At 45.4% G+C, this 68680-nt stretch overlaps 7 protein-coding genes across 9 annotated transcripts in view; all 7 read left to right on the top strand.

Annotated features, from left to right (window-relative positions):
• Window positions 1–1685, top strand: part of LOC143323503 (up-regulator of cell proliferation-like) — a 6688-nt gene extending 5003 nt beyond the window's left edge. Inside the window, exon 4 of the mRNA XM_076735379.1 lies at window positions 1–1685. This exon is cut by the window's left edge and continues 3607 nt beyond it. Coding sequence (XP_076591494.1) covers window positions 1–1069 — 1069 coding nt within the window. The 3' untranslated portion in view covers window positions 1070–1685.
• A 3870-nt stretch (window positions 1686–5555) lies between these two features.
• Window positions 5556–9152, top strand: LOC143325654 (ras association domain-containing protein 7-like). Its single transcript, XM_076738897.1, has 5 exons — window positions 5556–5621; window positions 6940–7062; window positions 7533–8192; window positions 8275–8543; window positions 8665–9152. Exons 2-5 carry the CDS (start codon window positions 6960–6962, stop codon window positions 8815–8817), a joined length of 1185 nt encoding a protein of 394 aa, XP_076595012.1. The 5' UTR covers window positions 5556–5621; window positions 6940–6959; the 3' UTR covers window positions 8818–9152.
• Window positions 9153–12535: 3383 nt separating this feature from the next.
• LOC143323494 (retinal cone rhodopsin-sensitive cGMP 3',5'-cyclic phosphodiesterase subunit gamma-like) lies at window positions 12536–14734 on the top strand. Its single transcript, XM_076735366.1, has 4 exons — window positions 12536–12671; window positions 13689–13800; window positions 13892–13926; window positions 14016–14734. The coding sequence occupies exons 2-4, from the start codon at window positions 13691–13693 to the stop codon at window positions 14090–14092; spliced, it is 222 nt and encodes a 73-aa protein (XP_076591481.1). The 5' UTR covers window positions 12536–12671; window positions 13689–13690; the 3' UTR covers window positions 14093–14734.
• A 4319-nt stretch (window positions 14735–19053) lies between these two features.
• On the top strand, window positions 19054–21127 carry LOC143325649 (retinal cone rhodopsin-sensitive cGMP 3',5'-cyclic phosphodiesterase subunit gamma-like). Its single transcript, XM_076738884.1, has 4 exons — window positions 19054–19151; window positions 20347–20458; window positions 20543–20580; window positions 20662–21127. Exons 2-4 carry the CDS (start codon window positions 20355–20357, stop codon window positions 20736–20738), a joined length of 219 nt encoding a protein of 72 aa, XP_076594999.1. The 5' UTR covers window positions 19054–19151; window positions 20347–20354; the 3' UTR covers window positions 20739–21127.
• A 2122-nt stretch (window positions 21128–23249) lies between these two features.
• Window positions 23250–26467, top strand: LOC143325642 (guanylyl cyclase-activating protein 2-like). Its single transcript, XM_076738870.1, has 4 exons — window positions 23250–23534; window positions 23615–23764; window positions 24947–25043; window positions 25860–26467. Exons 1-4 carry the CDS (start codon window positions 23340–23342, stop codon window positions 25979–25981), a joined length of 564 nt encoding a protein of 187 aa, XP_076594985.1. The 5' UTR covers window positions 23250–23339; the 3' UTR covers window positions 25982–26467.
• A 2449-nt stretch (window positions 26468–28916) lies between these two features.
• LOC143325637 (guanylyl cyclase-activating protein 2-like) lies at window positions 28917–30849 on the top strand. Its single transcript, XM_076738856.1, has 4 exons — window positions 28917–29117; window positions 29287–29436; window positions 30489–30588; window positions 30728–30849. Exons 1-4 carry the CDS (start codon window positions 28917–28919, stop codon window positions 30847–30849), a joined length of 573 nt encoding a protein of 190 aa, XP_076594971.1.
• Window positions 30850–35054: 4205 nt separating this feature from the next.
• Window positions 35055–66830, top strand: LOC143323475 (uncharacterized). 3 transcript variants are annotated; one of them, XM_076735354.1, is made up of 29 exons: window positions 35055–35173; window positions 36364–36423; window positions 37414–37581; window positions 38398–38535; window positions 39771–39884; window positions 40330–40485; window positions 40685–40864; window positions 41017–41139; window positions 41355–41468; window positions 41616–41919; window positions 42211–42326; window positions 42510–42627; window positions 42716–42807; window positions 42910–43060; window positions 47501–47607; window positions 48206–48284; window positions 49631–49764; window positions 50399–50508; window positions 50729–50897; window positions 50982–51086; window positions 51251–62671; window positions 62921–63024; window positions 63422–63458; window positions 63706–63855; window positions 64001–64123; window positions 64389–64486; window positions 64603–64695; window positions 64785–64893; window positions 65364–66830. In XM_076735354.1, the coding sequence occupies exons 2-29, from the start codon at window positions 36379–36381 to the stop codon at window positions 65520–65522; spliced, it is 14817 nt and encodes a 4938-aa protein (XP_076591469.1). In that variant the 5' UTR covers window positions 35055–35173; window positions 36364–36378; the 3' UTR covers window positions 65523–66830. The 3 variants fall into 3 exon arrangements, with proteins under 3 accessions (XP_076591469.1, XP_076591461.1, XP_076591452.1); XM_076735346.1 differs by having other exon boundaries at window positions 48206–48317; window positions 63709–63855; XM_076735337.1 differs by having other exon boundaries at window positions 48206–48317.
• The last annotated feature ends 1850 nt before the right edge of the window (window positions 66831–68680 follow it).

Here is a 68680-nt window from a genome sequence, read left to right as displayed (position 1 = left end):
AGATCACTGCCAACGCAAAGTGACTGATTTTGTCAGATGTTGTATCAAGCCTGCTGTCGAGGAGTACATCCGCAGATCTCTGGGAATAGACATTGTGGATGAAATTGTGACGAGCTGCCATTCAGCAGAGTACAGCTCCCGCTCCTTCTTCCAGTACAACATTCAGAGAGAGCTGCTGCAGAAGGAAGACTTCAAAAGCTTTGTCCAGTACATTAGTCAGTATGAGATTTATGTCAAGGACTGGATATTTCAGCACATCTTGCAAAAAATGTCAGAGGACAGAACTTTGTGCAAACTGAAAAAAAAGCATCTAGAGGTCATAGTGAAGAAAATAAAAGCAGCGACAGAGTGGGCTTCAAAAGCAAAGGATGGTGCTCTGCTGCCTGATGACCAGCGAAGCGTTGTGGAGCTCATCACCAAGATGCGCAAATATCTGATTAGAGACATCTCACTGTCCGTGGAGGCTGAGAGAAGCACCTTGTTTCAAATCCAAAGTACATGCCACCCATTCATCAACAGCCTCAAGGTCTCAATAGAAGACTTAAATAAACAGCTTCATGAGGAATTTTCCGGCTCGGACAACATCATTGAGACTCTGAACAAGCTTCCAAACAAACCACAAGATCAGCTTTTCAGGCGGGTGTTTGGCTGTGGACAAAAATGTCCATTTTGTAAAGTTCCTTGTGAGGCTGGAGGCAAAGAACATAAGCTACACCACGCATCTGTTCATCGGCCACAAGGTCTTGGTAGATGTAGGAAAATCGATACTCATAAGCTGGTTGAAACACTGTGTACAACATCTGTGCACAGTGAACATGCCTTCAGAAACAAAGACACTAATCAGGAGTGGCATCCTTACAAGGAGTACACCACGTACTACCCAGACTGGCACATTCCTCCGGACCCCTCCATAGAGGCATCTGACTACTGGAAGTATGTCCTGGTACAGTACAATGACAGATTTGCTAAAGAGTACAGCGCCAAGCCAGCTGATGTTCCAGAGGCCTGGACGAGCATCACGAAGCAACAAGCACTGAAAGGCTTAAGAGACGCCTTCAACATTAAATGAACGATCGATGTTATAATCCCACCAAACATGAAACATGAAGGAGTTCTTCAAATGGAAATGTAACCGAATGATTAAGACTGATCAATACTGTCACCACACTGCAAGACGAGGAGTTTTAAAGTATTTTTTCAGCTAATGTGAGATCTTTAAAACCTGCCAGATATTGTGAAACTGCTAATCTCAGTTGGACAGATTGCAGGATGAGGTGTTTTATTTCTTTAATGGATGAATATTACGTTGAAGCAGCTGATTCTTCTTTCAGCGTCTGACTTCCAGATACTTTTAGAAAAATGATTATGGGTTGAAGAAGCTGCAAAGACGTTAGAAAGCTGGAAATATTCATGTCATGTCAGACTTTTAAAGCATTTTGTACACAGTGTTTTTGTTTTTTGGTGACTACGTTCTTCCTTTTTTAAATGTCTTTGTTACTTAATGGCCGATGTATAATAATGAAGTTAAAGAGAGAGTTTTGTAACTAATTTATCAGTTTTATGTTTATTTTTAATAGTTGCCTGCGCAGGTCTTCCACAGAGAAAAACAAACTGACACGTGCTTGATAACGGTCTGTACATCACACATTTATTTTGATGGAAATAATTTCTTGGTTGATGCTTAAATGAGGGACAGAAGCAGCTGATGAATGTGAAAACTTTGCTGCACATGTGATGCGACATGTTGAAGGCACAAGAAAAAAAAAACTGGAATCAGTTCCTTCATGTCAGATTTATCTTTTTCCTTCATGTTTTTCTCTTTTTATTTCATGATTAACAATGAGTTTATTTACATTATTCCTTGTGTGCATAATGATGATGATGATGATGATGGATGCCCATTTTTTGGGCTAAATGTCACTATTCGTTTTATCATTTTTAAACAGTTTCTTTATTTTAACATGACTCGATTATAACAGATAGTGCTCATGATGATTTTATGATTGTGATGATGATGTTAATGATAATGTTACTCTTCTGTAAAATTTTCACGGATGCATTTCTAATAATTACTAAATTAATAAATACAAATATTTTAAAGAGATGTATGTGTTATTCAAATAAAAAGTCAGCTTGATAACGGTCTGTACATCACACATTTATTTTGATGGAAATAATTTCTTGGTTGATGCTTAAATGAGGGACAGAAGCAGCTGATGAATGTGAAAACTTTGCTGCACATGTGATGCGACATGTTGAAGGCACAAGAAAAAAAAAAACTGGAATCAGTTCCTTCATGTCAGATTTATCTTTTTCCTTCATGTTTTTCTCTTTTTATTTCATGATTAACAATGAGTTTATTTACATTATTCCTTGTGTGCATAATGATGATGATGATGATGATGGATGCCCATTTTTTGGGCTAAATGTCACTATTCGTTTTATCATTTTTAAACAGTTTCTTTATTTTAACATGACTCGATTATAACAGATAGTGCTCATGATGATTTTATGATTGTGATGATGATGTTAATGATAATGTTACTCTTCTGTAAAATTTTCACGGATGCATTTCTAATAATTACTAAATTAATAAATACAAATATTTTAAAGAGATGTATGTGTTATTCAAATAAAAAGTCAGCGGACCTGTAAATGAAGTCTAACAACCAACATGCTCGTGTCAGCTGATCATTTTAACCTCTGAATTTCCACACAGATGTTGATAAACGGCACAAACCACAAAGATCCTGTAAAGCTGGAAACACTTTGTGTGAGACTGTAAAACTTACACTGTTTTATTGGTGTAGTGTTAATATTACTGGTGCAGATCTGTGTTTTTGCTGATGTATTTCGTCGTCAGCATCTTTTGAAGCTCAGGATACTCACGTTTTCTGAGCGTTTCCTTGTTGAACGCGCCGTGTGCCTGCCCTCGGTTAGCTTTTTTAGCTAACAGGTGGCCAAATGTCCGTTCACTTTGCTAATGAGCAGCTTACCATGAGCATTTAGACTGTGTCTCACTGTGTCCAGCCGCACTGTGGAGGTCGGTGGACCCTCCTCCTGGTGATGCCCAGCCATGTCCTGTTGAAGGACAGGAACGTGCTGGTTGTTTGTCCATTATCTATGCTCATCGCTTCAGTGCACGTCAAACTCCAAATTCCACCCAAGAATGTAGAGGAATGTTAGCTAACGCCTGCGGTTACCGGTAGCGTTAACTTTTCTTATTTGATTACTTGCTTGAGTTACTTCGTTGTCAGGCTGAAGTGCAACTGACTCAGTTTCTCAATAGTTTTTCCAGACAGCCCGCAGCTTCACAGCGACTTGACGGTGACCGTATCCCCCCGTTTGTTGACGTTAGCTCGACCGGTAAGAGGAACTTTAGCTGCTGTTAGCTCGGCAGCTAACGTTAGCCGGCAGAGTCCGTTTACTGAAGGAGAAGATGAGTAGCGTTTGTCTGCTAGCTTAGCTGTGAACAAGACATCTAGAACATTTCACTTCATTTTAAAAGCAGCTGAGTTACAAAATCACAACTTTATTGGATGTTCTCGTTGTCTGTGGACAGATTTCAAAAAAAAAAAAGAAAAGAAAAGAAAAGAAAAATTGACTTTTAATCACAGACGTAATTATTCTGAACTCTTCCCATTAAGAGAAATCCTCACCAGTTTTGAAGTTACTACGCTGATTTTGTGCATAATGACTTGGCGGCATTTCACAAAGCGGACTTCAGCTGATGGTCTGTAAATTTTGATGTATTTAATTATGATGTCATTCATGAGGACATTAAAGCTGTGGTGAATATATAACCCAGCGCTGCTTCACCAGTCGAAGAGTTAATAGTAAACGCACGAAAGGCCACTCGAGAGCACAAGAAATCAGAGACTTCACAGTCACATCAGTAAGTCACTGTGGAAACACTGTTCAGGACGTAAAGGCTGCATAAACACACGTGTCTTTACCACATGGGGGCGCTCAAAGCACACGAAGGCCACGATGAGCAGAAGCACAGAGTGCTGTCCAGACAACAAGTTCTGAAATACAAGAGCATTATTACACCATGAATAACCGATTTGACAGAAACATAAATATTTTAATACTATTATACCCTCACAGTTATGATTCAGGTGTGATTTAAACTACAACTGCATTTCCCGTTTGGTTTCATTGTCTTCTGTGGTTGACATCACACAGTGTTTTCAGCAAACACAGCTGATCGGCAGTGTTTATCCAAACCTCTGCAGGAGCTCCATCTCATACATTTTCTAAAATAGTCTCATCCACAGCCCAGAGAAATGCCATCACTCATGACCCTGTGTCATTTATGTGGACGTTCAGCTGCCGGCTGTTGTCGTGCCATCAGTGTCTGACTGTCTCAGCTGAATGTCATGATGTGAAATTTCACTTTTTCACATGTTATGGACCAAACCAAGAAATAATCTGCAGGTTAATCGTTGATAGAAATGATGATGAATGACCTCTAACCTGAACATGAAGTGAATCTTATTCTGCTCTCAGTCTGAATATGAGCCAAACAAATGAAGTGCCAGCAATGAGGACTGGAAGCTTTGATCTACAGTCAATTCTGCAACAGCATCCTGACACGCAGTGATTTCTGTGTGTGTGTGTGTCTGTGTGTGTGTGTGTGTGTGTGTTTGTGTGTATGTGTGTGTTTGTGTGTGTGTGTGTGTGTGTCTATGTGTGTGTGTGTGTGTGTGTCTGTGTGTGTGGGTGTCTGTGTGTGTCTTTGTGTGTCTGTGTGTGTGTGTCTGTGTGTCTCTGTGTGTGTGTATCTGCTTGTCTTTGTTTGCTACTGTACTTAAACAGGGCTGAGGAGAACCAGCTCAGCAGAGTTGGTAATCTTTGGCACACATACACACACACACACACACACACACACACACACACACACACACACACACACACAGATGCAGACATGCACACACACTCTGCAGAGTGGAATGCTGAATATTCGGAGGGCGGCGACAGCCACTCCTCCATGTCTTTATCTCGTACTGTCGGTGGGAGGGGCCTGGTGCCGTGTCACAGTGACATCACTGATGTAGACACAGTAGAAGAAGAACTCGAATCTGTTACTGAAGCATAAGTGGCAGCATCACAGGGAGAAGAGACATCAATCAAAGGTTCAGTGTTCAAAGCTTTTCTTCAGTGACATTAAACAAGTGCTGACCAACATTTCCAGACTTTCTCAGAGGAAGAGGAGAGTTTAGTCTTTCTGTCAGGGGAAGTCTGTCAGTTTTTGGGCTTTTTCATGAAGGACTGGAGGGAAAAGGAGAAAGTGAGAAATGAAAGCTGACAGTTGTGATATTTTATGATCTAACCTCACACTGACAGTGAAATCTAAACGTGCTCTAAAGATAAATGTGGAGGAAACTGCACTTGAGTAAATGCCCTTAATCACCTCCCACGAGTCAGAGAGTGACATCCAGGAAGGCTGCATTCCACAGCTTCACTCCTCCTCCTCCTCCTCCTCCTCCTCCCCCTCCTCTTGGCTGAAGTGTGTCTGTAGGTGAGTGTTTGGGTCACAGCCGCCCACCAGCCTGAACACACAGCAGTGGGAAAGAACGAGGAGCATCAATGAAACTGAGAGAAGCTTGAACTCACAGGTGAGTGAATGAAAATCCGCTCTGAGCTCTGAAGACGCTGGTTTTTGTTTCTGACGTGAGCAGCAGTGGACTCGTCTGTAGGTCTGTTAATTGGAAATGAAGCTTTATGATCATTTGTCTTAATTTATATTCGATATTATAATGTACATGATGGCATCAGTTGCTAAACTGTCAGAATGGTTTAATTTGGTTAAAAATATTAGCTCAAGACAAGCCAGATACGAAGCAGGAGACGGTGCAGATAAAATCAAAGCTTACTTTAGGAGTCACACACTGAAGACGTTAAACAGACCATAATGATTTGAGTTGTGGTGTGTAAACTCTGTTCATTCATAGCACAGAAAACACACTGAAAAATGCGATAGTTAAAAAGAACCAAGGAAAACATCTTCAGATGAAACTGAGACATTTTCTTTCATTTTTCATGTGAGAGATGTTTGGTTTTTTTTCGTCCAAGAGGAGGAAACGTTCATCTAAAGGCAACAAATGTATTTTTCTGTCAGGAACAACAAACAAGATCCTGAAATTCATGATGATCCACTACCATAGTCAGAGGGGTTTTTCGTAGTGATATTGTCTCAGGATACTGAAAGTGGCTGGAGGTCGGTGGACGTCAGTAAACAGACAGGAGGTATGTGTGGGTGGAGCCTGAGTCCTCCAGGAATGTCAGCATGTTCTGCCACATTCCCGTCCTCAGCAAACCTGTTTGTCTCCTGCAAACACTGCAGCCGCTCAGTCCTTCGCCTCACTGCCAAACACCTGCTTCCTCCTGCACCATTCAAACCTTCCTGATGCGTTAGAGCGATCACTGAACGCTCTACTGATGTTTGAGGAGAAGTTAAATAAAGAAATATGTCACATAGTTATCATCTTTAACAGAAAAAAAAAAAGTTTTAATAAACCACAAAAAACAGCCAAAGTTGTTGAGGGGATTGTTTTTGTCCAATAAAAGGTTAAAAAAAAGGTTATAATATATATATACTGTACGTACGTATATGTAATTATATGCATATATAAAACCGCAGTAATATATATAACACGGGTCTGGAACCAGGCTAAGCTTAAATGAACAGAAGGAAGTGCTTTATTTATTGGTTATTTCATTATTAGTTGTTTATTTTATAATGAAAAAGTTAAAGTTATTATGTTAAAGTTTAAAGTGTTATGTTATGTTTAAAGTTTATTATAGACAACTCACGAGCTGATGGTGTCGATTTTCTGTCTCTGTATATGTTTCCTTATTGCTTTCCAGTTTCTTGATTCAGTGTTTTTTGTCATGCTAATCCAGGTTCTGAGCAGTTTGCTGATGTGCTTGCAGGTCTGCTGCTGAGGTGAGTGATGGAGCTGAAGGTGTGGGTGGATGGCGTGGTCAGAGTGGTGTGCGGCCTATCACTGGACACTTCCTGCCAGGATGTCGTCATAACTCTTGCACAAGCGATCGGTAAGACTAAAATTAAAATGAACTGAGAGCCTCCGTGCTGTCCAGAGCAGGAACACCACCCATCCTGCACAACAACACCACCCGCAGGTCAAACTGTCAGCTGCCAGCACGAAATATCTGAGTGACTGATTACAGTGAGATCTGCCGAGCGCCTTGATTTAAATGCACTTTCTTTGTCTTCGTCTTTATATATTTAATCCTCGTTTTAACTTTGAATAGAACATCATGTTTGTCCTGCACTCTTGTATTATGGGGTGTGTTTGTATTGTGAACACTGCACACTCACTACACACTGCTGTATGGCTCACGTAAGCAAGACAACCTGAAAACGCAGCCTTCTTCACACACATTCAGCTTCACAGACGGACCACAGTCGTCCTACATTCAGCTGTCTGTCAGTTGTAAGATAAAGCTGTTACTGATCGTTAATAATCATGCTTATTAATCCTTCATATCTGTACTTTCCACAGGTCAGACTGGTCGTTACGTTCTTATCATGAAGCTACGAGGGACTGAGAGACAGCTTGTTGCTGACGACTGTCCTCTTCATCAGCTGGCTCAGCTGGGACAGCTGGCTGCGGAGGTCCAGTTCATCCTGAGGAGGACGGGTCCCAGCCTTAGTGGCCGTCCGGACGCACCCGCTCGAGAGAGACGGCTCCCCCTGCCCAGACCATCAGAACCAGAGCCCCCCAGGCACAGGGAGCCACACAAGTCTCTCACCTTCAATCTGGGCCCCACAACACTTCCCAGGAGGACTAAACCAAAGAGGGCCTGGTCTCCGTCCCCCCGAGCCTCCCCAGAGCCGCGAGCCTCCCCCGTGTCTTTCATAGATGCTGTCCCCTCTGTGAAGGCAATTCCCTCCTCCTCCTCCTCCTCCTCCAAAGAGGAGGTGTTTAGGCAGATTCTTCAGCAACAGAGGAGGCTACAAGACCTGGAGATTCAGCTTCAAGCTCTGGAGAGAGAGACAGAGGTGTGGGAGCAGGAGAGCTCGTCTGCCACAGCTCCCAGTCTGACCGTCCACGCAGAGGAACTGGAGGAACTGGAGCAGCGGCTGAGGCAGAACGAGGCACAGCTAGTACACAGAGAGCACTGGGAGGAAGAGCTCCAGGCCGAGATGGACAGAGAACAAGGTACGTGCTCAAATCTGGTTCCAGTTTTGGTTTGCAGCTTCCTTCTCTGACGTTTCTAAATCCAGAACACTTTTATCAACAGACATGCAGAGACGTCTACACCAGATACACGCTTCAATAGATGACCAAAGCTATCAGATCAAGGCGCTCCAAGCCCGTTCTGCACATCTAGAACAGGACCTCAAACTCAGAGCCTGCAGACAAAGCCCGCAGGCGGACACTTGGCAGCCGGACCAGGTCCTGAGGTACCTGAAGCTGGAGCTCCACCACCGCCTGCAGCAGGGACAAGAACTGGACGCAACGTTGTCAGAGACACAGGAGGAGCTACAGGCTGCAGAGGAGAGGCTGCAGGTATAACTCCTCCACCATCTCATGATGTTTCTACCAGAACTCATGTCATTTTCCAGTACTGAGGACATGGAGAGGATGGACATGGTGCTGTTGGTAATTCAAAATTCTCTGCATCCTGTAGGACAAATTGGACACGACTGAGGAGCTGAATAAGGAGCTGAGACAGTGTAAGCTGCAGCAGTTTATCCAGCAGACTGGAAGTCCACATGCAGACCAGAGCAGGTCCCAGCCCATCACCGACGTTTACCTCAACAACGCTGGTATCATGGAGTAGGAGCAGCCGAGTCAGCGTACGTCATCAGATGGTTTGAAGTCGTTTTCAGCAGCCGCAGAGGAAGTTCACACATTCTTTACTGTGTTAAGATACTGAGATTGAAGAGAAAGTCCTGCTGCGACGGTGAAGAGCCAGTTTACTTCCACTGTCTGGAACTCGTTCCTCCAGTTCTGAGGATCGTTTTATCAGATAAGGAAGTAAATGAAAAGACAGACAAAGCAATCGTGAATAATGAAAGTGACACAGATTTCTCACACATCATGGACCAGAAGTGTGTGTGTGTGTGTGTGTGTGTGTGTGTGTGTGTGTGTGTGTGTGTGTGTGAGATAAGCCAATTACTGCCAGATTTCCTGTAAAAATAAAAAATGTCTTAGAAATATATGTATTATTTTTATATATATATTTTGCTTGTTGTCAATATTTCCAACTTCATCTTGTCACATGAAGTCTTTGATATGATTCATTGCTCATAAACCTTTTATAGCTCATAAAGATGTTGTTGTTTTTGGAAACAGTGCATGTATTTCCTGTTACCGTTGAAGCTCCCATGAAGCTGTTTTCCTTTGCTCCATCAGAGGGCGCCAAAGCTTCTTCCATGATGAGCCTCCACACCAGAACTGAGCGTTTTACGGCCCGCGGGCCACATCCGGCCCTCAGGGCATCCCTGTCCGGCCGAGAGGTCAATTGTAAATTAGAACATAAATGAAAAAGTATTTATGCTGTGCACGCAATACAACTGTGGTGCTCTTATTTTGAAAAGCCTGCCTTTTTTATTTATATTGATGTAAGGACACACATGTGTGGGTGAACAGCTACAAGTCATGCTGCCAGCTAGCCCTCAAAATGTCCGCTCGTGACGAAAAAAGAAAAGTTGACACCGAATGCTGCGTTTTCACCGAGACATGGAGGTTAAATATTCATGTCCAGAAGTCAAAGGTGAAGCCGTGAGCTCAGTTTGTGTTCCACAGGTCACTGTGTTCAAGGATTACACTTTGAATCGCCACCACAAGACCAAACACGAGGAGAAATACAAGAAGTTGTCGATGAAGAGCTGCGAGGGAGTCGGATGCTTTGCTAGCTAAGCTGCGAAATCAACAAGGACTTTTTACTGAACTTTGAACATCCAGAGACGCAGCTGTCAAGACAAGTCATGTCATATCCCACAAAATGGCTAGAAAAGTTAAAAAAAAGTAGCTGTTTTTCCAATTAATTGTTTGGTTCATAAAATGTCAGAAGCAGTGAAAAACATCAGTTTCCTAAAGGCCGATTTTCAAACCGCTCTCTTTGTTCTGGGAAACAGTTCAAAACCCAAAGATATTTTGTTGGCTGAAAATATGAAATCACAAATGAGAAGATGGAGCTAGAGAAAGAACTTCAACGGCATGGAAACACTCACCTGATCAGGATGCCTCGGTGGTCTAATGGTTAAGGTGAGAAGCACATAACTGCAGCATATCACCCAGCGTGATTCCAGCTGGGAACCCCTGTTGAATGTCACGCCTCTTTGTTTCCTGTCAAATACTGTATCCAAGGAAGGCAGCAAAGGCCTCCAAAAAAGTTTGATCTACATCAAAAGGGCCTGTGTGCTGAGTCTTCCTTCCCCCAGTCCGCCCGACTGATGATCTGCTAATCATCTAAAGTATCTCTTCATGGTGAGCAACAGGAGTTCATGAGAAATTCTGCATTAATTCGTCCAGTAAATCATCATGAGTGCTGCAGTAGTTGTACTCGTGCCTCTCGTACTCGTGAAACTCGTAGTTTCAGTGCTTCCTGTTGGATTCTGGAGGAGGACCTTCGTTGCAAGTCTTCCCCCGTCTCTCTTTCTCCATCCATTGTTCACCATAAACTGAAAGCACATCTGCTCATCTCTTCTTGCAGCACACATGCCATTGTTTTTATATGTACTGCATCATCAACGTTTTTTAGAATTAAAAGGTGGAAAAAGGTCAAAATGGCGGTGTCTGTGTTTGATTGACAGCAGCTGGCAGGCTGAGCCCCAGCAGGGGAACGAGGGTCAGCATAAACAGACGTGTGCTGTAGGTCACCAGCCACTGACCGACAGTGAGATGAGGTACTGAAGAATGACCACGCCTGCATCTAACGTGTGTTTAATACGCTGCAGCTGACCAGCTAACTATCCACACGCTGACATCAGCAGTGCACCTGTTCATTCAGCCGGACAGGATGTGTGGTCACGTTTGTATGATCTCCGTCTACGCAGACACACATTCAGATGAATTAATGTGAAGATACGGGCCACACCATAAAATATATGCTTCATTCTTTTGGCTTCTGTATGTTGGATGCTGGTATTTGAAGTTTTGTTGAAGCTGAGAGGAGACGCAGCACTTTTTCCATTCGTGGGGATCAAAGAGGGTTAAGATGGTGTGTCTGTTAGTTTGTGCTTCTCCTCCATTGGTCCGAACCACAGCCAGTCGACCATAACCTCACCTGGACCGTGGAGGGCAGCAGCACAGGAGACACACAGGGGACGCAGACTTTGACACAAGACGAGCATAAATAGAGAATTCACGTGGCCTTACGTCGCACAGAATGAACTTGTTCTTGCAGATTGATGTTACATAAAGACGAAGTCTCGCTCAGAGTTGACTCACTGTGCTGACAGCAGTGCCAAAGCATGAACTCAGCGGTGGACACAGGAGGCTGCATGTTTACACTGCTGCCACATCCGTCCTGTTGTGGTCTGTTGGGTAACAAAGTGATCTCTGTGTGGGCTGAAGAGTACATCGCTCCCTCACAATTCAGGTCGTCGGGTGTAATCCCATCTAAACGTGAACCACCTCCCTCCAAAGACTGTTAGACTGTGCTGTTATCCTCTGTGGACTCTGCAGGGTCTGTCTGTCTGTCCGTCTGTCCGTCTGTCTGTCTGTCTGTCCATCTGTCCGTCTGTCTGTCTGTCCGTCTGTCTGTCTGTCTGTCTGTCTGTCTGTCTGTCTGTCTGTCTGTCCGTCTGTCTGTCTGTCTGTCCGTCTGTCCGTCTGTCTGTCTGTCCGTCCGTCTGGAGGCTTCAGAGGACTCTCAGATGACACTAAGGAGAAACACATTTTGTAGAAGAAAAAAACCTCAATGTTTTTCGTGTATGTCACACAGCATAAGGAGCATCTATGGCGTGCGTCACAGTGCTCTAATCTACAGGCTCATCTAACGTTTGCAATCTAATCCATCGTGTCATCCAATCTAATCTGTACTACAGTAAAACACATTCAGGGTACACCTCATTGGCTGGCCACTGTCTCATTAACTGAACTTTTTCCAAACTGCATCACCCTAAAAAACAAAGACTCAACATTTTAAATCTCCGTGAGATTTGTTCAATAGATTATGAACATGTTTGTGAAGTGGGACGTTTTCAAAATGTCTTCACGTCTCATCGTCTCTTATTAACTACATTACTGTTCAGTCCCTTTGAGGACTGTACACTCATCCATCCAAAGTCTTGTGCAGTTTCTGCTTGTTTTCATTCCCCTCTGCTGTCATCATCATCATCATCTCCGTCAATAAACTTAAATAAGCGATGAGCGCGAATGCATCACATCTTCTAGAAGACTCGGGACAAACAGGGACTTGATGTCTAAAGTACATGTTGCACCACACGTACGGGCTGTTCTCATGATCATCAGATTATCCCTGAAAATACTCCATCTCAACTCCATTAAGGACTTTGTCGATGAGCACGGCGGGTATATAAGACCCGGCGGCTGAGGGAGAGCACAGGACCGAGAGGCAGCAAGAAGAAAGAGAAGCTTCTCTTTGTTTTGCTGTTCTTCCTTTGCTCAGCGCTTCCAGGCAGCTTCGCTTCGCCGATCCAGACCCCCACAAAAACTACCTCGCAGGTGAGTGTGATCACACGGCAGCAGAGACTGCACCTGGTTTCTATGTGTTTATGAGGGACGTTTCAGAAGTTCATGCAGCTTCTAAGGAAGTGCTTCATGCATTTCCTCTGAAGCTACTGAATGGAGGAAGCGTGAGATGTTAGAATGCACTGATGCCACAAGTTGGACTTTATTTTTAAATATGTTGCTGTTGAATTAGACATAACGACAACCTGTTGATCGAATGTTGTCTAAAAAAACATTTACTCATCATGAACACAATAACTGGACCGTAACTGTTTTCAGCACATATTTATTTTCAGAAGCTCTAACCAGAAAAATCTGGGTTCATCTTCGCTGCTCTTTGATATTTTGGGGTTAATATTTAAAAACTTTTCTTCTTATGCTTTTAAGCTGACATTTTGGGAAACACATTTATTTGCCTCCTTAAGTTGATGCCTCTGTCTGTGTGTCGTGTCTGGAGTTTGAACAGGATCATGATTATCTTAGCATGAAGACTGAGGTTCACCATCTCCACCAACATCTCTGAAGCTCATTAAGTAACATGTTTTATCCTATTAAATTAATCTGTACATGAAGACAAATATAAAAATGCTCATCTGAGGTTTTACTGGCTGTTATGTATAATATAGTCATGTATTATAACAGCTGTCAATCAAACCAATTCTCCAGTAAGCCGATGCTTCCAGCTGTTGTTCTATCATAAATAGGTTCTGCCTGAAACTCCCTCAAGATGACAGATTTTAAGACTTAGCTGACGTCACTCTACAGCTCACCTTACTGACATAACAGACTAGAAAATTTAACTCTGCCAGCTAATTATAACTAATTACTGGAGCATATGAGATAAGACAGTTGGCGAGGGGATTAGGTGAGGGGATTAGTTGAGGAGGGACACTGGAGCTGATGGGGACTGCAGCCTGAAATGGGTAAACAAGGCTCATCATGACAACTTAAGACATATTTCAATAAGTTTTCTGCTTTTTCTTTGTCACTTAATATCTGAATCTTTCATAGACATGAACGCAGCAGCAGCAGCACCTGGAGGCTCCAAGGCCGCTCCTCCCAAGTTCAAGCAGAAGGAGACCAGGCAGTTCAAGAGCAAGGCTCCCAAAGCTGGACAGAAGGGGTGAGTCTAAAGCACAGGGAGCAAAGCACGACACCACCACAAAGGGTCCAACGGAGAGGAAAGGTCTCAACGTCTCTCTCTGTCCTTTCAGGTTCGATGATGTTCCAGGGATGGACGGCCTTGGAGGTAACTATCAGTCAAAGCAGTGACTGAAAAGCGGTGAATAATTCGTCGTTGAAGGTAACGTCCTCTAACCTGCGCTTCCTCTCCCGCAGACGCAGCCGTCGTCTGCCCCTGGGAGGCGTTTGGCGACATGGAGCTGAGCGACCTGGCTCAGTTCGGCATCGTCTAGACCTTGTGCCGAATGGACACAGTTGATTCCTGCTGGCTGCGATCCAGCAGCTTTTTGTTTTCTCTCCTCATGAGTCCTGCCCTCTTTGGGTGCAGAGACGAGTCTGAATGGGTACCATTTAAGGACGACTGATGGACGGAGACGGATTCTTTCCTCTCCCCTCAACAAGTGGAGGGAGAAGCTCTTGGACAGCAGCCCCCAAGAATGACTCTTCTTCTGTCCTGGGCCAGTATACCTCAACACCTGGAAGTATTAGCATCTCTCTGAGCTCTATATCATCTTTAAGTACACCTGAATGACATCACAGGAAGTCCCTGTTGTGGCTTTGTCGTCCTGTGTAGCCCAGCATCTGTGTAAAAGTGTAACACACTGTACCGCTGCTTAGGTTTGATGGATGATCAGTAAACAACTGGGAATCCTTTACTTAAAGTGGGTAGATCACCTCCACCTGTAAATATCTTATTGTGCATATCTATCAATCTATCAATCTATCTATCTATCTATCTATCTATCTATCTATCTATCAATCTATCTATCTGTCTATCTATCTATCAATCTATCTATCTATCTATGTAATCACATCAAGTAGAGTCGTGTACTCTGTGGTTATATGTGATAATAAATTGTGTTTTAGCCACATTATTCTGGTCTGAATCTTGCTTTTCTTTAGAAAACAATTTCATGCACAGTAAAACACTCAGAGTCCATATTACTGTTGATTGATGATTGGTTGGTCGATCAATTGATTGATCAGTCTCTTATTTGTGTTGACACAACACAAATAATGGTGATACAATATTAAGAGTAAACCAAATAATATGAGTATAGTTTTAGTCTGCAGCTTAAAAACCTCAAATCACTCTACGACCCCTGAGACATATCACAGGACAGAGACACGTCCTGACTTCAACGTCTCCATGATTCTAATATAAAGACGCTTCTGTGAGAAAAGCCTCTCAGTAAGAAGGCAGCAGTCTTTGCTCAACAGTTTGGATCGTTTATCTCATACATTGATTAATTCGGCTTTAAGACAGTGTTAACAAACTGAAGCCACTCACTGTGTGCACGTAGACAGAGTTTGTCTTCTGTCCTGCTGTCCACAGTATGTGTCCAACAAGAGGTGCTGAGTGTCTTTCTCTTGGTAGAAAAAAGCCCTGCTGCTCTGATTGAAAGGCTGTATCGCAGATGGGAACGTTAACTCAACAAACCTCTATGAAGCAAACATGGGAAACAGACTTTTTCTGACCGTTTTTATATTATAACACATTTATTTTTTAGATTTGTCGTTCTGTGGCAGCAGTTTACATCACTAACATCACCTACATCAGGAGCTTTATTTCCTCTGACAGATCTCCACACTACACAGATTTTTCTCACAATTTCAGAAGTTTGTACATTTTGGGAGGCGTAAGGTGTTCACACAAACATGATGAAACGTACGTCAGCACGTAAACTTGGGCTGGGATGAAGTAAAATACTGGACCACTGAGTGTGGAATGGCTTTCCTTGTTCATATGATGGCACAAGTCCACCTGATCGGATTCTTTGAACATGAATACCAACAGTTTCTCATATATTGTGACGCTGCTTGCCTTTTTAATTACTATATTGTTGAGAGCGAGGTTGTAATTAGGACTCAGATGCAGACTCAGATGCAGAGTGACCGGTTAATGATTTATTGCGCACAGTGTTCTTGCACACACTCAAGTGAATGGTATGATGGAGAGTTCACTGAGGACGGCACAGAAAATGTAATGAGTGGCAGTGCAGCCATGGGACTGAAGAAGAAATCAATTCATCTCAATAAATGCTAGTGGACTTATTTTACTGGGAGACATCAGATCATAAACTTTCTCTTTCTCACAGGCTCCATTAAAATAAGCAGCAGTAAAACAAAACACACCTCTGTGTCACACACAAACCAACAAAGCACCAACACTAACCCGCGACGTGTGAGCGGATCATTGCGGTATCGCTCCGAAGTGTCGGCACAGTACGACCCATCACTAGTTTCTAGCTTAGTTTGCTTTTGTCATTGTTTATGTTGTTTTCTTGAGCCGTTATCTAATTCTTTAATTTTCTTTAAGTCATTATTTTTTTTACAACTCAACATTATTTCTCTGTCAGTCTGTAAATAGTCCTGGTTTCTCCACAGTAAAACACCACGTGGTGATACTTCAGCCTGTATCAGCCTCTGCCTTCCTCCTCGACCCGCTCGCCATCTTTACACCTGGTGTCAGGAGTGGGATGCCCTAAGGGTGGGCCGTAAAATGCCCAGCTCTGGTCAAGCGGGTCTAGACGATGCCAAACTGAGCCAGGTCACTGAGCTCCATGTCTCCAAACGCCTCCCAGGGACAGACCACCGCAGAGTCTGCAGGGGAGGAAGACAGAGCAGCGAGCCAATGAAATGCAGCTCCTTAACGAGGCAAAGTAAAGTTATTATCTCTCTTCAAACACATTTTTACTGTTTTCATTCCATGATATTAAAAATCAGTCATACAGAGAGACAGTGGGCATTCACGATGCGTTCAGGTGCTCACAGAAAGCTTGAGAGAGAAGTTCAGAGTGTCACATTGTCTGTTTGGGAAAATGACAAAAACAAAACTGTTGGACGCAGCAGAAAAAAGGTTTTCAGACACTGATGGACGATCAGACGAGCACTTTGTCTGAAACATACTGAGACTTTAAGATCAAGAGATGAAACACAAAACAGAAAGGAGGAGGAGGAAGGAGTCGTGAGGGTCTCCTGTATGAACACTAAATGATTTTTGAGGAAACATATTTAAGGCTTTATGAAATCAAACGAACGAGAAAATCTGTCAAGCAAAACAACCTGTGACTCTTTCTTCAACCAGAATCCAACAAACATCGACGGAAAGAACCTCAGAGGGAAACTTTTTGTTTCATTTGAGACGCAAAAGTGTCTTTTGTTTGACTTCTGTGGAAATGCATCTGAGGCTGGTTGAGCTGGTTCATGCCGTCGTCTTTTCACTTGATTCGACTCGTCTTTCGACACGTTCTGCTTTCTGCTTACCTAAAGGCGAGGCCCACTGCACGTGCCTACCGGCCATTAGCGACCTGCAAGATTAACAGAGGTCAGTCTGATTTCCAGCGCTAGAGCTCAGATTTTCATTCATAGGACATTTGATGAAGAGGTAAATCACATCCTCATAGATACCGAATATTGTCTAAACTGTTTGTCACTAACACAGAAAAAAGGGATAAGAGTGAAGACTCACTGTGAGTTTGTCAACCTGGAGGAGAGTTAAAGTTCTCTGTCTTCACTGTCTTTATACACCACTAAGTCTTGTATATAATCCACTCATTCATACTGGCTGTGCTGAGGATGATGTATTTTCAGACAGCCTCCTGTTAAGCCTGCTCAGGTGAACGCAGACGTGTTGGCTGCCACAGTTTTCACATTGTGTAATGTTTACATATTATATAAGTCAAGTTAAGAATGTGAAACAGAATCTGTCTTTGATAGTTAAAGAGCTTAAAAAACTCATTTCTACAGCAGGTATTGTGCATATTTGTCTTTTTTTATGACAGCAGGTCTTCATTCGGTCAGTTTTTATTTGTTTTCTGCACCGTCAGATAATTTGACAGCTCTGGATTCAGTCAGACAACACTATGAAGTGGTGAACACTCTGAATAATGAACAACATGGAGGCGTTCTTAACGAGCCAAAGCTTCAGACGTGGAAGTTTGGACCCAGAAGTAACCTGAAGCTCCTCCAAAAGAATTTTGTTTGTGTTCACAGAGTGAAGAAGTGTTTTGTTTGGCTGCTTCACTGTTTTCTCGACGTCTTTCGTGTCATTTTATAAACATTTTCCCAAATTTCTGCCTTATGTATTTCTTCTGTCTATCTCCACACGTCACATGTTATACTGAATACATGCAATTACAATGTGCAAAGACGTAAACACACAAGAACCCAAACGAGCTGCAGTGTAAAACTTCAATATGTCACGTGCACGCTGAATATCCTGGAGGAGACGTCCAGAGACTGTTGTTCTGTGTTAAAAATGTCGTCTTACATGTAAAAACTCGTCATAATCCCTGAACGATCTGCACTGCTCATTAAAAACTCACAGACAGAGGACGTCTGCAGACTCCAGGGGACGTGGTTTCTCCTCTGCAGGTGTCAGATTCAGCCTGTTTACAGATTTGATTTTCTGTTGAATAGTTGGGAGATTGTGCAGATTTTCTCTCGCTGTGTTTTAAAAGTGATTGTTGTGAAGATGTGTCGTGTGCTTGAGCTCTTTTTAAGGACAAATCTGTGTTTTTCTCTGCACACAGAGTCGTTTTGACACGGCGGCGGTTATTTCTTGTTGCCTGTGGTCTCTGATGGATTGTGTTTGCAGTCACTTCTGTCTGTTTACCTCCTGAAGCCCTCACAGCCTCAAACACGGCATCGTTCAGCCTCTGCTGTTAATGGGATGCTGCAGAGCCTCACACAGCTCACGTTCCTCGTTATGCAAAGGTCTCATGATCTCTCTAACTGTACAGCACCAGAGATTATTACCTGTAATCCTCTGTCCTCTCACCGTGCTGTCCTGTACAGCCTCAATCCCTGCTGCAGCAAATTAATAAGTATGTGAACCAGCTGAGCGTCATTTCTATTTCATTTGATCATCAGCTTTGAGTGAATGAAACTGCCCAGACGACAAACTTCAGTCTGTGTAGGATTCATTTCTGTGAAGTCTCACCTGTTGAAAAGCATCATGTTATGATTGGAGGAAACACAGCAGGAAAACAAACACTGCTGGATGTTTGACTCAGTATTTTAATGTGATTATCTTTGGCCAGTCAGGCTTCGTTTGTAAGCCGCCACTCAAAATACCCATCAGCCCTCGTGATTTTATGACCGCCGTGTTTCAACGAGCAGTAAGTGGGAGGCGGCTGAGCTGCTGTATAAAGGCGGGCTGACGGCGTGATGATTCCACAGAAGAGAGACACTGTGAGAAGAAAGACTCCATCTTTGTCTTGCAGCTGCTTTTTTGCTTCTTCTCTGCAAAGAGAAATTTCTTTGACGTTCAGTCTCACCACAAAACAAGTAAGTGTGTTTTTCTGAGAGCAGTCGAGCTTCTTCACGTCTTCTCACTCCATCCGTCTTTTTCTAAACTTTCAGTAGTTTTTTAGAGTAACGTGGTATTCAGATTGTGTATTAGTCATTTGTATTAGCACACAAATGAGTTTTTGCATCTTTCTGCACAGTTTAAACCTCCAATGTCTGATAACAGCTGAGAAATGACTCCATGATCGATATGAAATGTGAAATATGACGGTTTTAATGCTTGATGGAATTTTAAATCATTGTTTTATTACTTTTCTAAATAATCACTCAAGACACTGAAGCACTTTGTTTGATTTGTTCAGATTTTTCAGATTTTTCATTTGCACTGTTTAATTTAATTAAACCATTTAAATTCAGGACGTGTGACCAAACCTGTGACTTCTATTTAGATTAGAGGTGTGACTTTTCATAAATGTCATAGATTTCAGATCTGAGGTCAAAAGTTGAAAATGGGAACAGAAATAATCATTAATTCATTTGTTAACCATAATAAAATTTGCAGACTATAACTGTTACTGAATGTACCTGATTAATAAGTTCAACCTTGTGATGTTTTCCCTCATTTTGTGATGTAAAATGTTCTTTTTGGGCTGTTCTCTCACTTCATTTGCTCTCTGAGTCTTTTTTCTGGTAATAATCATGAAGGATGTTCCTCATTCTTCTCGACTTTATATGAACTGAACAATTCATTTGAGGTGTTTAAGCTTGAGTGTTAAACTGGAGATTCATCTTTAACCGCTGACCCAGTTTGAATCCACTGACGAGGTTCATGGATGTTCAGCTGCTAAATTTGTTGAATATTATCTTTTAAAGAATAGATTATAATCCTCATCTTAATCCGCCTTCGTCCCAGAACATGAAATGGATCAATGAGATCTTGTTTGGTGCAGATTTTGATCCTCGACCTCCTGAGCCGACCTCTGGCTTTAGGCCTGACACAAATAGGATTAACAGCATCAAATATGGAGAGAGTTTATGACACGTAAGCAGATAAGAAGAGCACTTAGATCAAGACAGGTTATCAATAGTTACTTAACGAAAGAAGCTGAAAACAGAAGAAGATTAAGTTTGAGCCACTGGAGCACGTGGAAACGATTTGTTTGGGGGCATCAGCTCGTCGATCTGCAGCATCCGTGATGAGTAAAAAACATGTTTCTTTCTTTTTGATTGAAAGTCTCCAACATGAACGCAGCAGCAGCTGAAGGCTCCAAGGCCGCCCCCCCAAAGTTCAAGCAGAAGGAGACCCGTCAGTTCAAGAGCAAGGCTCCCAAAGCTGGACAGAAGGGGTGAGACTGAGCGTCCACGTCCGCTCGTCCAACAACTCTGACATTCACAGTTTTTCACTCTGCTTTCCGTTTTTCTCCACAAAGGTTCGATAACGACGTCCCCGGGATGGAGGGTCTTGGAGGTGAGGCTCAATTTCATGTCTAGTCTGAAGTTTTCCATGTTTAGATGTGTGGACTCAGCGTTTGGCGTCCCTGTCCTGCAGACTCCGCGGTGGTCTGCCCCTGGGAGGCGTTCGGGGACATGGAGCTGAGCGACCTGGCTCAGTTTGGAATCGTTTAGACCTGCTGGACTCGAGCTCCCACCCCGAACCTGCACAGATGTGATGTCACAGCACGCTGAGGATGAGGAGCGCGTTCGAAGCTGGAGGAGCGAATCCACCAGGCATCGGTGCAGCGGTCGCTGTGGGACAGATCTCTGCAGCCTCGGGGTCACATGGAGCCTCTCTGTGAACCAGACCTGCCACAGTCAAAGCCAGAACAGAGAAATTACTTTATTCTATCTATTTTTCTAGGTGCTATTTACAACAAATATCTATATTTGCTATAAAATAAATGTGAAATCATGATGTAGAAAATGTTCCTCTCACTATCCTGTAACCAGATCACCTGTAATGTAGACAGCCACAGTAAATGCAGTATGTATAATCATGCTGGTTTATATAAAAACTATTTTCCTCAGCCCTCCGACTTGCCTGTGTTTTTTTTTTTTTTTTTAACTTTCATTAAGTTAGAGGATAGTTAACCTTCATCAGCTGGAGCAATCTGACTGGTATTGATTGGTTATTGGTGATGATATTATAGCTTCCCACAGACAGATCCATATGTGTCAGTGAACACGTAACATGTTTGAGTTTATGCACCTCTTGGAAAACAAGACCTTGTAGCCCACGAGTGAAATAACACCAGTCACTGATTCGTAACCCAGCTGCTCTGGATCAAAGCTGGATGACCAGTTTCTCAGTGTCGCTTGTTTTTAGTTAATCTGATTAACTGTAGACGTGCTGTAGTATTCACATCTCTGAAGCTCAGTATCAGCTGAGGCCTGTCCTGCTTTATTGTGCCAAAAACTAGTTTTCAGACTGTAATTGTTTCAGTTTATACTTCACATGGTGCTTTTTCCAACATAAATTTGTGAAGGTCTGGCAAAAAGGGGCCAAACAGCCAATTATTCCCCTGAAGCCTAACAGGCTCCTGCTCTGGACTGGAGGTTTGAGGTTTTCCTAAACTGTTAGAAGAACCTGCATCTTCACATACCACCACTTCAAATAAGTCAGCGAATGTTCTTCAAACTGTGGATCTGTGAACTAATCGGAGAATCTGTTTCAGAGCAAAAACCATCATGGGCTCTTGTGCACTGAGCCTACATTAACATAGAATCTGTTAGGGCTACACTTGTGAACCCATGTGCAGAGACAGAGACAGGTGTGGGTTTAGAGGTAATACACAGGGTAAACAGGTAGAGCCTGAGCAGGGGCCGAGCCAAAGGATCCAGGGAGAAGCTGACCGGAGGTCTGAGACCGGAGAACAGGTCCGGGCTCGATACGAGGGCCGAGCAGAGCAAACGTTTCTGCAGGGACACTGAGCAGGTAACCAAGGGCGGGGCTTGTGGACAGGCAAGCCAGGCAGTTGTTTGGAGCCCCCGTCCACTAGGGGGGCCCCGGCCACTTATTTTCAACAATGATTATTGATAGGCCTGAGCTTTCAGGGACTCCTGTTGGTCCCTGGACCTCACTTTGAGAACCACTAATCTATTTTTTCAGTATTCATCTCAAATGTCCCAGAAATTGTGCATTTATGTGTGCAAAAACCAAATTTTTGTGGCATGAAAGGGTGGGGTGGGGGCCCCAGGATTTCTTGCTTGGAGCCCCAAGAGACCCGAGCAACACCGCTGCAGGTAGCACGATGTGGCAGTGGTGAGTCTTTGTTGAAGTCCTGATTACAGGTCAGGAAGCGGCTGCAGAGGCTTTGCTCCAGCACACCTGCGTCCACTCAGGTAATCAGAGAGAGTCAGTGTGGCTCAGGTGATGTTCAGGGACAGATCGAACAGTGAGGCTTACGGTGTTTGAAACGAGGAGGAACAGGAGAGCAGTCAGAATATCAGATATCTCATCAAATGACAGACAGACATGTAGACAAATCACAAATAAATGATAAATAAATAATTAAAAACAGAATTTAAGAAGCTGTCAAAACATATTTCCTGTTAGTCTCCAATGAGTGTCTAAAAAAGCCACAAGCTTTTAAGATAAGATAAGGGGGGGGGGGGGCATAAAACATCAAAAAGACAATAAAAGGATACAGAAAAAAAGAAAATCAGCTCCATGTATGTACGTTACATCCAGGACAGAGATGTAAGTAATGATGAATGTTTCCATAAAAAACATGTTTGTGTTTGTGTTTGTGATGGGGAACAACATCAACACAGCGCTTTGTTAATAACGCTGCAGTTCAATACTAAATTGTTGGTTTATCACCAGTCACTAAACTAAATTAATAAATTCAAACAATCTCCAGACACACACACACACACACACACACACACACACACCTAGCGAGCTGGTTTAATGGACTCGCTCTATAATTAAGTAGATACCTCTTTAATCCCTGGTTTCGGCGCTTGGCATCAACAGTCTTGGCAGGTCTTCAGACCTTATTAGAGAACACCTCATTGGCTAATGGCCAAGTGATTAATGAGATAATCAGATTGGCCTATTAGCGGCCTGCCGTCCCTGCGCCTGCTCGGAGAGGCTGGACGGAAAGCTGCAAAGCTCCTCAGTTTGACCGTGTGAGCCGATGCCTTTGTGACTTGACGACTGCCAGAAGCCGAACTTTCACTCCAGCAAACGGTCGCATCGGGCCGGTTTCACTGAGTGAACAGGCCATGGGGCAAGAGGGCAGCCACGCCGAGGAGATGGACCCAGCACAGATCCAGGAGCTGTGCATCATGTTCCTGAAGGAGTGTCCCAGCGGCGCCCTCCATCTGCACGAGTTCAAGAGGATCTTCGGGGTCCCAAGCAGCTCTGCAGAGGAGTCCCTCTACATCGAGACGATATTCCGCTCCTTTGACACAAATCAGGTAAAAGACGCCCCAATTTCTCATTAAATAATCAGATCTTTGCTCTGTTGTCAATGCAACTCTGAATTATTTGCTGGTAGGACAACGCACTGGATTTCCTGGAGTATGTAGCAGCACTTCACTTGATCTTAAGGGGGAATCTTGAAGATAGACTCAAGTGGTCCTTCAAGATGTACGACAAGGACGGGAACGGCAAGTTGGACAGGCAGGAAGTAAAACGGATCATCAGGGTAAGAGAGACCACATCAGACATCCGCTGCTCATGAAAATGACCTTTGTGTGACTGTTTTTGTAATTCAGACTGTGTGAAAAGAGCGAAGAAGGGCCACTTTGAACACGGTGGGTGAGATATATTGAGCTGAACTGTTAAAGGTTTCATAACACAGATCCTGATAAGAGAGATTAGACTTCTGGCCGGGGTCATGTTCTGTAGGTTGACAGGGTATTAGGTGAGGAGTGAATGGTCTCTGTGGAGGCTATTCTTGAAGTGAACATCTTTGGTGTACTTAACAGTAAGCCTCCAGATTCAGAGACATGAAATTAGCCCACTGTACACAAGCTCTGATTCGCTTGGCAGGAAATAGGTAAAATCTAATATAATGATCCAAAACGTCTTATTCCCTCACATGTAAGGTACTGAGCTCTTGATCAATGATCTCCCTCTGTTTCTAAATCAAGCATGAGCCGTGATGTATGCAGATGATACGACTCTGTGTTTACCAGCAGTCATCCAGTGACTCACATGAGGAATTACTGTCAGCTGTCATTCGAGTACGGAGAAATACGTCTTAATCTATCAAAAACAACAAGTATTTAGATCAAATTTCAGACTTTAACTTAAACCTCAGTGCTTTTCTCACACTGCTCAGACGTTACCGTGTGCAGTCCTGTCCAGCAGAGTGATCACATGCATCAAATAAAGACATTTAATCCAGAAGAGAGCTGCAGTTTCACACAGTATTAACAGTGATAGCTTTAACTCCTTTCATGCACCAACAGGCTGAATTTCACTGCCCGTCCGCAAAACTAATACGACGTTCTGTTCTGTACAGAGGGATGAAAATATGAGCGTTTAAACGTCGACACGTTAAACTTTTAACAAGTTTAAAGAAACACACAACGGCCCAGAACACCAGCGCCTCTCCAAACATGTTCTGCTATCTGACTAATGATCATTAATGAGGAACTCAATTTCATTTTAATTCATTTAATTTTACTTTCTCAGTCACTACTGGTGTTGTTCTTAGTGATACTACCATCAAATGTTTTACTGACCACTGAAATAGAGTGCAGGCACTTCATGTCATCGTTGTTATCATCATAGTTTTGCTGCTCTTGATTTATTTTGTTTTGATTTTCATTCTCATGGTTGATACACGTCATCACGGACTCTCTTCATGTATCTCACACAGATTATTCACAAAATCAAGATCCATTCGAGTGACGTCAGCATGACGCCGTCTGAAATCTGCGACCGAATCTTTGAGCTGGTCGACCAGAATAACGACGGTAAGTAAGTCAGAACACGGCGTACATCAGAAAACAGGGGCAACATGTGGCATTCAAGAGTCATTTCTTGCTTTCTTTAAGTCTAATTCGATCATCACATGACCACTGAAAGAGGCACCAGTCACTGCTATCGCTGGCTGTGATTTGATTTGTGTAACTCAATCAGCTGAAGCTTCATATTATCTTCAACTGGACTTCAGAATGAACAGAACGAGGACTTTGTCCCCCACCTCTTACACTGTGGTCACATCAGGGACCAGTTCAGGACCAGTGTGGAGAGCAGGAAGGACCCCGATGATCAATAACTCTTTAAACGTACATCTGACACGTGAGGATTCTGTTACGATCGAGAGAAAATCTGACGTGGTCTTTCAACTCAACCACAACAAAAGGATCTAGATTATGTTAATCTCGTACGTATCACACCTACATTAAGATTACACCCAAAACACCTCCTGGAATCTTGTTCTGGTCCCTTGAATTATCTTTTTATTTCTGATTTGTGTTCTTTTCTCTTCAGTGGATTTAACAGATTTATATTCGCTGCATATTTGTGCCTCTGCACCTCCACACAGCGACAGAAGTAGAACATCTGAAGTGTCCTAAAACCCAGCGTGTGCTTCGCTTTGACACAAACTCACCTGCACTGAATTAGAATCAGAGTGCTGATCGTAGATAGTTTAGACGTTCTGACTTTAGGGATTCGTGTGGCTTCAGGTAAGAAACTCTGTTGGAGTTCAGACTGAGATTATTTCACTGCTGTTCTGTTGACTTTTTCTTAAATGCAGCATCATCATGTGATTTTGTGTCCCACAGGTCAGATAACCTTGTCTGAGTTCATGGAGGGAGCTCAGAAGGACGAATGGGTCATGAACCTGCTGAAGCTGGACGTCAACGCCACCGGCTGGGTCGTCCAGAACTGCGGGAAGTTTCCGTGATCTCCCCGTGAGCGGGTTCACCACCCACAGGCTTTTGTTTGAGGCTGACACAGAGGTGCCGTCTGCAGACCTCTGGGCTTTGCTTTGTCCGCACGGCGAGTTTTTGGCGAGTTTCCGGCGAGCTGGAGCTCGATGCACTTTTTCACGGCTGCAGTTGTGCTATGATTTTGCCGGCTGGTCCAAAGGTCCCTGCTGGATGCCTGCGGTCCGTCGAGCTGATGTCTCTGTATGGAAACCAAACACTCACAGAGAACATCGGCTGTTAAATGCAGGATACTGCATCCAGTCAGTTATTGTGTATTTACATTCATTATTATTGGATGTGTTTTAGTTTGGGACTGAGAGGATTTTGTAAAAAAAAAAAAAAAAAAAAAAAGAATTAAATTAAATCAAAAAAATAAATAAATAACCCCCAAAGTAAACAACTTTACATTAAGAGCAAAAATCAAAACACTATTTATGTGATGTAACTGGTTATTATACTTATGCTGTTTATCATTAACCTGACTTCAGTTGATACATACAGTGCTTACAACCATATACATATCTATTTGTAGTGTATTTATACTTATCTCTACAGTTTTGTGGTAAAAATAAATCATATTGTGCTCATGTGTTAAGCCAGCAAATCTCTCAGTGACACAGTTATGGTAGTTTAAAGTATTAGACTTCCATAACTAAAACAGTAGTCGCTGACTGAGGCAACAAGACAGGCTAAAACACAAATTATTCATTTATTTGTTTATGTGAAGATGATGTTATAGGTCTTCATATTTGTTTATTGAAGTGAGGTTATGTTGCCAATATATTACCTGATAAAAGCCCTTTAAATCCAGAAAAACCAGCTGAAAACATTCATGCTCTCCAGATATTTAGACTCATGTTTTGAGGATTTCATCAAGTCAAATATTTCCGCAATGTTGTGTTTTCCTTTTGATTATGTACAGAATCCTAAAACAATAAGGAAAAATAATGTGCAGTTAGTTTTTCTTTGTTGTGTCTGTTTCAGATGTGCATTTATTTTGTCATTAAAAAGGATTTTTCCACACGCGCCGTGCTGTGTTTTCCTGAACCGCCTTTATGAAGTCAGAGAGGTTCCAATCCTGTAAATCCTACACCTTTAAATGTAATCCCCAGAGCGCACAGGTAATCCTCGGCCTCCAGTCAGTTTGTCTGCTGGAGTTCAGCTGATTGATCTGATCAGCTGACAGATGAGACGGCCGATATTTCATTCTGAAAACAGATGCTGGAGCAGAGACCAGACATCCGAAGGGTCCACCGACCTCTCAGAGAAGATGAACCGCGCAGACCTACACGGCCTTACATACACTAACCTCTTCATAACTGTGAAGAGGCTGCAGACAATAAGTCCTTGTTAGAGTTGACCGTGTCAGTACACCTGATGACATCAGGCAGGTATAATGATGGATGTGAGAGAGGGGAGCACAGGCGGAGGAGTCTTCAGGTCAGGCTGCTCGGGGACAGATGGAGGCCAGGAAGGAGGAGACCTGTCTCTGTTACCTGAGCCTATCAGCAGCCCCGGAGGTACCTGGAGGAGGGAGAAATTGGAGAGGTGTGCACATGTTTGGGTTAGAGAGGGGTTAGCAGGGGCTGAGAGGACGGATGGGTGTGGACAGGGATGAACAGAGGGAGGAAGGTAAAGAGACAAAGGACAGGACAGGGGAGGGTTAGACAGAGGACAGACAAACAGGACGGATGGATTTATCAGGTCTAAGTGGGCTGGACGGGTGATTGACTGCCTGAAGCTCCCAAACCTGAGAGGACGAGTTTACTTCATTTATCGTCCCCCGGTCAGATCAGATCAGGGCTCTGCCACCGTCCATGACGCCGAGAGAGGGACGATGGAACTGTGACAATAACCTGATTCGACGTCGTCTGGACAGACAGAGCACACAGAGGCAGCGATGGAAGAAGTGTTCACATCGTTTAGCTAAATGAAAACAGCATCACAAAAAGTACTCAGCTACAAGTAAAAGTCCAGAACGTTTTACTGAAGTGGAAGTACTGAGGTTAAGAGTTAGAGTAAGAGTACTTCCCCACAAAATCTTTTACGAGACCCTCCACATGTTTGGCTGTTTATTGTCACTCTGAGCCACAGAAATAAGAAAGATTCTGTTCATTGTTAAAGCAAAACCTCATATCTACCTGACAAATCACACTTTGAAAGGCCATAAACACTTAATATCATATATTTGTCATTAAAACTGGAGTAAAAATTACGTCTTTTTTTTGTTCAGAGACAAATCTAACTTGAATCTCTTTTCTCAGATGTTTTAATATTATCAATGTTTTGTGATACAATTGAGGTAAATTGAGAAACACACAAAGATCTACGACCCAAACACTTCAGTTATGATCATATAATTCATATTTACTGTATTTGGTCAAAGTAACTGTAGATTTTGGGTGTTTTCTAGGAACAACAAGAGTACTGTTCCATCATTTGTCCGGCAGGCAGCTCATGGTGGGCAGCCTGTTGAACAGTGGATGAACCATTTTACTGAGACCACATCCAGGCTTTGACGTCACGTGTCTTTAATCTCGCTGAGAGCTCGGCCGCGGCCTTTTGTCTGAGGGGGGCAATCAGCTTTTTGCTCTCTTTGCTGCTAAAGAGCAAAATCATTCATTATCAGCAGTGAGTGCATCAATACTTTCCTCAGAGCAACGCGGAGCGGCTTTGTAGGATTTGAAGACACACAAATATTGAAGCAAAAAGCGAATTCTCGAGAGGGATTTGGAGAAGATCAATGGAAAGTCAATTGGATTTGTTCTGCAGGTTACCTTGAAATAGCCCACATGGGGTAGACTGCTGGGAGGATGGCTATGTGCAAAGACATGAGCGTGTTGGACACCTTCTCTGCAGGTTTTTCATCATTTTAGCAATTTAGTTTTTTGCTTCTTTGTGCATAAAACAATGGGTCAGGGACAGAGTGGCAGCGAAAAGGAAGTGACTCTTCAGAACATCCAGGAACTTTACCGTAAGTTTGCGAGCGAATGTCCGAGTGGAAATCTGCACTTACACGAATTCAAGAGAATCTTTGGAATCAACAGCAGCTCCACAGAAGAAGAAGCCGCATACACGGAAAACCTGTTTCGATCCTTTGATACGAACAAGGTAATGAAACGGTGTCCTGCAACAGAGTAGATATGAACCTGGAAATAAGCAAAAATCACAGACAGGAGAAATGATAAAGATAAATGTTAAAGTCGACAGTATTTTAGTGAAGTTATTTGCGTCAGTACTGCATGCTGTCAGCTGGAAGGTGTGTTTGTTTCCTCCTCAGGACGGTCATATCGACTTCTTGGAGTACGTGGCCGCAGTACATCTTGTTCTTCGTGGAAAGCTCGAGGACAAACTGAAATGGTCTTTCAAGGTTTATGACAGAGATGGAAATGGATGTCTGGACAGACAGGAAGTGAAACACATTATCAGAGTGAGTGCAACGTTATTTTATTCAGGATTAAAAGTCGTATTTCAGCAGTTAGTAAGAATATTTTGCAGGATTGGATTCAAGCAACACTTTCCCACTTCTGCTGATTAATGTAAAAATTCCAAAACATTTGAAGAATACTGCTCTGCACACACTGCGGACGTCAAATCTGTCTGTTTGCTGCTGACGTTTCTCAAACAGTCACCAGTGTTTCAGCTGAACAATCAACTGTTCTCATTGTCATCATTTAAAAAGCTGAAGCTAAGCTCCAAATAACAGTGAACCTCGACTTTTTGATCCATTGTTTCGATCCAGAAATCATCAAATAAATAAAAATTTCTTGAGCTGTACTCAAAGGAGTATAATTACTGCAGATTGATGGGATGGATTTGTTAGGTGTAGTTTTCTACCTGTTACTGTCTTTTCACATGGAAATGAGTGAAGCTTTAAGTAATACAAGAGAAGGACTGCTGGACTAAGCTGCTGGAAAATACAATCAATTAGTGAAATTAGCAAAGCTAAAGCTGTTAGCGTTAGCCGCAAACAACTTCCACCAGTTCTTAAATAATTAAAGAGCCTGAAAACTTTTACCCTAAAGTAAATATTTGTGACTAAATAAACCTAAATCAGAGTTTAAGTCGGATAAAAACATCCTCAGGTGTTAATTATTAAAGTTGAATCTGCCTCATCAGGTGTGTGTGGGCGTGGTTCAATCACATTTGATTGACAGCGACCTGAGAGCACAAGCAAACATCCTGACAGCTGTCAGCAGGTTTTGATTTGCTGAATCCTGATTGGTGCGTAGAAGTACGTGACATCTCTCATGTGAAATAACTAGAAGTGTTAAAATGAAATGTGGAGTCGTGTCGCTCCCAGTAAGAATCCAGACTCCAGACATCCAAACAAATACTGACACACGCAGATTCAAAGGGTCAATGTTGTGTTCAATGTCTTGGAAGTACGTAGCGTTCAAAGACGGCAGAGCTGCCCGTATGAGACGTGTTCTCTCAGATATTTGAACTCTCAGCAGACTTTTCTTTCCTGTTTCTGTTCAGATCATCTACAAGATAAAGAAGCACAACGATCCGAGCATCACAGTGAACACTGAAGACATCTGTGACAGGATATTTGAACTGGTGGACAAGAATAAAGACAGTAAGTTCAAGGCTGGTGGCGCACACATTGATACGGTGCTGACATGAATCCTCCAGCTCTTTTCTTCCTCTTCTTCCTCTTCTTCTTCTCTTCCTTACTTTGGATTCTGACTGTGTGACGTTCTGTTCCTCTTGTGCAGGTCAGATTTCTTTAGAGGAATTTATTGAAGGGGCTGAGAAGGACCCATGGGTGATGGAGCAGCTCAAGCTGGACATCGGGGCCTGTGATTGGTTCATTGAACAGCAGGAGAAGAAGCCCTGACGTTCGGATGTTGGAATGATTGGACACCGAGTGACAGCAATGATCTGATGATCAGTCCTTCTCATGTTTACACACAGAGGCATCAGAGAACGTTTCACACCAGGTTCAGGTTTCTCATGATTATCCGAGGAAATAATCAGCATGGTGTTTTCTGATCTGGGAGATTCAGGATAAACTCAGTGTTTGTACCTTCAGTTTGGGGTCATGCCAACATGCTCAGAGATGCAGCCTGAATCTTCCATCGACTTCACCAAAGGCTTCTCATGTCCATCTTCTACCAAGAGTGAGGAGACATTTCGTGGCTGAAGAGGGTCTGAAGCTTTTCTTTAAAATGTTTTTCACATCTGGGAAGAGCTGCATGGAGATCGTAACCTGACCCAACAAACTATAAGAAGCTCAGCGTTTCCCCTTTGGTCCATCTGTGGATCATCACTGTTTTCTGATCAGCATAAATGACTTCCTGATTGAACTGTCTGCAGTTCTGCCATCTTATTAAAGGGACACTTGCACATTTTGGGACGTATGCTTATTCACGCTCTTGCTGAAACTTAGAAAAGAAGATAGATACCACTTTCATGTTTGTACGCTAAATATGCAGCTAGGGGACAGTTAGGTTAGCTTAGCATAAAGACTGGAAGCAGAGGGAAACAGTTAGCCTCATTCTGTCCAAAGTTCAGAAGCACACCTACCAACGACAGGTGACTTTTAACTTGTTTAATCTGTACACGTGCTCTCTGAAATCTCCACTAGCTGCCAGGCAACCTCAAACCAATGGATTCTTTTCAACTTCAGACATACCCGGCTAGCTGTTTCCATCCAATTCCAGTCTTTATGCTAAGCTAAGCTAACCACCTGCTGGATGTAGCTTTATATTTTATGAACAGGTGTGAGATTTTCTCTTATCTCTGTGCGAGAGATTTTACCAAAATGACAAACTCGCTCTCTGAAGCAGACCAGATCACATGGTGTCACATGCTAACAGGCTAACAGGCTAATGTTCTCTGCAGAGATGTTTAAAGGTTTTCGGCTATTTCGCAATGTTTATACAGCTCCATATATGCTTTGCAGATAAGTACTTCAGTGTTATGATGTTTTGTCACATCTTCAATGAATTTGGGGCAAAGCATCACAATTCTGAATGATTACAATTTGCCCCAAATTATCAAGGTCTGGGTCCAACTTTAATGTCTCCAAACCTGAGCTGAATTGTCCGTCTGGTTGGCCAATAGACGGTGATATTTTGTGTTGACAGTTCATGCATCTACAGTAAGTCCCAGTTTTACCTTGTCTTATCACTGTGTGCCTGGTTTAAAGCCCAGAATAAATGTTAATGTGTTTTTTAATGTTATGAGAGGTCCTCTGAATGTGGGTGAAGACCGTAAATGCAGTAATAAGGAACACAAACGCAGGAGAGGATGATAACAGGAGTTTGAGCGTTAGATCGGTGAGAATATGGAAAGAGAGGAATCCATCAGAAATGCAAATTAGCTGCTGTTGTCAATAACCTTTTATGTCTGCTATCAATAAAGACATACCAGTGTGTGCATGTTTCATCATATTCTGTTTTATTTGTTATTCTAGGAGCTGTCTCTTTGCCAGCAAGCTCCTATGGTTCCTACATTCTTACGTCCTAAGTCGTCCCTGTAACATAAACAAGATGACCGACGAGATGTGCTCTGCAGTCACCTTATGGAGACCTCATGGGAGCTTTTACTGTATGGATTTAGCCTGGCTTACTATTCTTAGCCTTTAAGGCTCTTTACCTAACAGCATCATATCCTTTACCTTCACAGAGACACTAAAGAAAATCAGACAGACGCAGATGAGACAGAGAAAGCGAGATAAACACTCCTGACTTAGTTTTTACTCTGGCATGTCTCTGAATTCCCTGTTTGACACTGACTTTCTCTCTGAACATTAAACATGACCGTTAATGCACCTTTACAAACTACTACAACAACCCAGAAACATACAATGATCAGTTTCTGACTTTCGACCAACATGTTACTGAACTCGTTCAGTCCTGTTTTCTTCAGCTAAGTTAAGTAGAACCAGCCGACGGTCCCACGTTACCCCCGTTCTTATTTCACTCCATTGACTTCCTGTAACATTCAGAATAAACTGCAGGACCCTGCTGTTCGCTGATGAGACTCATGGTCTTCCCTCCAGTCACATTTCTGATCTCCTCGTCACGTATGCCACTTCTCGACCTCTCTGATCCTCTAAGCTCGGCCCCCCCCCTCCGACTGCAAAACAAAAGGCCATCGTGTCTTTGCTGTTTTAGGTCCGAGTCTTTTGACTCTTTCAAGCGCCTTTAAGAAACTCATCTCTGTAGCAAAGCCTTTCAGTAGATCTCCATTCTGGGCTTCGCTTATTGTTTTTGTTGTGTTTTATATTGGATTGTATTTTTTACCTTGTTTGTTTATTCATTAATATATTTTATTGTGTGTGAAGCACTTTAGAACTGTGTTTTCAAAAGTGCCATAAAGCTTTACTCACTTACAGATTTTGTATTCGAATTAACATTTTAATATATTTTCCGACCTTCCAGAAGATCACCGGCTTCCATCTATTTTTCTGCGGTGAGAAAATCAATTTACAAAAACTCATACATAATACATTATCTCTGCTTTTATAGTTGTCTAGTTCCTGTGGCTTTGCAGTCGTACATCCAGTCTGCAGTGTGTGTGTGAAGGTGCCATGTATTTGTGAAGCCATGGATATCATACTGTTCTGCAAAGAGCCTTACAGGCTAAGATTAGTAAACCTAATCCATACAGATCCATACAGTAAGAGAGTTGAGGTGACGTGTGTGTAAACACGTGTGTGAGGCACCGGTCACTGCAAGCTTCATTCAGAATACCAATACTTTGAATTATCTTGAAACATAGAAATGGTCAAATATTGCAGCTTGCTTCTGACTAGAAACGAAAAATGCAGTATGACACAAAACATAAACACTCATTCAACCCTGGAAAACTAGACAGTGCAGAATGTCTGCATCCTTCAGGGCTACTGATTGGTGCATTGTCTGAGTCACTGCTGGATTACCAATCAGTAAAATGGTCAAAGTCCACGAGGCTCCAGACCTCGAGGGGCCCCAAAGGCCACAGGCTCACTGTTAACTCTGGTTATGCAATCTTGGGAATATCGGTGCCACTAAATGAGTGTCAAGAGAAATGATGAGTGCCTCAAGGTGGTGATATGACCTAATGAGGTCCTGTGTAGAAGAGCCCTGACATGAAGTACTGGTTGGTATCTGACTAAGCAAAACATAATGAAGCTGGCACATGTGGTGTTGATGCTGTGTGATGGTCACCTGAAGGTAACTGTAGGATACAGAATACACAGAGAGTGAGAGGAGAGGTGTGTTAATGGGTTAACAGTTTAGTTTTACCTCTGAGGCCTTTGTTGCTGCAGTCCGCGTCTGTGCAGTTCTGCAGGTGTTGTTGCACCACTGAGCTATGTCTCACAGTCACAGGTTGCACTTATAATTACTGTATTAACAACACGGCCAAAAATCAAACAATTTTAGTGCACATGGAGGCATTTAAGTATACTTTATTTTGTTATGTCAGAATAATTATTATAATCAAAGTACAGTTTAACTACTAGTATGCGTCTGTGTCACAGAAACAGACTAAGAACCAGATTTCCATTCCAGGTTGACAGAAACACGACTCCAAATTAATGCTAATGTTGCTTTGTTTCTACTGGTTGTGTGAATTAGCGCTTGTTTTCCAGCACCTTAGACACAAGAGTTTAATGGTTAAAGCACATTTAATGCAGATGTGTAGACTTTCTCTGGTACAAACATTCAAGAACAATGCTCACGTTCAAATGCACACCAGTCACTTTTGTTTTGTTTTACAGTTGCTTGTAAGGAGAAATAAATATGTATTGTGTTTTCTATCTTGATAAAAAAAAGAAGAAGTCATCCGCTCAAGGATAATGCAAAAGCGGAATTGACAGGAATGAATTATCTTGGTGTTTGTTTGCTCTTTGATGGAGCGGCACAGGCCTCTCCTGAAGGAAAAAAACATATAATGAGCCGATAGAGGACTCTCTTTCTACATAGGTCTGACAGGTCTAACCATATCCGCGACCTACATGCACATCGTTTTTTGTAGCCGATGATAATTAGAAAAATCCAGAGCTGGTTCCGGTCTGACCTGTCAAGAAGGCAGCATTGCGCATGCGCAGGTTCCTCCCAGTTGTCTGTTGACAAACGTGACCGGTGCATATCTCTGTCCCGTTGCTATATCGTCGCCAAGTAGAGTAAAATGTAATTTCGCAGGATTGTGTCGACGTTGCGGGGTTTCAGGTGAGTTCTTCGTGAACGTGTGGATCCGGTAATCACTTCAAAGTTATATTTAACGGGTGCGCGTAGCTTTATCGTGCTTATTCATCAAGTGGCTAGTCAAGGTGCAGTGCCATGCTAGCCACGTTAGCATGTAGCTACATAGCTGTCAGGCTAAAGTTAGCTAGCTGGATGAATGTTAGCTGTAACGTTAACTGGTATTTGATTAGATAACTGGCCGACTTCCCGACGCCCACCCCCGAGGCCTTCTGCTGGGACAAGTGTGGAGCCTTTGCGGCTAACTTCCATTGAGTCGCGGTACGTGTTGAGTAGCATCTGGAGATGCAAGCTAGTAACTCAGCTAATACCAAAAGCTTTTAGTAACCTGCCACTGTTGCAGTGTCGTGCTGAAATGGGCATTTTCTCCCGCTCAGTCACAGTATGTAGCCGGGCTTTGTGTTTCATTTTGTGCTTGTGATCAAACCTGATGGACTCTGAGGTTGGGGGTGGCTAGCAGCTAGCCTCGATATCTTCCAGAGTCTCCTGCTGTGGAATGCGTGAGAGAACCGGTCTGACCTGATTTTCCCCTGCGTCACATGAGCTGTACATTTAAGCAAGCTGAATGAACCTGGTCCTGCACCCTGTCGGTGTGCTCAGCCGTACACCAGGCCTCAAGTCCTGGCCGCTTCTGTCTCCTGGTTGTTTGGGCACCAGCTGCAAGCACCAAGAGCCACAGCTGTCAGTCTGCTTTACACGATGCGATGAGCTGGAGCCTGCAGCCAGCTGTGAAGTGAAAACTGCTTAATGATGATGTTTGAGTCTCTCTGTGGCCGAATTACATCCCATCAATCAGCCGACTGGCCTGGTCCACCTCCGGCCTGCTGGTCAGATGAGCTGTATCACTCCTCAGTCCATTATCTGATGCTTATCAATAATTTAAGAAGTCACAGTCTTGCCTGTAACTCTGTGAGGGCTGACATGCTCTTTCATTGAAGTACAGCATCAGCTCTGCTCTCTGGAGCTTCATCCACCCTCTTTGACTTCATGTGAACCATTTAATCACACGCATGTATCACTGAGGGTGTGTACGTCGGGTTCGCCTCGTGTTTCCAGTGTTTGTTCCTGATTATTGACGTTATTTGAGAGGTGTCAGATGTCAATGTGACTCTGTGTGTGTGTGTGTGTGTGTGTGTGTGTGTGTGTGTGTGTTTCAGGTCTAAACTGAAACCATGCTGAAATGGTTTTCCGGTGAGGAGGGAGAGCCTGGCTCTGCAGTAAGTCCACGTGTGCTCATTCTTTACGTCAACGCTCTCATTCTGGTCCTGTCTGCTGTCTGATGTCGTGGCTCTTATCAGCAGCAGTTTATCCGGCATTAACACATTCATATTGTTTATACATTTTGCGTATGAGTGAACACATCCCGTCTCTAAAATCCAGCATGTAATGATCCCAGACCTGATAAAAATGTCTGGCACTCAAACTGAGTGTCTGAAATGAAACCAGATATTACTTATTTATTATGATCAGCAGTTTGTTTGGCCCAAAGGAAACAGAGCAAAAGGCCTGCGGTGAGTTCATGTGCAGATAGACTGGAATGAGGTAGACTGCTGAGCGCAGGGCTTTGACTCAGACAGTCAGAGCTTGTACTTCCTGTGAGGGGGGACCGCTGCTCCAGCTTAAATCCCCCCTGCGTCCCCGTCCTCTTTACTCTACAGCCTCTGTGCTTATCTCTGCATGAGGTCTTGCTAGGAATGCAGTGATGGGTGTAATTGCACAAATTATTCAAAAACATTAAAATTAGAAAATTCGTGAATATTCTTCCTGATATCTGTTAATCTGAGGTGTTGATGACGATGCAGGAGAATTATCCCACATCCCTCTAATTCCTCCTCATTAGATATCAGCTGCACTGATCATCACATTAAATACACATTTTCTGTCACTGTTGTTTCCAGAATTCAAGCAGCCTATAAAGAATTACAGCCTCATGTTTCCTTACACATGAAAGAGTGAGCCCCATCAGTGTGACACAGTGAGGTATATTGGTTTTAAACTGAAAAAGAGAAAAGAAAGCATGTATTGATAAGCACTCAGTTTTGGAAATGAGTATTTATGTATCAAAATCGGTGCTGACAAAATAAACACTGGCAGAAGCCTTCAGACACACTCCAGGTGAAATAGCATTTCTCAGACGTCTCTGTAAAATGTTGCTGCTAACAGACACAGTCCTCTGTGGTCCCACCTTCTCTCCTGTCTCTCCCCAGGGTCCAGGCTCTCCCCGCGGTGCTGCTGCTGCTGCTGCTGCTGGTGGAGAGGTCGCTGTAGAGGAAATGGCCGAGCGGCTCATCCAGACCGAGCAGCTCGTCGCTCAGCTGAAGGAGATGATCCGGGAGAAGGATGCAGCACTTCGCTCCAAAGACGACCAACTCAAGGTTTCTCCACCGTCTTCACAAAGCTTAGCTCCAGTGTGCTCTGTCGAAGAAGTCGGCATCACGTTAAACATGATGTAACACCTGCACTATGAAATCATAGACCATAATAGATGTTTACATGTCATTTATGCCCATATGAGCGGCCACATTTTGTTTGAGATCCCTTCTCTGATTGACACAAAGTGCACCTGCTTTTGTTTTCAGCGTGTCTCTGATTTAGCACACTTATAGTCAAAACATTAGCATTAAGACATGAACTGTAAGTGCACTGAAGTCAAGCACAGTGGTTCTTTTGGGTCTCTCCACTTCAGTCATTGTGTATTTGTGATACTGGTATGACATGACGTGGACGTGTTAATGCACATTTCCTTGTACTGAAAGCAGAAATGCACGCTGTGATTGGTATCTGACCGAGCCCGACACGGCTGGTCACATGAGTTCTACTAAAATAGTTTCTCATGCTGCAGGAGCTGCTCCTGTTAGTCACTGGCTGAGATCATTTTGTGAAAAAAACACGGATCTAGTTAACTATTAAACCAAAGTCAAAGTCTACGACAGAATAATTAAGGCAGGAATGTGAGATTAGAGTTCATAGTAAATGTTTGGCTTCGGAGCCACGTTACAGGAGAGCGCAGACAGAAACCTCCACCCACCACAGGCCAGCATCACGCTGCTCCTCACATCTCACGCTGCCAAAGGCTTTGGCAGCATCTCCTCAGATGTTCTCGTGAGGACTGTTCCCACAGTCGCTGTGACTAAGCCCTTCGCTGACGTTCTGTCAGGCTTGAGCTAAAGAACATATTGTCTGTGACTCAGGTGGAGAAGGAGACCAGCGAGGCCAAACTGTCGAAGCTGCGTCTGCAGAACAAGGCCAAGGTGACGTCCCTCAACACGCAGCTGGAGGAGCTGAGGAACCAGCAGGGAGGCCAGGGCACGCCAACGCACAGCAAAAAGGTAGAGACACACACACACACACACACACACACACCGGACACACACACACTGGTGTGACTACATGTGAAGAACACAGAAATTTCACGTGTCTAATTTGAACTGCACTTAATTTTAACCCTGACTCTCAGATTGACGCAGTAAGTGATTCTCACCACTTGGGGGCAGAAAGGCTCCAATGCAGCCTCGCTGTTAAACACACGAATCATGAGCTGCTGAGGTCGTTATCGCTGTCACTTTAGAGCAGGGGTCACTAACAGGCGGACTGCGGTCCGAGTCCGGACCCAGACACTGTCCTATACGGACCCGGACCTATAACCAGTAAATTATTAAGGGATTTCAAATTTTGACGGGACACTTATAGTTTAACCGGCGCAACTTTTCTAGTCTTTACGGCACCGGTTTAGCGGCTCAGGAAACGCACAAACCAATTGCATGCGAGTTAAGCCATCCCACGTGATGCTACCCAGCCAGTCGCATCTCTGCATTGCGGACGATAAACTTAGCAACTCTGACTGCAGTCAGATGAGGAGTGAGAAGCGAAGGGAGAGACGATAGAAAATTAGAAAGTTAGAAAGATAGAAAAAGAAAGAAGCGATACAGGGCGAGAAGACGGAGAGGAGAGTGAGCGAAAGGCAGGGAGAAACTGAACAACAAAAAGTGTGGAGAGTGGGAAAAGAGGGAAAGAAAGAGAAACTGTATAACTGTTCAGCTGTTATTTTCAAATTAGTTGAGACTGTTAAGATGTGAAAGTTAACAAAGAAAAAGGAATATTCAAGCTGTTGCTTCACTTTTACTTTTTCTAAAATTAAACACTTTCTTTTATAATGCACAATTTTTCAAAAAACATTTTATTTTCTCTATTTCATTTTTAAATTCAAATCTGCCTGGTTTAATGTTAAGTGACAATAAATACTGTCGAAATGTTTTTGAATTGTACTTTTTTTTTTGATCAGATGTTGATTACATGCAGATGTTGATACAACTACTAGGCTACTTCAGTATATATATCACACAAATCATAACGTTATGACATTATGATGTTCCGGACCTTTGCTTTAGGAAATTTTCTCTAACCGGACCTCTTTGAATTATAGTTGAATACCCCTGCTTTAGAGAATAACTGCCAGCAGACACGAAGCGATGAGAGCATCGTGTTTAAGCTGTGCCTCTGATCTTCAGGTGAATGCCGTCTAATGTGTGTGATTTCATGGCGTTGTCTCTTTGTGTCCCTGTAGGGCTCATCAGAAGGAGGAGAGCAAGCCAGTCGGGGCAAGATTGTCTTACTGAAGAAGAAGGTTGAGGAGCTGGAACACCAGCTTGCACAAAGAGCGGAGGAGCTGGAAAACAAGGTAAAACACCTTCATGTCTCCGTTCACAGTCAGATTAGATAGATGTCTCCTCATACGCTCATGTTTAAGCAGTGTCACAAAGACGGGCATCAGAGCACCAGGCTCCTGTCCAGACCTCTCAGATGGTCTGAGTCCAGGTCTGACTGTCCCCAGAGTCAGAACTAAACACAGAGAAGCACTCCAAGAAACCTTTATTCATGTCTTTCACTGCACTGTAGCAGCGCTTTAACCTCCATCCTGTGGTTTCTTCTGTCTTCTTGTGTTTTAGCTTGTTTTTGTCCCCTATTTTCTTTTTAGTTTTTGTCTTTTTATACCCTCTTTTAATGTCTTTTCTGTCTTGTTGTTGTGCTTTGCCTTCTTCCCACGCGTTATGGTTTCCAAAGTTTAATTAGCACATGTGCATTTGCAGAGAGTTTTAATTTCCGTCCTTGCTGATTTCTTCCAGAGGAGGGAGGTGGAGTCACAGCGGCAGCGAGGCGAGGAAATGGATGCTATGCTGACAGAGAAGGACAGGAAGCTGGCAGAGAAAGAGGCCTATATTGTCCACCTGCAGACAGCGCTGGCAGGAGATCAGCCCATCACACCTGCACCACAACAAAAGGTGAAACACTTCAAGCACGTGGTGTGAACATGAGCTTACCACACATTTCTGCAGTGTTTTTCACTGCAAACATTTTCACATCTTGAAATTAATACAGAAGAAGTAACACAAGAGGATACAGTATTTTCAGGCCAAGTAGCAGTGATGCATGTTCACTGTGTACCCGTGTTGTCAGTGGGTCTTTAATGCTCCTCCTCAGGTGGCAGAGGACAGTGGAGCGATGCAGGAGCTGCAGCTGCTGGTGCAGAGTCTGACCAGGAAGGTGGGAGAGTCAGAGGAGCGCTACAGTTTGCTGCAGGAGCAGGCAGACAGCCTCCGAGAGCTGCTGGTCACAGAGAAGGAGCAGTACAGTCAGAAGGAGAGCATGTACAAGCAGAACGTAGGTTTTCAAAGAACTCAGTCATCACTGATCTTTCTGTTTGAGGCCACCGGAGCATCTTTTTCTGAAAACATCAAGCAGTCGTGCCTTTATTGTGGAATTCATCTGTATTTGTTACCTCATGTCTGACGGGGCACCCTGTGTTCTTTTAGATCCAGACCTTCAAAGACATCATTATTCAGAAAGACAACCAGCTGATGGAGATCAACCAGATGCACGAACAGGAGCTCTTCAAGTTGGCGGCAAAGTCTGACGCCAGTGCAGACTTAGAGCAGGTGGGACAACAGTCATTTCTCTATGAATCAGTGAGGAACAGAATGTAACTGCTGACGTGTCGAGCGCCTTATCGCAGCCACATGAACGAGCGCATGTGTTGGAGTTAGTCTCATTAAGTCTGTGTGACTGTGCTGGAGCTTCACCCGTCGGCTGTGGATGTCCTACAGAGTTTACTGTGTCCACGTTAAACACATCTTTTTTGTCTCCTCCTCAGCTGCTGAAGGCTCTGAAACAGAAGCTTCACGAGAAGGAGGAGGTGCTGCTGGGTAAAACGCAGGTCATCGATGTTCTGCAGGGAGAGGTGGACGGCAGGGACCAACAGATTAAGGTCAGGAGCAGCACCTCCTCACTTCAAACCCTCTTTTCCTCCTCCTGTAAATTTTGTGATGACTTTTAATGGAGTTAACACATCGTATTCTCCGTTGATACACGAAACAGCAACCCCTGAACTCCTCTTCAAATACTCTCCTCACAGGAGCTCACAGAGCGACTGCGGCGGCTGCAAGTAGAACGAGAGAGCCTGGAATCCAAGATGGAGGCGGAGAAGCACGTGATGAGAGCGCAACTTCGCGACCTGATGGAAAAGCAGCGGGCGGAGGTTCAACGAATGGCTGAGCAGCATCAGGCACAGATGGCCCAGACGCAGCAGGACCTCCTGGGGCAGCTGGAGGAGCTGAGGAGGGCCTCGCTGTCAGCACCACCTGCTGGTCAGGAGACCCCAGGAAGTGGAAACGTACCCGTGGATTCAGCCTCCATCCAAAGGATAGCTGAGCTGGAAGGTTGGTTCTTTATTTTGACTCTAAATGTCAGGGTGATGGAAGATGCACATGCATCCTAAAATTGATGTTTTAACTCTGAAAAGACAGAATTCACCACATTTAACAGCAAATCAGATACAGTGATGTCATTTTTGGTTTTATGGAAATGTTTCCTCGTTTTGTAACGTGTTAAATATAACATGTACCTTATTTAATATGATAAAAATAAAGAGTCCTATTTATAGTGATGGCAAATGTACAACAGTCACAGTTTCATCCATTTCACCTGATTTCTGTCCTCATTTTTTTCAGCCCAAACGAAGCAAAAAATAGACGAAGCCAGCAGATCAGAGGCCAAGTTCCTGAAAATGAAGGCGTGGTCTAAATCTCGGATCAGACAGTTGGAGGAGGAGCTGAAAAAGAGCCAGGTGGGACGACAGAATGTTCAGATTTCATATTGATCGTTGTGTTCCTTTGTAGAGATGTTAACGTGGCATCAGACTTCTTATCCAGAGCAAAAATATCAAACACACTGCAATGCAGGAAGAGCTCTCTGAAGCGAAGCTGGGAGGTGTAGGTGTTAGGAAAGATGTTTGCTTTGCCCCCTTTAGGCTGGAGGTGCCCCCCCCGACCTGACTGCCCTGCGGAGTCGAATCACAGCGCTGGAGGAGGAGAGGGAGGAAAACCTCTGGAAGGTGGAGCAATATGAGGAGCTCAAAGCCAAAAACGGTAAAAATCACACTGGAGTTTGGTTGAACTTTGTCCCTCGTGGCTCTGCTGCCAAAATGAACACTGTGTGTTTGATGTTTGCTGCTAGAAATGCTGGAGGCCAAGCTGGTGGTTTACGAGGAGCAGCAGAGGACGCTGCAGGCAGACCTGGAGCAGTTCACCAAGAGGGCGGCCTCTCAGGTCAGGATCCAGGTTTTTCTCAGCCCTCCTGTTTTTGGTGCATGGTGGATGAAACCTGCTCTCTGCTGGTCTGCTGTAACTCTCTGCTCCCTCCGGTCTCAGGCCAGTGAGTCGGGCAGTGCCGACGACACTCAGAGCCAGGTCCTGGAGTGGCAGGAGATGGTGGCTGAGGCGGTCAGCGCCAGGGACCGGGCCAAGGAGGAGAAGGCCGCCATGGCCCTCCGCATTAGCCACATGGAGGAGGAACGAGAGGGTAAGGCTGTTTCGAGAGGATGACACAAACCCACCTGAACGGCACATTATCTGAATGAAGGCTCAGTGGTGCATCAGCACAAGATGACCAGCAGTAACCATCAGGGTTCTGTGACACGGCTGGACCCTCGTTTACAGCGAGCAGAACATCTCACATGGATCTTAGAGGGTTTCATGTCAACTACATGTGATTGACACTTATAACTGCAATAGAAGTATCAGCATTTCTCTGATACTGTAGTTTAACTTGGTACTTCGTCTATGATTGAACTTCCTGCTGTCCGTCATTCATCCTTTAACTGATGAGTTTATGAATTTGATGAACCCTTTTCAAATTCTATATTAGTTATAGTTAGTTTATTAATAAGAAACTGTTTGGATTAGATTTTTAACATCAAATCTGTGTCTGATCAAAACTGAAAGAAACAACACAAATTAAATTGTCAGTTTCTAAATTTGGACCACAGGGTTCACATGGTAGCAGAGTGGTGGTCCTGGTGGTCCTGGTGGTCCTGGTGGTCCTGGTGGTCCTGGTGGTCTGCTCCATCGACCTGCCACCTGTACGTCCATAAAGCCAGGATAGTTTGGAAATTATTGCGTGCTTTGCAGTCATTTCTGTCGGTGTGCAGCGCTGCTAAATGATCAGTCTGGAACGACCTTCGTCCTCTGAGTCAGGCGGGATCTTCTCCTGGCTGCTCAGGATGTGACTGTCAGTCATCCCAGTTTTCATGTCATTTCAGTGCAGTTCGACACTACAGTTCCAACCATCTTTCATTGTCACTGCAATGAAAACTGCTCGTTTGCCAGTTTATTAGGTACAGCTAGTTCGAAAGTAACAGCCGTGCATTAAATTCTACCTTCATGGAGGGACAGCGTTCAGTATTTGTGGCTTCAGGGGGTCATTCGTTGAACTTTATGGTCATCTGTTTGTCCGTCCTGTAGTCTTCCATCGTCCTGTTGTGTACAGATGGCCTACAGGTCGTTAGGTCTCCTGAGGCTCCCCTGACTGATGCGAAGGTGGTGGACAAAGTATTGGAGTCATTGTCATTGATAGTCTTTGCATTATCAGTGTAATGCAGTTAAATTTCATTTGACTTAGTTCCCTTTACTTTGTCTCAACACCTCCACCTCCACCACCACCTTTTCTGACAGAGACACATTCAGAGTGTGTGTGTGTGAACTGTTTGCCACGTGTCCAGTGTTGTCTGACTGAACATTACTTTCTTTTTCTTAACCCCCCCACCCCCCTCCCCGTCCTCACCGTTGTTAATGGGGAGCGTTTGGTTTACCCTGTGCTGCCTCCCATCTCGTGGACCTCCGCCCCCCCACCCTCCCCCTCCAGCCCCTGCTCCAGGGATGGGAGCAGCCACACAGATCAGTTTCCCATCAGTTTTGTGCATGCAGGCTCCTCCAAACCTTGAGAGCAGCTCTCGCTCGCTGTACTGTCTGCAGCTCCCCGTCGACTTCCCCGTGCTGGGCTGAGCTGCAGGCAGTGCAGTGAAGGGCTGCCCTCCAGAGTCTGCCGTTTTCTTCCTCCTGTCTGTCCCTCTCCTGTGTTCTTCCTCTTTTCCATTCCTTCACCCCTTTCTGTTCTTCTGTCCTTCTGTTTCCTCTCTCCATCCTTTGATTTCTGGTGTGACCACACTCAAATGTTTGGGAATAATCCACCAATAATAATGTCCCACGATCACATATAATCAGACCTTGTCTGTGGTGGGATGGTTCGATCTGGACTAACTCTGGGAAGAGGACTAACGTGTGCAGTCAGGCTGAAAAGAGGCTTCAGGTGTTCAGTAACGTTAATACAGAACGTCATGAGAGGAAACAACATTATATAGAAGTATTCAAGTTGAATAAAAACCAAGTCAGACGTGAAATGAAAGGGCTGATGGTCCCTCTTCTGTTAATTATGGCTGTTGACTTTGATCAGCAGTGTGTGCCACCGCCTGTTGATAAATGACCGAATCAATGAGGTGGAGTCGACACTAATGAACCTGCTGTGAATAATGACGCTCGACTCAAAGCGCTCGCAGTAATTAACACTTTTTCTGAAACGCTGCTGAAGTTAATTTTAACGAGCCGTGCTTCTGGCTCCGCTGCAGTTTCATTGAATGTGGACAGAAAACCTTGAACCTGCCTGAAAACATCACGTCCTTGCTCGGAGCTAACCAGTGGAGACGGTTCTTTTTTACCTTTGGCTCCAGTCCAATCAGCCCTGTTGGTGTCATTTCTGCTGCTTTGATTAAACACTAACTCGCTTGTGTTGTTGGTTCTGCTTTCAAGTGCTGCTGGAAATACTGTAATTCAGAGTTTATTGCTGAAGTGGAAACTGAGTCTTGTGGGATGCAGAAGTTGCTCTGATGTGGCGTTTATGGTGACAATAGCGTGTTTCATTGAGTAATGGGATTTATGTTGGATCTTACAAACAATAAGCAGCATAAATAAACACGTCAACATCAATAACAGCTGAGCTTTAGCGTCTGTGGTTCGCTACTGCAGCACACGATATCTTTATCAACAGCAGGCAGCAAGAACTCTTTGTTATGTCCAATATGTAATTTAAAAGGCCGTAAATTAAAGAGAGAGTTAGCTTTAAGGGCAGCGAAGGTGTCAGTGTTGGCCTTTGATATAATTCATGTTCTCATTTTGGGGCCAAAACAGATCAATTAATTTCCCTCCCTGTTGAAAATTTGATGGGCTCAGTCATGGAGGATGTTCACACCTGGCATTACAATTCATCTCCACACAATTCATCTCAATTCACCATCTCAGCTTTACTTAATGTGCAAATGTACATGACCAAATGATTCAAAGCAACAGACTGAAACGACAATTTAATGTGGTGCATTTAATGCCGAATTTGCAGGAAGGCGCAAATGATTCAGAATTTACTGTGGCTGTTTCACAAAGTTTCTTGTCACTCAACAACTCTGAAAATTTAGCATTTTTTAAAGGGAGTCTGGAGATATTACAGTCACTAGTTACATGGTAGGAAACAGGTTGCGTGTTCACGATCATCCGCTGCTTACCTTGACAGGTAAGAGAGGCTGAGCGTTCCAGTGAACCAAATGGAAGTCAGACTGTGTTTGGTGTGTCGCACACTTATGCAGCTGCTCAAAGACCAGACCAGACCACCTCGTTCAGGCCTGTAGGTAGAGCTGTCAGCCATGATGTGTGTTAATGCCAGGTGTAAAGAGCCTCACAGTGAAGCACAGACGCTTCAGGTGTCTCACTCAAAGCGTCCGATGTCAAACCTTTAGCTGCATGGCCTTCTCAGGCATCGACAGAGGAAACTTGACCTCTGAGAGATCACAGCAGAGGACTAACTGTTGGCTTCGTGAATCACGTTTCTCCTGTTCTTACATCCTCCATGTCTAATCCCAGCTGCTGTGGTCCGTGTGGGTGAGATGCAGTTTGAGGCAGGCTGGTTCTGTCCTGCTTCACACCTGTTTTTTCTGTGTGATCAGTGTAAATGATGTAACTCAGACCTCAGATCAGATTCAGTCCCACACTGACATGCATGCCTTTGTTGAATGGAGCTGATCTCTGCTTCAGCCTGCTCACACACTGAACCCACGCCGACCACCGCTTCACCCGCTCAACTCCTTCTCTTTTTCTGCCCCACCCTTTGCTTTGAGCTGCCCCCCCACCCCCACCCCCCCACCCTTTTCCCTCCCCTACACATCAAAAATCAGCCTGTTGTCACAAAACAGATGGGGAACATGTTTTTGTTCAGTCCAATCAATTTGGCATCGCCCTGCTTGCATCCTGTGCGACTGAATGACAATCAAACAGCACTGCGAGCCCCCCCCCCCCCCCAGATCTGTACCTGCCCCGTGTTTCCCTGAATAACTGTCTGCTGTCCCCGCCGAGGAAACGGCAGAGAGGCTTAAAGCGTGACTCATGAAACGGGCCTCTCCTTCCTCCCACAGCCACTCTTCCTCTCCGTCTCCCACATGTTTGAATGCTGTTTTCCTTTGCTATGCAAATCAGGTGTGCATGGCTCTGACCAGAATGTTGCTTTTGAAGTGTTTCTCAGGTCCATGGACCTTATGCAAATACCAAAGTGCGTACAGACCCAGAGTAACTTTCTCTCTCTGCGTCCTTCCTTCTCTCAGTCTGCCTCCATATTTCTCCTACAGTCCGTCTCTGTTGTTGCTTTCACTTTTGGATCAAACTGTTGTGTAAAAACGTTTGTGTGCGGTGTTGAAAGTGCCTCGTGTCCCTCCTCATCAAAGCCTCCAACACGCTCAGCTGTTCTCCATCTCTGTCATCCTGTCTTCAAAAAGTGTCCTCTTTCACTCTGCTGTCATTCTGTCCTGCCCATTATCAAACCACGCCCCCATCCATAAACACACCCTCAATCCAACCAACCCCCCCTTTCCCTGTGGCACAAAACTGATTGAGGATGACTGGTTCTTTCCCGGCTGCTCCGATCCAGCACTGGCCACTCGGCAGCAGGAGTTGGAGGAGGAGCTGGCTCAAGCTCGGGGGCTCGGCCAACACAGGGCCAAGAAGCCGACGGCTCCGGCCCAGCGAAGCCTGCAGGTAGGTGGACGGGCCGTGTTCCTGCGGTGGGGGTCCCAGCGTACTTTCAGACGTTAGCTTGAGCAGCATCTTCTCCAGATGTGCTAACTGCAGCACTGTCTGTATAAAGCACAGGTCACATTAGATGAGCAGGCATTGAAAATACATCAAGCCAATGGGAGGCACTGTCCACCAGCTAACGTCCAGTCGTTTCTTCTGTGAATATAACAGCCTCTAACCTAAACTTACTGTTTTACTGATGGAGCATTGTGGGAGCCAGGCCTGCTCATTCAGCTGAAACCATCATGTCTTCATAGTCACTTTTGAAGATCATTTTCACCCGTACAGGAAGTAATTACATGTTATGTTAACAGGCCGTCTTTTCCTCTGAAATACAGTTTTTAATAAAGGCAGCAAATTGAATTACAGCCTTTCCACAAGATGCTGGACGGCCTGACTTTGAACTCATACTCTTATTACAGAAATAGTTCAGAGTTGCTTATTTTCTTTCTTCTTGAGGCTTTAGAAGGTCAGTGTGAGCAGCTCGTGTCCACATACGTCTCTGCATGTTTTCTAACCTGCCGCTGCCCTGCTTTCAATACCTTCGTCCCTCCTGCAGGAGGACTTTGAATTTGATGGGCAGGACCCGCGGAGCACCTCTGAGAGCACCACCCCGATGGAGGGAGAGAACATGGGAGGTTGGTGGCCCGAGTACAGTACTCCTGACACAGGTGTGAGACCCGCTGGACAGCGTCCACCGGCATGCACACGGTCATCTGCACATTCCTTCGGGAAACCTTGTCGCCTTTGGGTTGATATTTTGTTGTTTTCACCATAAAACTCCAAATTTATGTTACTGAGTGTTGGACTGTGGCTGTTGGTTGGTTTTCTTTTTTTATCTAACCAGTGTTGTGAATGTAAGACCTGGTGTGTCCACATGGGACCTCCTGGAGGGACGAGCTCGGTTCAGCCTGTCTTTGTGGACTCACCTGCTGGGTCACACAAGCTGAGCTGAAGCTCATCTCACCCTCATTGAAAGTAACTCGGGGGTAAATTGATGGGATCCAAAGACTCATTCACTGGTTTCCGTTGTCGTCAGTTTGCAGTCTTTTGGTTGGACACGTGCATGCTGGTTGAGCTGGCTAGTGCTTGTTGGTTTAGTTCACTGACTCTTGTGAGGTCGTGTAAATGTCGGTGCAGGACTTGGTCTGTGGTAAGTCTCGTTTTTCATTGTTCGCATGTTCTGCTCCTTTTTCTTCATTTCCTCTCATCCTGTCCTGTTGCCTTTTGAGCTGCTGCTTGTCATGAAACCAAAGAATGTCTCAGCAATGATCTAGAAAAATAACACAGTTAAAAAATGGACATTTTAAAGGGAAGGGAAACCTACTGATGCACCTTGAGCCCTGACATTTTCAATGAGTTTGTCTCCCTCTGAATCTGCTGTTCATGCACTTTCCTCACAGACTTTGCTTCCTGTGGTCGTGACTTCCTTCTGACTCACCTGTCCTTCAGATTTTTACCTCCTTTTTTCCAAATGTACCAAAACTGTAGGGCTGTCACATTTTTTTAAATGCACTTTGTATGGATTAGTGCAGCCCACCTGATGCAGGTCTATTAATGAATTTCCGCTGAGGAGCTCACAGGTAGCTTTAGATTCGGCCTCTTGTGCTTAAATACTGTGATTTGATTACAGACGGATTGCTGTTTATTGAATATGACATTTTTTGTTCAGCATTTGCATAAAAGTGACAGCCCTGCAATACAGTCAACTCTCAAATAGTTCTTCCCTTTGAGTCTGAAAGGCTTTTAATCTGGAACGTCTGTGCAGGAAGTGTTTCATAGATGGTTGCGGCTGAAAAAATGGCTGAATTAATGAGTGAAGAAACGTCAGAGCAGCAGAGGACGAGTGTGTCGTGACTCTGTTGTTCTGCTGAAGGTTTGCTGTTAAGGTGTAGATATTTGCGCCTCCCTCAAAGGCCTTTATTTGTGGTTACACGTGTTCCTTTTACATCCCTGACACCTGTTCTCCTCCTGGTGATTCCAGATGGTTTGCGGTCTGTTGTGGAGGAGTTGGAGCTGGAAAGGAACCAACTGCAGGAGCAGATACTGAACCTGGAGGAGCGCTGTCAAGACCTGGAGGATCGGCTGCAGCTGCAGGCTCGCATAGAGGCCTTACAGGTAACCTGGCTGCACAGAACCCCTCCTGACATCACTGTCGTAGCTCCAGGGTCAAATCAAAGCAGCCTGTCTGATTCAGTGCGGTGTTAGCTCACAGTGAAATGTAACGTGCAGGCTGTACTTACCTCCTGATGAGTAACAAACCATGAGTGAACTGCATGTTTCCCTCCTGAGGACTAGGAGGTTGTAACAAACCCTTCTAACACAGGTGACGTTTGATGTAGATGAAGATGAGCAGCCATGTTGGGTCTCTCAGGTGTGTTGGGTCTCTCATGTACGTGTGCGCTAGAGAGCACCTCTGGCGGTGACGGCTAATGGTGTGGTGTGCTTGTTTAATCTCGTGTTGAGGAATGAACGCTGTGTCGCAGACTCACTGGGTGTCCTAAATCACACTTCACTGCTTAACTTTGTCAGACTGGCGCACGTCAAAGATCATTATCACCTCATGAGTGGGAAATCAATATTTAAGAGCATTGGCTCTTCTGATGGACACTTAGCACAGCGACAGTTCAGTAGAAGTCTCCTTTGATGCTGCTCTCCAGCGCGTCTGCTGTCATCTTCGTCTGTGTGCAGTGACGACCTCTTTGTCCGCCGCTTTAAGAATTTAATCTGTCTTTTTCCGCCGCCGCCGCAGAACGAGTCCGAGAAACTGCAGAGCCAACTTTCCAGCGTCCGGAGTCAGCAGAGCAGAGATGCAGAGAAGCATCAGCTGCTGGTTAGCAGTCTGAACGAACAGCTCAAAGGGTGAGTGACTGACCCACAGCAGAACTCACCTCTGCTGCCTCTGATCACACTGAACATGTCAGGATACAGAGCCAAAGATTTACCATCCTGTCGTAGTTTGGAGGCCGAGCTGCAACATCTGGTCAGTTCTGGCCTGATGATGCGCTTGTGTTTCATACTTGTATTTTTGAAGTGTGAGATGTTGTAGCTGAGTCTGTTTTACTTGTTCTTGTGTTGTCAGACTGAGCAGCACACAGGAGTGCCTGGAGAGCTCACTCATCGAGAAGGAGAATACGCTGGCGAAGACGTCTGAGAAGCTGGAGCTCATCAACAGCCTCCGAGAGTCTTTGAGCGAAAGAGAGATCCAGTGCAAAGACGTGTCTGACAAGCTCCTTCAGACCGAGCACGCTGTAAGACTTGTGACGCCTCTTCCTTCTCCTGTTTGTCAGTTTAATATTCAGCAGTCGTTCATGTTGTTGTCTTTTCCTCTGCAGCTTGAGAGCGTTTCCAGTAAATGCAGCAGCTCAGAGAAACAGTGCGCCGAGCTGAAAACAGAAGTTGTCGACCTCACGCAGAAGCTGAGTGCGCTGAAGGAGAAGGTGTGCTTTCATGAATCCTGTCTGTGTTTTCTTTATCTGTTTGTTTTTTAGGATGCACGAATATCAGTTCATCAGTTGATTCTCCTTCACATTACGCTGTAATCACATTTGCCATAGAGATAAAAATTCTGCTGCACTCATTGCTGTTTTTATCTCATTTTCAGACACAAAAACAGGAAGTCACCATAGAAACTTTACAGACTGACCTGGATCAGACAAACGAGGAGCTGGACAAGCTGAATACTGCCTACCTGGAAGAACGAGCCCAACTCATTCATGACCTTCAAAGCTGCGAGCGGGAAATCGATAGTCTTAAAGACGTCCTGTCGGAGAAGGAGAAGGAGATATCAACCCTCTCTGGTAACATGGCCGAATATGCAGAGCAGGTCACGGTGCTGAAGCAGGAGCTCAAACTGAAAGAGGAGAACCTGGTTCATGTAGAGAATGCACTGAGAAAGGCAGAGCGGGAGGCCATGATCATCAGAGAGTCGCAGAATTCAGACCAGCAAGCCCTGGACAGCAAGATGACGGAGCTGGTCGGGAACCTCAGGGATGCAGAGGTGGAGCTGGTCAAAGCCAAAGAGGACAGAGAGTCCCAAGTGGCTGAAGTGGAACTTTTGATTAAACAAGCTGAAGAGGACAAGAAAACCATTCAGGAGCTTCGAGGGGAGATCCAGAAACAGGTTGTCAGCCATCGGAATCATCTTTCTGAATGTGAATCTCACGTGGCTTCGTTAAAGGAGCAGCTGACTGTGTCCACCCAGAAGCTGCAGCAGTCAGAAGGACTCGTGTCGCAGCTCAAAGACAAAAATACGAGCAATGACCAACTACAGCAGCAGCTTACTGATAAAGAACAGACGTACGAAAAGGAGCTCAAGTCTTTCAAGGAGGAGCAGAACAAACTTCAGGCACAGGTGGAAAAATACAGTGATGAAATGCAGACGTTGTCCAGACAATTAAAGGAGCAAGTTCAGCGTGAAGAGCACATCAAAGAGGAGATGCAAGAGAAGGTAGAGAGCATAGCTACGCTGGAAAACCAGCTGAAAGCAACTGACAGACAGGCCGAGGACGAGAGGCAGAAATTCAACTCCGAGCTGAAAGTCCGGGAGTCAGAAAACCAGAAATTGAGCAGCGAGCTTCAGAGCAAATCTGAAAATATCGCCAAGCTCAAAAACCAATTAAAAGGCCTGAAGACTGAGAAAAAGCAGCTGCAAGAAAAGCTTGAAGGGCTGAGTGAGGAGCTTGAGCTGCAGACGCAGAATGTGAACCAGCTGACTGAAAAGAGCACGTCTGCTCTTGAACTCAACAGCAGTCTGCAGGATCGAGTACATCGCCTCACAGAAGAGAGAGACAGACTCCAACTGGAATTAAGTGAAAGCGTAAAAGCTGTTTCAGAAGTTACAGCTGAAAAGGAGTCATTGCAAGTCAGAATATCCACGTTGGAAAGGCAGTTTTCACAAAGCAGAACGATAATCGAAGGGCTACAGAAAGATAAAGAGGAGCTCACGGCTCGAAGCAATGAGCTGAATAGAGTCCTTGAGCAAAGCACGCACTCCAACTCCGAAACCCTGCTGGAAAAAACAAATGAATGTAATAATCTCAACCAGTCACTCAGGGAGAGGGAGGAGAAGGTGGTGCAGCTGCAGCAGCAGGTGCAAAGCTTGACCTCGAAGGCAGAGCAGCTGCAGCACGACGTGGTGGAGAAAGAGCAGACTGTCAGCGATCTGCGAGCGCGAACTGAGGCCCAGCAAAGTCAACAAAGCCAGCTTCAGGAAACGCTGTCTCTGCTGCGAGAGCAGGAAAGCACTCTGAAGTCCGCCGTGATGGAGAAGGATGCAGAGAACCACCGTTTGCAGAATGAAGCTACACAGCAGAGAAACACTGCGGCCAAGCTTCAAGCAGAAGCTGAAGCTCTTAACGGAGAACGCTCACGACTTCTCCAGCAAATAGAAGACAGAGAGGAAGAGCTGAACACCGTCAAACAGCAGTGTCAGAAGCACAAAGACGAACTGGATGATACAAACAGGACTATCAAGTCTCTGAGTGACCAGATCAGCGTCATGGAGGAAAATGCCAGAAAGCTTGAGACTGAAGCTGAGGTGAGGCGAACCGAGCTGGCGACCTGCATCCAGGCAGTGACCGAGGAAAACCACCAACTTCGTGCTGCGTGTGAGTCCAGAGAAAAGGAGCTGGCTCAGCAGAAACAGGCTCTGTCTGACCTCGACGAACGACTCAAAGCAACTCTTGAACAGAACTCCAGTTTCAGCGCGAAGATTAGCAGCCTAACAGAGAACAACCAGAGGCTAACGGAGGAGTTAGCACAGAACACCCAGTCAGTCTCAGAAGTGAGCGCTGAGAGGAGTTCACTGCAGCAACAAAAGTCTGGGCTTGAAGTTCAAATCTCAGAAAATCAGAAAGTCATTGAGGGCCTGTTGAAGGAAAAGGAGACGCTCACTTCTGCAGCAGATGAGTTCAAAAAGCTCCTCAAGGAAAGCGAGCTTTCAAACGCTGCAGGTTTGCTGGAGAAAACAAGTGAGTGTGCCAATCTGTCAAAAACGTTAACGGAGAGAGAAGAGCAGCTTCAGAGTCTACGGGAGCAGGTGGATGGCTTTAAAAAGCAAGTCAGTCAACTCGGCGTGTCCCTGAATGAGAAAGAACAAACTGTCTCTGAGCAGAGTTCACAGCTGGAGGCTCGGCAGAACCAGCTGCTGCAACTTCAGGAGACTCTGTCCATGTTTCAGGAGCAGGGGTCTGTCCTGAAGGCAGGCCTGATGGAGAGAGACGCGTCGTTTCAGCAGAAAGCAGAAGAATGTCGTGTTTCCCAGAATGAAGTCACGCTGCAGAAAACCCTCATTTCACAGATGCAGGCTGAGCTGGAGTCACTCAGGCGAGAGTGCTCGGAGGCCAGAGAGCAGATAGAGCAAAAAGAAGAAGCACTGAAAGAAAGAACGGATGAGTTTCAGAAGCACAGGGATGAGCTGGATAAACGAAAGGAGTCCGTGATTTCACTCAGCAATCAGCTCGGCGCCATGAACGAGAGCGCTGCAGAGATGGAGGTCCAGATTAGTGACCTCAAAGCTGCTGTGCAGGAACTCACGGCAGAAAACCGTCAGCTGACGCAGGAGGAGGAGCAGAGGAGCGCAGAGATGATCGATTTGAAGGATAACATTCAAGCACTGAAGGAGCAGAATGCAAAATTAAAATCTGAATTTCAGCACGCGGTGACGGAGCTGTCCAAAGCACGTGAAGAAGCCACACATCTGGAGGCAGCGTGCTCAGAGAAGGAGAAGCTTCATGTGACCATGCAGGGAAAGGATGAGTCCCTGAAACAGCAGGAGGCTTTGATCCAGCAGCTCAACAGCAGGATCGCTGAGCAGGAGGCGCAGCTGAAACTGAGAGCAGATGACAATGTCAGTTTGAGCTCCAAACTCTCACAGTTTGAAGATTCTGTCTGTAAACTCAAAGGTCAAGTTGACAGTCTCACTTCAGAATCATCCACACTGAAAAATGCTTTGGAGGAGAGAGAGCAGTCAGGTCTTGAATATCATAGCCGCTCTTCAGCTGCTATTGAAAATCTCAGTGCACATCTACGAGCTAAAGAAGCCGAGTGTGAGAGCTTGAAAGAACAGATTTCACACCTGGAAGAATCCGTCACAAAGTTCAATAACACCCTCCAAGTACAGATATCTGAAGTGGAACACCTCAGAAAGGCTTTGGAGGAAAAAGACTCAGCTCTTTTAGATCAATCAAAGTGTCTTCAGGATACTCAGAGAAAGGCAGACGAAGCTTTGCTCTTCAAAGCTCAGTTCACGGAAAGCACAGAGTTGGTGTCACAGCTGCAAAGTCAAATGCAGTTTCTGTCCTCCGAGTCTGAAAAGCTCAGAAAGTCTGCAGAAGAAACACAAAGTGCCTTCAACAACCTACAAGATAAATATGCAGCTAACTTAGAGGAGCTGGAAGACACGAGGAAGCAGCTGTCCCAAAGGACTGACCAGGTGTCCAACCTTCAGAAGCTGCTGGATGACACCAGTGACGAACATCAGACGGCAAAGAGCACGATAGCAACTCTGAGAAACGAGATCTCTGCGATCCGTCACAAGCTCGAGGAAACAGAGCACCTGAACTCCAGTCTTTCAAAGGAAAAGGACGAAGCCTTTGCCTCCCATCAAGCGAGCGTGTCGCTGCTGACTGTGGAACTAGAAAGACTCAAATCGCAGCATCTTCAAGTGGTGGCACAGATGAACGCGCTGACGGAAAACCTCGAACAGAGAGAAATGGCTCTCCATGCAATTAACAGTCAGTACACATCCCAGGCCAAACACACGTCCCAGCTGGTCTCAGAAATGCACAAACTAGAGGAGCAAAATAAGCGGCTGAATGAGGAGATTAATTTGTCAAAGGAGGAGCACCAGAAGCGTCTCGCTGCCGTCAGTAATGAAAACACACATCTGCAGCAGGAAGTTAGAAAAGTTCATGCTGAGAAGGAAGAGCTGGAAAGGAAACACCGTCAAATGTGGGCATCACAGGGGGAGCTGCAGGTTCAAATGGAGCAGCAGTCCAGCAGCATGAACCAAATAATGAAGACAGTGATGTCCGAGAAGGAGAGCCTTCAAGCTAAGGTTAGTGCCAAAGATGAAGAAGTGTCTCAATTACAAGCAAACATTCAAAAGATAGAGCAGATTCTGCAGGACTCTGAGAGAGAGTGGCTGCTAGTGCTGGATAGAGAAAAGCAGGATAAGAATCTTCTGACAGAGCGATTGAAAAGTGTTGAGAATGAAATGAAATCTAAAGATGTTAAAGTTAATGCTTTGAAGCTAGACTTGGACAGTTTGCAGGAGAAACTAGCAGAAGCTTCCTCTGCAGTCACGCAGGGTTCACATCAGCTGAGCGCAAAAGAGCTGGAGGCGTCAGCGTCCAGGATTCAGCTGGAGAAGGTTTTAGCGTCTGTGCAGGAAAAGGACCGTGACAACAGTGTTTTGCAAAAGGCTGTAAAAGCTGCAGAGCAGGAGTTACAAAATCTTATAGCAAAGAAAAAATGTTCAGATAACGTTTCCGCTGTCTCGCCACCAACCGCATCTGAGAGGTCAGCTGCTTTAAATACAGAAAAACCCTCTTTACAGGACATGATACAACAGTTACAAGAAAGCCATCAGGCTGAGGTCGATGCTTTGACAAATGAGTTGGATAAAACCGTCACACAGCTACAAAGAACACAGAGAGAGCTCAGTGAAGGAGAGAGGAGGAACGAGGAGAAGGGAGGACAAGCTGCTCTTCTGCAGCAGATGGTAGAGCGTCTGCACGCTCAGCTTAGTGCTGAAATAGAGAAAGTGAAGGAAGCTGCTGTCAAACACTCTTCTTTACTCAATGAATCACAAGCAAAAGGTGAACAAATCAGCTGCATGAGCATTCAGATAAGTCAGCAGAAGGAACTGCTCGCTGGACTCAGTCAGCAGCTGAGGGATAAAGATGCATCCATCGCCCAAGTCATGGAGTCTGCCTCAAATGAGAGAATGAAGCTCGGCGAGGAGAAAACATCTCTAACGATGCAGTTAGAAAGCACGGAGCGAGAACACAAGAGCTCCATGAAGAGGCTGGAGGAGGTTTCTCAGCAGTTACAGGAGCATATTTCACGCTCTCAAAGTGAAATTGAGACGATGAACTCAGAGAAGCTTGAGCTAATTAAAGAAAAGGATGCTATCAAGGGCGAGCTCGCCAAGGTGTCCAAAGAAAAAGATGCAGCAAAGAAGAAGCTTCAAGCTGCTCTCGTTCTAAGAAAGGATCTGCTGAAGAAGATTGAGCAATATGAAAACCAGAAGGAGGAGAGCGTCAACACTAAAACTGAGGTTTCACTTTTACAGGATCAGTTAAAGGACGTAACAAATCGCGCTGAAGAGAAAGCTTCTCTTGTAGAACAGTTACAGTCCGAAAAGCAAACTGTGCAAGCCACGTTAAAGGAGAGAGAAGCGTCTTTGTCCGAAACTCTGCAAGCGCTGGCTGAGAGAAGCTCTGTCATCGAGCGGCTGCAGTCGAGCGCTGCTGAGAGAGAAGAAGCGTTTGAGCGGGACAGAAGCAGCTGGATGCAGAAGTTAGACGAGCTTCAAAGTGAAGTCAAGACGTGTAAAGAAGAGCTGAAGGACAAATCTTCCTCCACCTCCACTGCCGTGGATTTAGAAAACGAGCTTGCGCAGGTGAAGCATGAAAAGGCGATGCTGCAGAAGAAGGCTCAGGCGGCCCTGCTGGCACGCAAAGAGACCATGAAGAAAGCTCAAGAAAACGAAAAGAAGCTAACCCAAGAGCTCGCTGAGCTGAAAGACGACTACAAGGCTCTGCTGGAGCAGCGCTGTCAGCAGACAAATGAGCTGAACGCCGTCCAGTTACACTTTGATGAGAAGGTCAGGGAACTGGAGGATCTCCGGAAAACCTCTCTGTCTGATCTGGATGAACTGGACACTTTACGGCAGCTTGTTGAGGAGAGGGATAAAACTCTACGGGATCTGAAGATGTCTCTGGCCGAGAAAGAGAGCCAGTGCCACTCTCTGTCAAACCTGCAGACGGAGCTAGAAAATGTTAAGTCCAGACTTGAGAGCGTGTCGGCTGAGATGGCCAGTAAAGACGAGGCTGCCGCAGTAATGGAGCGAAGAGCAGACGCTCTGAAATCAAAACTTCACGCGGTGGAGGATGACTTAGAGAAAGCTCACGCAGCACTCAAAGAGAAAAGAGAAGAAGCTGAGCTGAAGGCCCAACAGGAGAAGGAAGCGTTGGTCAATGAAAACATGGCTTTGGAGACTCGGCTGAGCTTCTCTGAGTCTGCGCTGGAGCGACACATGCAAGCAGACCAAGAGAAGTATCAGCGTCTGATAGAAGAAAACAAGGCTCTTTTGGAGCGGAGCAGTCAGATGAAGGTGGAAGTGGAGACCACAGCTGGTTTAGTTTCCCAGAAATCCTTGGAAATTTTAGCCATCCAAAAGACGTTAGCAGAAACGCAGCAGCGGCTCAGCGAGGACAAAGACGTTCTGACTGTGGAGCTTGAAAAAGTCAAACTGAACTGTGCTGAAAAACAAAGGAGTTTGGATTTGTTGAAGCAAGAAAAAGAAAATGCTTTCAGGTTAATCGATGGACTCAGAGATGAAGTTACCACACTGAGTGAGCAACTGAAGGAGTTTGAGAAAGTAACGACGCCTGAAGTGTGCATCAAACAGGAAGCTGTGAACAAAGACGGAGTCTGTCTGTCCTGCAGATCTGCTGAAGAACTGCAAGTGAAACTAAAGGAGAGAGATGACGCCCTGCTGGTTTCTCACACTCATGTTTTAGAAAAGGAAGAGCTCATCGCTGCACTCGAGCTGCAATTACAGCAGCAAATTAAAATGCATGAAACTGCCATTGAAAGGATGAGAATGGAGGCCGGCGAGCTTCAGAGGGATGGCGCCAAAACGAGCGATCAGGACAACAAAACAGCTCTCCTAACAAGGAAACTTCAGGCGGCTTTGGTTTCCAGGAAAGAACTGTTGAAGGAAAACGCATCACTGAAGGAAGACGTAGAGAAGCTGTCGGCCAAACATGAAGCTGAAGAAGCCGAGCGCTCTGCTCTGGAATCGTCAGTGCTGAAGCTGAAACAGCAAAATATGGACCTGGAAAGCTGCGTGTTGTCTCTGAATAAAGAGAAGGACAAGCTCAGCACGGAAGCTGACGGCATCCTCAATGACAATCGCAGCCTGTCAGCAGCCTGCGACAGCTTGAAGCTGACCATAGAAAGCATCACCCAGCAGAAACAGGCTTTCTCCTGCCAGCTTGAGTCTCTGAAGGACTCTCAAACAGACGAACTGTCCAAGTGGAAGTCGAAGCACGCTGAGCTGAAGCAAGAGTACGAGTCTCTCCTTCAAGCTTATGAGAATGTTAGCAGTGAAATGGATAAGATGAGACAGCTGCTGGAGGGGGCCAAAAGAGAGAGGCAGGAAGCCCTGAGGAAAGTCCACAAACACGAGGCTGAGGTGGAGGTTCTGGAGAAGCGAGCTCGAGAGACGGAGGACGAAAACGGAAGAATTAAAGAGAGGATGCACAAATTCTCCAAAGAGAAACGGCAGAAGATTGAGGAGCTGGAGGAGGAGAATCAGAGAGCTAGAGAAGAGCTGAGTGAGCTGGAAGAGAACCACAAAGTGACCATGGGTCAGCTGACTGATAAAAATCAGCAGCTGGAGGAGGAGGTTTTCAGACTTAAAGCGTCGTCAGAGGATCTCAGAGAGAAGATCGCTGAATTACAGGCTGAAAACAACCAAATGGCAGAGAAGCTTGAAGAGTCTAGCTGTTCCCTGGAAAAGAAGCACCTGGAGTCTGACACATACGCAAACAACATGCAGCTGAAGCTGGACGAAGCCCTCAGTCTGAATAATTCACTGACCGCACAGATCGAGGCCCAGAAAACAGAGCTCGGTGCTCAGCTGGAAATCAACAACCTGTTACAGAAGGAGAAGCAGACTCTCTCTGAAAGAATGGAGAAGGTACAGAACGATCACGAGTCGCAGCTGGGAAAGAAAGACGACGTCATTAAAGAGCTCAGAGACATCATTAACAGACACAGCCAAGACACCATCAGCCTAAACGAGAAGGTGAGGATCCTGGAGGACGATAAGTCTCTGCTGCAGGAGGAGCTCGAAAGCGTCCAAGAGATCTCCGACAAAGTGAAAAATGAAAACGAGTATTTGGAAACTGTGATCCTGAAAAACTCTGAAAGGATCGACGAGCTGACCGAGTCTGTCACTGCTTTACAAACCCAGAACGTGCAGCTGGCGTCTCAGCTGGCGGCGAGCAAAGAGATGAGCAATCAGGTTCGTCAAGAGAAGGAAGAGGAGCAGCTCAAGTTAGTCCGAGAGTTTGAGGAGAAACTCAAGACGGTTCAGAGAGGCAACGAGGGCTCCAAGAACGTGAAGAAAGAGCTGCAGGAGCTGCTCAAGGAAAAGCATCAGGAGATAAATCAGCTGCAGCAAAACTGCATTAAGTACCAGGAAGTGATCTTAGATTTGGAGAGCTGTCTGAAGACCTCGCAGTCAGCCTCAGAGCACTTAGAGAAAGACCTGAAGAAGAGCTCAGAGAAGATCTCGGCTTTGGAGGAGAGAAGTAACCAGGTGGAGGCTGAGCTGGTGACACACAAGAATCTCCTCCAGCAGGCACAAGAAAAGATTTCCAGAGTGGAGTCAGAAAGAGACCAGCTGGCCCTGAACGCATCACAGCAGAAGAAGAAGTCTGAGGACGAGGCCACGGAGACAACGAAACCACAAAACGACGCAGATGAGAGGCGGCTTGATTCTTACGTGGAGAAACAGTTTGTACTCCAGCAACAGATAGATGAATTTAAAGCCTTAAAAGATAGAGAAAGTCAAAAAGTGAACGAGTTGAGGCAACAGCTGGACTCCAGAGATCTTCAGATGAACACTCTGAAGAGAGCAGCCGAGACGACTGAAGCCAAGCTGTCGGCTTTATCTGCCACTCCGCAAGGCGCCGAGGCCGCCAAAGTCTGGAGTAGTCTGTACCAAAAGACGCTCCACGAGAAGGATAACCAGCTCCTGGAACAGGGCTTTGTCATCAAACGCTTCCTGGAGGACATGAGGGTGAAAGACAAAGAGGTGAACGAACTGCGAGTGACCAAGTCGAGGCTGGAGAGGACTCTCAATGAATACTCTGTGGCTGCCGCCGCTCAGCAGCGTCAGCTGTTTGTCATGAGCGCCAGCAACGCCGAACTCACCGAGACTGTGGAGCTTCTGACTGTGCAGGTGAAGGAACTCAGCGCTCACGTTGAGAGAATAGAACAAGATAAAAACGCACTGATACGACAGCTTGCTGACAAAGAAGACGCGATTTCCCAAATGCAGCTGAATCTCCAGCAAACAGAGAAGATAAATGCAGATTCCGACGCTCAGCTGCTGCTTTTACAGTCTCAAAACGACAAACTTCAGGCCGACTTTGAGAAGCAGGAGGGAATTTCTGTGCAGCTGAAAACGCTGCTCCAGAGCAAAGACGCCGAGATCTCTTCCTTACTGTCCTGTAGAGACGGACAGATGTCAGGGTATCTGGAACAGCTCCAGGCTAATTATCGCACCCAGGTGGCAGTGTATGAGGACAGGCTAACATCGTCACGCTACCAAAGAGAGAAGGCGGACAAAGAGCTGAGAGGGCTCGAGGCCAAGGTCAGAAGTCTGCAGATCAAAGTGAACAGGTCCGCCCAGGAGAAGGAGCAGATGGCTGCAAAGATGGAGTCCTTCAAGAACTCGCTGGTGTCTTTACAGAGTGAACGGGAGCGACTGATGTCGGAGTACAGAATACTGGAGGCAAAGAGTCAGCTGGGGTTAACGGGCAAAGAGGGCTCTGCTGACGGCGAAGGCGGCGCCACCAAAGGCCTTAAACATGAAATAAGGAAGCTGCTGCATCAAATGGATGATCTCAACTCTGAGAATGCGATGCTCAGGGCACAGCTGGTGCGGTACAGAGAGGATCTGAACCAGGTTTTATCCCTGAAGGACAACCAGTTGAAGGTACTGCTGAAGAAGCAGCAGGACGTGATCAAAAACCTGGAAAACCAAAAGGCTGCAGCTGAGAAGCAGCACAGAGAGGCTCGGCTGGAGCTCCAACGGGAAGAGGAGGTGAGCGGCGTTTTGAAAGCAGAGATTTCTCAGCTGAAAGCTCAGGTGTCGGCACAGGAAGCTGATTTAATGGCTCTGAAGGAGGAGAGAGCTGCGACCGATGAAGGCAAAGTGATCGCTGATTTGCAGGAAGCGGTGGCGGCCAAAGCAGCCGAATGTAATGACCTCCAGCAGAAGGTCCTCTCTCAGAAAACCCTAGCCGATGAGCTCAAGGGGAAACTGCAGCAGGTGGAACGTGAAACGGACCAAAAACTGGCTGAAGCCGAGGACAAATACAACAGCGAGCTGGACACCTTCGAGCGCGAGGTGGAGCTGATGAGGAACGAGCGGGAGACGGCCGATCAAAGGGTGGCAGAGCTCGCCAAAGACCAGCTGGAAATGGAGCAACAGTTATCGGAGGCCAGAACTCAGAGCAGCGACATGAGGGCTCAAAACGAGTCCCTGTGCAAAGCCATGGCCGCTCTGCAGAACGACCGAGACCAGCTCATCGAAGACTTCAAGACCCTGAGAGGCAGATACGACGACGAACTGCGAGACACTCAGGCGGCCTTGAACAAGGTCGAGCGCAGTCTGCAGGACGCCACCTCTGACCTGGCGATGTTCGCCAAAGAGAGGGACGTCCTCGTCCACAGACTGAAAGCTTTAGAGAGCAAAGACGCGCCCACAGAGCTGAACAGGCTGCTGGATGAGCTGTCGACGGCGTTGTCCCAGAAGGAAAAGGAGCTGAAGCAGGCGGTCCTGGAAAACGACACGTACAGCCGGCAGCTGTCCTCCTTCTCCAGATCCATGGCCAGCCTCCAAAACGACCGCGAGCGGCTGATCGATGAGCTGAGCGGAGCCAAACGAGCGGTGGAGTCCAGGCAAGGGTCAAGCCCAGAGACCGCCACCTCCATCAGTGAGGAGAAGTGGAAGGGAAGCGGCGCCAGTGCCCTCCAGAGTGAGACGGGCGGGCCGGTAAGTGGAGTACGAGCTGTGCTTGGAGTTGGGCTGCTGCTTGCTCTTCATCTCTCTGCCGTCTCATTGGTGGACATGTGGCATGCAGGGTCAAGTCAGCTGTGTTTCCATGCGTGCCATTGCTTCGACTTGCATGGTTTTCTGTTGGGTTTGCACGTCTTCTGTGAAAATCTCTGTTTGATAACAGTTTTCAGACAAAGTCTTGTATCTTTGACTGACGACTTTCTTCTGTTCTTGCTGTTATTTCAGGAGACGAGGCAGACGATGGCTGAGCTGCAGCAAACAGGAAAGAGGACGCAGACGTACGCAGTGAAGGAAGTGAGCAGCTATCAGGAGGAACCTGCAGATCTGAGGTAAAAGCAGACTGACGACAAACTGAACTCCTGCATTCTGAGTGTGAAACATGTCCTCAGAATAACTTTAGAAGTGACTGTGATCATCAGTCGCTGACCTCCGGCGGTTGGAGTCTTGTTGGAGCTGCTGCGACCCTCCACCTTCTTGGTTGCGTTGTGTTTGTCGTACGTTGGCCTTCAGCTCTTAGTTCAAAGCGTGACTTTCCCAAAACGTCTTGGCTCAAATAGTTTTCAGTGCAGCAGAAAGGAGAAAAGGTGGTGCACAGCTTGGCCAGAGGAGGGAGGTTTCCTGCTGCGTTCATGCCGTCAGCTCATTGACTCAGTGTGACGCCATCGAAACGAGCCTGAGAGACGTGAACTTTCTGCTGATGGTACTTGATGTTTTTGTGTCATGTAGGTCTGAAACAGAGAGGAAGGACACGCTGCAAGTTCAGGTCAGTTAAACATCTGGATTTCTCCCTTTGATGTTCATCCTCGCTGTGTTTTGTAGTATTTGACTTGTTATCTGTGCTTTAGTTTTAATGCCCTAAAAATACTTTTTGAAAGTTTCTGTAATATAATAAGAAAACATATTTAGTTGTTTATCTTAAATCTAAAAACCTTTGTTTGCACGAGTGCCAAATGTAAAGAAAAAGCAGTATTTTTTTCCATTTTCTCCGTCTTGTTTTTCCCTTCGTCCAGCAGGAAGCGGCCGTCCTGACAGGTCAAAGAGGGACGGATGAGTTGGTGAGTCGGTTGGAGGCGGAGAGGATCCAGCTCCACAGAGACCTGCAGCGCTGCATGTATGAGATCCAGCAACGAGACCAGTACTTCCAGCAGCTCAGCACCAAGGTATGAAGCACGTGAAGGTGCAGGCGGAGTTAAACTGAACGCTGGTGAAGTTGCAGGCGGAGTTAAACTGAACGCTGGTGTCGGCTGTGAGTTGATTCTGCAGTGAACGTGTCAGACTGACGGCACCTTCATGTGTGTTTACCAGCTGCAGCAGGTGGTGGAGGAGAAAGCTGCTGTTGCAGCTCAGCTGAGGGCCGTCTCCCAAACCCTGAGGGACACCCAGACTCGCTGCCATTGGCTGGAAAGCCAAGTCCAAGGCCAGGCTCAGGTAAATCATCCCGAACATGTTTCCTCACGTTAAGCTTCAGCACGCGTCTCACATTGCACCAGATAGAAAACATGTTTCTGTATCTGTTGTCAAATATGATCCAGTCACTTCAGAGACGTTTGGTGTGTCATCAGTTTGTCCCCGTGGTGTTAAATCAGTCTGTGCTGCTACTGTATGAAATTAAGGCAAACGATGCTGTAAAGAATGATGTTAGATCAGAGCGTCCTCTCTGTGTGTGCCTGTAATGTTCTGTCTTCACCATCAGGGGTCAGTATACGCCGAGGTTGCACCTGGAGCCCCCCAGGAGAGGAGCAGCGACTCCGCGAGAGCTGAGACTGCAGAGGCCAATCAGCTCCGAGAACGGTGACGAGACGAGACCTTTGTCTTCTCTGACGATGTTTCAGCTCCCAGGTATATTAATGTGTGTGTGTGTGTGTGTGTGTGTGTGTGTGTGTGTGTGTGTGTGTGTGTGTATTCAGGCTGCTGGAGGTGGAGCAGAGTCTGGCGGATGAGAGGGCCAGGAGAGAGACGGCTGAGGAGGCTCTGCGTCTTTCTGAGGACAGAGCGAAGAGGTGAGACACACACACACACACACACACACACACACTCACACACACACACACTCAGAGTTCAGAGCTCTTCACACGTCTGTGTTTTGCAGTGTTGCCTCCAGTCTGTCCACTCAGAGAGACTTCAGCATCGAGATGGAAACAGAGGAGGAGTGGGAAGCCGTCAGCCTCAACCCGAACCAGCCTCTGATAACACGAAAGGTAGCGGCCGTGCCAAGCTCTCGCTCCTCATTGGCTCAGGCTGCACGCTGCACAAACTCAGATCTCTACAGCAAGAAAAGAAGCAGTGAACCTGGAGGAGTGTCACTTAAAATCAGCCAAATGATGTGAAACAGACTCACAGCTCTCTTAAAAGTAAACTAAACTAAAAAGAAGCACATTTCTGGATCTGGATGTTCATCTCGATCAAACAGCTTTTCAGTTCTGGAAATTCAAACATTTATCTGCTCTGAGGTCTTATTCAGACAATTCAGGACAAAAAACAAGTGAAATCTTCAGACGTTTTTCCTGTCAGACCAAAAACGAGGCTGCATCGCCTGCATTTCTTGCAGCGTGCTCACCCTGTCGATGTCAGCGCTGTCTGTGTGAATAAAGCTGCGTTCAAAAGAAGCAGCCTGTCTGATGACGTGTTTGTGGGCGTGTCCCTGACCGTGTGCTCTTCCTGCCTCCAGGTGACAGGTGGAGTGATGGCGTGCCGACGCTGGCTCAGAGGGCGGAGCCTCTACTTCTCCAGGCTGCTGACGAGCCGCGCCCGCTCTCGATACTTCTTCCTGGCGTACCTGCTCACGATCCACCTGCTGGTCGTCATGTGCCTCACCGGCGCCCTGTAGGACGCTCGCGCTGGGAAACGATTGTTTTCTCACGAGACTGAACGGAGTTTCACTTAAACTCCACCTTTCTTTTCTCTAAATGATCAAATGTAAACGGAGCCTTAAAGCACGATTCTTCGCTCCTCGCTCTCTGAGCAGAAGCAGGTGGCTTCTTTAATTATTCAGGCGCGTTGCCTTCGTTTGTTGTTTTCAGATCAGAAATAGAAACGAGTGGAAGAAAGCAGCTTGTTTTCTGACACAGACCCTCCAGCTGATGGAGATTCCTGGATGCTGCTCTTATGTAAAGAAAGCCATATCCAGCCCGGGTTCAGCTCGGCGGTACAGGCCCCGCGTGGTTCCCCGCGCTGGAGCAAACATCCCGTCACTCACACACTGTTTGCTCTACATCCACGTCACAAACACGAGCACCAGCTGCTGCTTTCTCGCCCGCCTGGTTTCATACTTTGCACATAATCGTGATGCTGAGTTAAAACTATGCACTGAAACTCCAAATGTGTGTCTAATCATGTGAAGCACTACACCTCTCCCACTCCCTCCTGTTCCCTTTAACTGGAAAGCCAAAGGTGTCTGTTCTCACCTTGGCTCTTTGAATAAGTGCTCTCACGCCTTAAAGATTGTGGGAGACGACGGCTTCAGAATCTCTGAGTTTAACTTGGCCGTTGAACGTGGACTGCAAACGAAGCCGAGGGCGAGGAGGCTCTGTCTGTATTTAAGGTTTCTCTGTATTTATGTGCCCTGGACTGTATGTATGTACATACACATTTCTATCCTCTGCCTGATGTCGATGACTGTACATTTCTTCTTTATTGATCAGAGGCTGAAAACGTGACTGATGGGAGGCGTCGTTTCTCAAAAGTTCAGTCAATGAGCCAAAAAACATCTGCGACCCTTTCAAAGTGTCAGTGAAAGACGCTTTCTGGCTTGTTGGTTGATGTTTTGTGGAAACAGTCTTGTCTTGTGGTACGCTGTCCTCATGATCTGTACATAAAGGACGATGAACTGAATCTATTTATGAAAAACGGTAAACTACTGAAAAATGATCAGATGGCATATTTTTTCCCTCCTGCCTCTATTTTTAAGAGATAGTGATGCTGTTGGCCTTTTCATGACTTTAGGCTTAACTCGGTGCAATACTGTGTGGAGGTGGACTTTTTCAGATCACCCTTTGCATCTCAAAGACATTTTAATAAAGCTTATTGAACCTTCTTCATTCGCTCACATCACCTGTGTTTGACCCACAGTCAGCTGTCAGCTTGTTGCTCTGAACCAGCGGCCAAATATTAAAGTGATCACGATGGACCTCAAAGCAAACCGTGTCTCAGACAGTTTATGGATGATGATGCTGCTTTGAGCTACATGCTAACATGAGCATGCTAATGTTAAACAGGTGTAGTGTTTAGCATGCTAGCATGCTTACATATGCTAACTGAAACTACTCTGACAGTTCTGATGGAAACGTCACCAGCTTTCTGGAACTCGGTCATAAACGTTGGACACACGAGCATTTTGAGGGGAAGTGAAGGTCTCACCAAATCCATCCTGAGGGGACGTTTGTAAGAAATAAACCTGTGAGGCTCTTTGGCACTAGATTAAAAGTCAGGAATCTCTGAAGTCATGATGATACATCATCTGGGAACCATGAAAATGTGGACAAAACTGTTTCCATCAAACACCTGAGAAGACATTTAAGACAGAAGTGTGGACGGACAGATGGACCATGACCACCTCTGATGATAGCTCGACTGATCACACACCGAGTGAAGGAAGTCTCTGTGTCCCTCCACCAAACGAGGCGAGAGGGGCCTCCGCCCAGCACTCTGTAATGACACGCCAAGGACAACCCCTCAGAAGCCCACAGCCAATCAGACGCTGATGGTCGAGAAGGTCTGGAAGACACCTGACTGAGAGACGGATGACTGCAGGCCTGGAGTTTGAAGGCGTTTCAGGGACTCTGATGAGACAAACATGAACTGAATCCACAGCAGCCGAAACCAGGTGAGCGTCCAGGTGAGCCTGCTGCTGTTCGCCATGTTAACGCCATCTCTACAGTGAAGCATGCTGGGAAAGCAGTGTTTTCATCGTTTAAACGTTGCTGCTGCAGTGAATCTACTGGTCGAACTGTTCTTCCTCTTCAGGCCTTTGGTGCCTGCGACCCTCACAGTCAAAGAGGATCCTTCTGGACCCTCACAGTCAAAGAGGATCCTTCTGGACCCTCAGGGTCCCACAGAGACCAGGATCTGCAGAGACTGCAGAGGCCAAAGCCGCTGCGTTCACACTGTAACGTCACTGTGAACTGAACACTGCAGTTTAATACGTCAGTCCATCAGATAAAGATCGTCAGCCTAACAGCCGAGAATGACGAAGAGCTTGGAGGAAGGAGTCCAGCTGAACATCATGAAGAGCAGTTTGTTCCTTTGAAGTCCATCATCACCTGTTCTGTTATTTCATCCTGTTACCATCTACAGCTGCAAATGACTGCGAGTTTCCTCACAGGGATCATTGAAGTTTCACATCATCGTTTCTCATCATCAAAGCGTGCACGAGGGAAGAGTGCGATCATCTAATTTAAATTCTTTTTTTTAGAAGAAGAAGAAGAAAAGATCATCACGGTGAAGACCGTCAGAGGAACGAGGTCCATTTATTAGCTAAAGCTTTTGATCACATCACCTGATTCATCACCTGATCATCAGAGGGTGCAGTGCAGGTACGTTTCATGGAGGTGTGTCTGAAGCCCCTCTGGACCGTTCATGTGGATTATTTGATGCAGGAACATCAATATAAAATAATATAATCAGCTACAAAGATGCGACAGTACATCACATCCTCGTTAAGCTTCTGATCTTCTGTTTTTCATGTTGACTGATGGACGCTCAGCACAGATCTTACATACTGTGTTACTGTATTAGATTACAGTATTTTGTAGTGTTTCTGCTATTGTGTCCACCCTGCTGCTGATGAAGTATCAGAAAAAAAGCGCTCATTGTGTTAAATGGTCTTTTCAGGTCTTGTCATATATATTATTTATTTGTTGTACTTAATGTTCATATTGATCTGAGTGAAGATGAACTCCAGGATTCTTTGATTCCGCCTGTGTTTGATGTAATGAGCACATGAAGCCAGTAGATGGCAAAATGTACCCATTAAAGAGCAGAACCAGG

Source organism: Chaetodon auriga, chromosome 1 (assembly GCF_051107435.1).
Source record: "Chaetodon auriga isolate fChaAug3 chromosome 1, fChaAug3.hap1, whole genome shotgun sequence".
Lineage (NCBI taxonomy): Eukaryota > Metazoa > Chordata > Actinopteri > Chaetodontiformes > Chaetodontidae > Chaetodon > Chaetodon auriga.
Note: the sequence above shows the minus strand (reverse complement) of the source record. Positions and strands in the feature narration are given on the sequence as shown.

Bases quoted from the DNA above. Each gene is read 5' to 3' on its own strand.
- LOC143325654 (XM_076738897.1), top strand. From the start codon at position 6,960: ATGGAGCTGAAGGTGTGGGTGGATGGCGTGGTCAGAGTGGTGTGCGGC. The intron at 7,063-7,532 runs GTAAGACTAAAA...TACTTTCCACAG, and splicing joins AACTCTTGCACAAGCGATCG to GTCAGACTGGTCGTTACGTT. The intron at 8,193-8,274 runs GTACGTGCTCAA...TTTTATCAACAG, and splicing joins CGAGATGGACAGAGAACAAG to ACATGCAGAGACGTCTACAC.
- LOC143323494 (XM_076735366.1), top strand. From the start codon at position 13,691: ATGAACGCAGCAGCAGCAGCACCTGGAGGCTCCAAGGCCGCTCCTCCC. The intron at 13,801-13,891 runs GTGAGTCTAAAG...CTGTCCTTTCAG, and splicing joins CCCAAAGCTGGACAGAAGGG to GTTCGATGATGTTCCAGGGA. The intron at 13,927-14,015 runs GTAACTATCAGT...CCTCTCCCGCAG, and splicing joins AGGGATGGACGGCCTTGGAG to ACGCAGCCGTCGTCTGCCCC.
- LOC143325649 (XM_076738884.1), top strand. From the start codon at position 20,355: ATGAACGCAGCAGCAGCTGAAGGCTCCAAGGCCGCCCCCCCAAAGTTC. The intron at 20,459-20,542 runs GTGAGACTGAGC...TTCTCCACAAAG, and splicing joins CCCAAAGCTGGACAGAAGGG to GTTCGATAACGACGTCCCCG. The intron at 20,581-20,661 runs GTGAGGCTCAAT...CCTGTCCTGCAG, and splicing joins CGGGATGGAGGGTCTTGGAG to ACTCCGCGGTGGTCTGCCCC.
- LOC143325642 (XM_076738870.1), top strand. From the start codon at position 23,340: ATGGGGCAAGAGGGCAGCCACGCCGAGGAGATGGACCCAGCACAGATC. The intron at 23,765-24,946 runs GTAAGAGAGACC...TATCTCACACAG, and splicing joins AAGTAAAACGGATCATCAGG to ATTATTCACAAAATCAAGAT. The intron at 25,044-25,859 runs GTAAGTAAGTCA...TGTGTCCCACAG, and splicing joins GGTCGACCAGAATAACGACG to GTCAGATAACCTTGTCTGAG.
- LOC143325637 (XM_076738856.1), top strand. From the start codon at position 28,917: ATGGGTCAGGGACAGAGTGGCAGCGAAAAGGAAGTGACTCTTCAGAAC. The intron at 29,118-29,286 runs GTAATGAAACGG...TTTCCTCCTCAG, and splicing joins GATCCTTTGATACGAACAAG to GACGGTCATATCGACTTCTT. The intron at 30,589-30,727 runs GTAAGTTCAAGG...CCTCTTGTGCAG, and splicing joins GGTGGACAAGAATAAAGACA to GTCAGATTTCTTTAGAGGAA.
- LOC143323475 (XM_076735337.1), top strand. From the start codon at position 36,379: ATGCTGAAATGGTTTTCCGGTGAGGAGGGAGAGCCTGGCTCTGCA. The intron at 41,140-41,354 runs GTGGGACAACAG...TCTCCTCCTCAG, and splicing joins CCAGTGCAGACTTAGAGCAG to CTGCTGAAGGCTCTGAAACA. The intron at 63,856-64,000 runs GTATGAAGCACG...TGTGTTTACCAG, and splicing joins TCCAGCAGCTCAGCACCAAG to CTGCAGCAGGTGGTGGAGGA.